This window comes from Oncorhynchus gorbuscha, linkage group LG09, assembly GCF_021184085.1.
Source record: "Oncorhynchus gorbuscha isolate QuinsamMale2020 ecotype Even-year linkage group LG09, OgorEven_v1.0, whole genome shotgun sequence".
NCBI classification, from domain to species: domain Eukaryota; kingdom Metazoa; phylum Chordata; class Actinopteri; order Salmoniformes; family Salmonidae; genus Oncorhynchus; species Oncorhynchus gorbuscha.
Genome location: NC_060181.1, coordinates 44321440 through 44393528, shown reverse-complemented (window position 1 = coordinate 44393528; position 72089 = coordinate 44321440). Strand labels below are relative to the sequence as shown.

At 43.6% G+C, this 72089-nt stretch overlaps 2 protein-coding genes and 1 long non-coding RNA gene across 5 annotated transcripts; all 3 read right to left on the bottom strand.

Annotated features, from left to right (window-relative positions):
* Nucleotides 1-17949: 17949 nt before the first annotated feature.
* On the bottom strand, nt 17950-45977 carry LOC124043682 (tripartite motif-containing protein 46-like). The gene is given in 14 exon segments (XM_046362521.1): nt 17950-19791; nt 20080-20147; nt 23430-23659; nt 24731-25069; nt 26687-26808; nt 35563-35816; nt 36342-36437; nt 36829-36975; nt 37066-37264; nt 38469-38622; nt 38822-39019; nt 39022-39085; nt 45523-45582; nt 45857-45977. Coding segments are annotated over 13 exon segments (2364 nt in total). The 5' UTR covers nt 45550-45582; nt 45857-45977; the 3' UTR covers nt 17950-19325.
* A 213-nt stretch (nt 45978-46190) lies between these two features.
* Nucleotides 46191-53357, bottom strand: LOC124042832. Of its 3 annotated transcripts, XR_006840211.1 has the most exons (4): nt 52606-52872; nt 52243-52362; nt 47688-47897; nt 46191-46837 (listed from the first exon to the last, which is right to left on the bottom strand). It is a non-coding gene; the product is annotated as an uncharacterized LOC124042832 (long non-coding RNA). The 3 variants fall into 3 exon arrangements; XR_006840210.1 differs by lacking the exons at nt 52243-52362; nt 52606-52872 and adding an exon at nt 52885-53357; XR_006840209.1 differs by lacking the exon at nt 52606-52872 and having other exon boundaries at nt 52243-52599.
* Nucleotides 53358-66392: 13035 nt separating this feature from the next.
* Nucleotides 66393-68489, bottom strand: LOC124042831 (protein S100-A1-like). Its single transcript, XM_046360959.1, has 3 exons — nt 68351-68489; nt 67989-68155; nt 66393-66607 (listed from the first exon to the last, which is right to left on the bottom strand). The coding sequence occupies exons 2-3, from the start codon at nt 68130-68132 to the stop codon at nt 66470-66472; spliced, it is 282 nt and encodes a 93-aa protein (XP_046216915.1). The 5' UTR covers nt 68133-68155; nt 68351-68489; the 3' UTR covers nt 66393-66469.
* Between the last annotated feature and the right edge of the window lie 3600 nt (nt 68490-72089).

Here is a 72089-nt window from a genome sequence, read left to right as displayed (position 1 = left end):
GATGACCCCACAATGGCTTCTCAAATCCTCTTACCAAACATTTAGTTGATTGACCCCGCCCCCCGCCCCCGTACTTCAATTCAGCTTATCAATTTGATGAAGGCAGCCAGACAGGAATATATTCATGCTGCTGATGGATGAAAGAAACAGTATAAATGTTTTAACCAGAGGCCTATTTTTTGTTGTGTAAAATTGTTTTATAATTAGAGTTTAAATTCCAGGATGAAAAAGTATAATTTGGGACAATGGGTAATGTGAATGATACAGCATGCCAAAGGTGAAAATGAAGATAAATATAATAGTTTTATTATGTAACTTTTGCTGAGTGGGTTGCAATTCACTCAAAGCATTTATATTGCAATCAAACCAAAGTGGGACAGTCAGTGCCATGTAGGTGGGATGTTAGGCTACTATTTATACTGGTTAATAAAAGGTATTGTCTATATGTATCACTGAGAGCATCCATTTCAGCAAAGCATGGTAATGATGACTTTAACTGTGCGGGATAGGACCAGTCATCGTCAAACCTTGAAATATAGGCCATGTACACAGACAGTAGCCTGGTCACAGATCTGTTTGTGCTCTTGTCTATTCCATTGCTGCTGACAGGGAGTTGACATGATAGCACAAACAGACTGGAACTCATGCTATATGGATATTATTTAGTACACTGGGCCGTACAAAGGATATTGGCTTAGAGTGTGTACTAACACGGATCTTGTATACAGAAGATCATTACCAGCCTCAACAACCAGAATGTGCAGCGTGGGTCTTCAAGATGGTAGACTACAGTACAGCTCTTCCAGATTTGATCTCACAGCCAGCCAGGCCTTCATCAGAAAATGTCAAATGCCTTTTCCAGTCCCCCATCCACCTCCCCCCTCTCGTTACAGTACATGTTAAATAATGATCATGGCGATGAAGTATTGGTGGTAGTTGTTCTGAGGTATTTAAAAGAAGGCCCATGCTGGGCTTAATGCTCAATGGGAGGATAACGTGGTCCCCCTGCATGTGGTGTTGTGGCAGCATACCTCCAGCCAGTCTAAACACAATCTGTTACAGATTTAGACCAAATATAATATTTTTTTTAAAGAGAGGTGCAATGCCAACGAGTGAGAGAGGGAAAGCAGGAGAGAAAGAGAGAGGAGTGGTAGAGTACAATACATTCCAATTCCAATCCCTCTTATCATGCGGCGATAGAGAGATAAAGCTATCCAGGATGGCTTTTATCTATGTCTTAGGAACCTCTGTATTGTGCTGTTGACTTTCTATAGTTTTTTGGTCGGTTTTTATTTCTCCTTGGTGGCTGAAGCTAGCAAACCCATCCACCCTTTGGTTCCCCTGAACATGGACCCAATTAAATACATATGTGGATTTTCATATCGAGGTCTCGTAAAAAAAAAAAATAATGTAGGGATTTACATCACGCTCATCTACATAGGGACCATATGCTGAACATTCTTACATGTCCTGTACAGTCTTACAGTTTTCATTATTGTGTAAATGATATTTAAGGGCACATCAGATGTTCATTTTATTCACATGATTCATAATACAACATTATTTCTCACTTCAGTCAAGTGTTATTTCATAAATACAGCATTTTACAGTCAGAATTTTGTTTTTTGTTAAACATGTGGAATTTGTTAAAAATGTACTGTATAGTCTACAATGTCATCCATCTTCAGCATTCAGACTACTGAGAAGGAAACCTACATTTTTCCTTCCATTCAACTACAATAAAGCATCATAGATGCAAACCATATTGTTTATATTATGAGGCTGGGATAGCAGCATTGCTTGTTTAAAGATCTGTATGTGTGCTTTAGCCAAGTCGTTTGACTATCATTGTCATTCTGAGGATTTGCTATAGTACATAGAGATTAGCGACCAGGCTAGTGACTCTATTGTCATTGTCTCCCAACAGGTGGCTCCATGCCTCCACAACGCTAAAGTATACCACTGTGGTATAATATAAAATATTTTTTTAAATCCCTAAGATTGTTTGTTAGGACAGGCTGAGTTTTATGTACCATGGTTTTTATGCATAGTTGATACAGTGAGCTTCATTCCCTCATCACTGCTGTCTATCCCAGTACATAGTGCATATATTACATATAATATAATATCGTACGGGGAGAATCTCAATTGCATTTCCTTGATTCCTCGCATCCTCTCTCCTTACCTTCTTCTTAAAACCCCCTTCGATGAGAAGGTCAGTGGTCCCTCCCTTTTCACTTTCTCATCCAATGGGTTTTGAGGAGGCAAGGAGGGAGGACATGAGGTATCACAGCAAAACAATTTAGATTCTCTCAAGGTATGAATTAGGCTTACTGTTAGAATAGTTAATGTTCTACTGCCTCCCAGTGGTCAAGGTGAAACACTGCTCAGATATTGGTCAGAAGGGGTTTGAATTCTTTCCGAATGACCTGTATACACTAGAAATAGAAATGCAACATGTGTTGGTCCTGTGTTTCATGAGCTGAAATAAAAGATCCCAGAAATTGTCTATGGACAATGTTTCTCTCAAATTTTACATCCCTGTTAGTGAGCATTTCTCCTTTGCCAAGATAATCCATTCACCTGACTGGTGTGGCATATCATGAAGTGGACTAAACAACATGGTCATTACTAGGCTTGAACAATTTGGGGAATATTCAGAGGTGGGAACTGTCTGTGGGAATTAACAGGAATATATGGGAATTAATGGAAATATATGTAAATTAATATTAATACCATTTAAATGTAGATGTTTTTTGCATTGGATATATTTACCATATCATATCATATAGAGACAGAAACATAAACATTTTACCTTATCATCAGTAGACATAATTGCAAATGATTAAATTCTTCCAGTAGAAATTTTTTTTTAGTTACGAATTGAACTTTAAATAAATGAGTTGACTCTTCACATGGGATGATTTCACTGAACAAATAAATAAAGGGAATATTGAATGATCCCAATGATCCATCGCATCTCCCAAAAACGTTTTCAACATACATCTGTAAAACGATAGTCTAGAAACGAAAGCTTTGTTTCTCTTCCTCTCAGGCTTCCATGTCTTCTCCATGGACCTCCTCAATGTCCACCTCTTGAACATCATTCTCAACAGGGTCTTCTTTCCCCACCGATTCCGCCAAACCCTTGGCTATGGTTTCGCTAGATAGTAGGTAGGAACAGTGGGAATCTCGTTCATCCATTCATGCGTGTCACTAATTAGATGACGAGGCATTTGGCTACCTTAACAGAGTCACAATCACTCCCGCCCTTTACCCGGAATTCATTGAATTTCTTCACTTTGACAGCTCAAAGTGGGGCTCATCTCTTTTGAACGTCAGCCATTTGACCCTCGGTTGATCCGCATGGCTGGGTGGACTCTTTGCCGGTTTACCGACTGGCCGTCAGTCGCCTACGAGCCATCTTGTGGTGCGTACTACTTACCTGGAAACGAGGTCACCAAGGACTAGCGCTACTGTATCTGGCATCCTCCAGCTGGAGAGGGCATCCGATTCGTATTGCTTGACTCTGTGCGTCACCATAAGAGACTTGGGGGTGACAAAAGAGTGGGATTATTCGACCGTGCGTCGGATGGTAGCGGCTTCTGCATTGTATGGAACTGTAAAACTATGTGTGGGTTTTGCCGGTGTGAGTGATACATGTTACCGTACCGCCCCTGCGCACCTTACCATGTGCACGTATGCATGTAGTGTACCTCCCTTTCGGCCAGCATTTTTATCCTCTCTATTCACCATGGGGGCAGTTATTACCCCTGGGTCCTCGGAACCTAAGACCCATCTGTAGACGGTATGTTTTTGCTAAGGGTTAGTCACATGCCATCCCACTTCATGCTCTGAGAAGCGTGAAAGGGAGCTCCCACTTTAATGTGTAGAGTCCCTTACTCAGGCAAACCTGAGACCTGGTAGTACCTAACCGCTAAGCACCGACCGTCGCACCGACGTCTCCCTTTAATGCTCATTCTTTGGCGTTCGATTCAAACCTTCGCGGTTTAGCGTTACCTAAAAATAGGGATGCGCGTTTAAACGTTTCACCACAGAGGCTCTGTGATCAGACTGATGGTGCCGAAGTTCCATCAGCCGTCTCCCAGAACATAGTTCCCCCTACTAGTCGAGCCACCACTAGTTGGCTACTCTTGTTTGCATCGTTATCGACAACTGAGAACAGGTGACCTACAAGGAAGGGTTGAAAGAGCCCTACTGGAAGGCTGCCTCCCTTACCTCCCTGCACTAACACGCCAGAGACAGTTCGGCCTGCCCCTACCAGGTGTCATACAAGAAGGGACCAGAGGGGTCCTACTAGAGGGCCCCCTCCCTACCTCCTCACACTACCCTGTCAGAGATAGATCTACTCAACCCCACCAGGTGTCATACAAGAAGGGATTAGAGTGGCCCTACTAGAGGGCACCTTCCTTACCTCCTCATACTATCCTGCTAGAAGTGATTTTTCCCAGTCGTTGGAGTGACTCCCCTAAATAGGTGACACAGAGTAGGGGTTGAAAGAGCAATGTCTGTCTTACGGCCCTGCCTTGCCAAAAGGTGATGCCAGTTTTGATAACCTGGGTTGGTTGATAATTCTGTCAGTAGACATAATTTTGTTTCGCAGAGGTTGGTGGCTAGGTGGGGTTGGGGAGGTTGCCCTTCTTTTCCCCGCCCGACTTTTGCCAGAGCAAGATGACATATTTCACAAAAAGGGTGTCATTCTTAGCCAGTGAGTTATTGTCATTATGTTGTTCAAGTCTTGTAGTGGTCGGTTCAGTATGAGCAAGACTGGGCTAGGTGTCCGCAGAGTGTCCGAAGCTGGTTTTCATATCTGATGGATCCTCTTCCCCGTCAAACTGTACCTGGTCCCCCTTCCAGGTTCCAAGGCCCCAAACAGGTTCCAGCGTGCCAAGTGATCCCAAGCCCATTTCACCAACACTCCATTGGAGAAATCGATGGCCACCAGCCGGTCAGAGGCTGAACTTCCCGACTCATTCTGTCAAGGTACTGAATCAGCAGGCCAGTGACTTACAGGGTAGCTCTGCCGGGAGCGAAGGCATGTCGTTGGCCGCTAGTCAAGCCCCGCATACTCTTCGGTGAGAGTGTCTGACATTTTTTTTTAAAGAGATATGGAACGGATGTGCGTAAGGCAGCATTGCTTTGTTAGAGCGTCTTATGCCGGGCATGAATCCAAGGTGCACTCCATCTCTAAGCCCCTCGGAGCAGTGGGGTTCGAAGGTCACGTGAAGGTCTTAAATATGTGGTTGAAGGGTAGATTTGGAGGGGGAAGACCCTCCATCTAGTCCCACAGGCGTATTTAGATGGTTAACTTTTTACCATACTTTTCACCCTTTGGTGTTAGGATTTGGACGGGCCTGATTTGCAAGGGAGGATCAGCGCACAGACGGCCCATTGGGGGAGCCAAGGGACTGAAGGTTGGAGTGTTTAGGTCCTCTCTGTCATAGGGTTTGTTGGTGGGTTGTAGTGGGTTGATTGTAGTTGAGGTTGATGAGAGGCTTGATTGGAGAGTGGATGTGTTGAAACACCAGAAGGCTGTTGCCTCCGTGTGTTTTTGTTGGTTCCTTGATGGCTAGTGCCTTGGGGGCCCGTTGCTGAGTCCACACTTGGCTTTGTATCTTGTTGAGTAGAGTGTTGATTGGAGTCTGTTGTGTCATTTTTTATGATGGGATGTGGTAGGTGTAGGTGTTGGGTTGGTCCGCAATGGCAGAGGTTTTGGGTGGTGATGGGAGCACATCGAGGATGAGAAGGTGGAGGAGGAGAGGGATGATGATGATGAGGATTCGGCGCGGCGGTGGAGGAGGTGGTGGTGGTGATGTTTCTAGACGAGTGTGTGGAGGAGTCATTGCTGGTGGAGGGTTGAGGTGTGGAGGAGCTGCTCTTGGTCTGTGCTGGTGTGATGGTCTTGCTGTTGGGCGGTGGTTGGTTGATCCTGGGGGTGTTGTGTCCATTTCGATGTTGTCTGGTGTTCGTCATTGTGGTGGAGGATCGTGGAGAAGGTAGAAGAAGAGGTGCCAAGGTAGTGTTGTAGTGGTGGTCTTCTTCCTTGTGGAGGGTAGTGGTGCCTCTTGTGTCTGGGTTGAGTGGCGTCTGGTGGCTGTTGTGTTCTCTCTTCTAGCCTTCTGGGAGAGTTCTGCCACAGCATGCATGAGGAGGGCATCGTCTAGGATATCTTGATCCTCTGGGGCCAGTGCAGATGGTAGTCCGGTGGAGTGAAGAGGTGATAGTGGGGGTCCGGAGAGGACTGGAGGTCTGGTGGAGAGGTCCAGAAAGTTGGGGAGCCCCTCTTCTAGTGCGGTGAGTTGGTTGATGGTCTCTGCAATGCCGGGTGGATAGGTTGGAGGGTGGAGGGGGCTTGGTCTTTTGGAGAAGTACCATGGGTATCTTGGAGTAATGGTTGAGTTGTATCTTGGTCTTTCTGTAGTTAGTTGGTGCTGGCGGGTCTGTAGGTTCTGGTAGGTGGTGGTCTCTGTCCAGGGTGGAGTGGAGTGTTGTGGGCTCAGAGGTAATAGGTTGAGCCTTGGTTTCCTCAGGTGCGGTCTCCCTGGTCTGGGTGGGGTCCGTGCTGGGGTTGGGTTGGGCCGTACTAGTGGTCGGGCGGTGGGTTGGGGGAAGTCTTGATCTGTAGGTGGCTGGTTCTGTCAGGATCTGGAGAGGGTGTAGAGGCTCTGTAGGTCTCAAAGGTTCTTTTGTGTCCTCTAGTAGCGGTCTGTGGGTATCTTGTCTTGTAGGTTTCTTCCGTGGTGTGGGAGGTAGTGGCTTTGTCCGGAGGGTCGAAGTTCGGTCCTGCCGGTTCTTCTTCTGTTGAGAGGGGCCGTTTCAGGTCTTGGCGTGGCGAAGGAGGTCTCTCCTCAGTTGGGGTGATGTGTAGAGAGGTCTGGAGAGGTGAGTCTGCTTTACTGCCTGGGTGGGTGTGGGTGAGTGGGGGACGAATTGGCCATTGTCTCTGGTTGGCCAGTCTCCTTGAAGGTGAGGGAGGGAGTTCCGCAGGCTCTCCAGAAGAGGTAGTAGTGGGGGTCTTTGAAGGAGTTCTTCTGCCCATCTGCTGCCGAGGTACCCGACCTCTGCAGTTGGTGTAATCGGAGAGGATGTGGTGGGTGTATTCTGTCTCGTTCTTGTAGTGTCTCTCCAGGATCTCGTGGTTCCTTCTGAGCCATTGCGTGGTGGCGATGGTTAGTTCATTGAGGGTGTTGTTTGATGCTCTAGATGGGGTGAAAAGGGCTATTAGTTCCTTTGTCTTTGTCTTGGTCTGGTAGCCAGGTGGTAGAGGGCCTCCGGAGAAGTGCTCACTGGTTGCTTCCAGGTGGTGTATCACTCTGAGGAGTCTGGAGATCAGCTTAGCTGATTTCTTGACCCTAGGGTGGAACAGGGCGAAGATCTCTCTTGGTTGCTGTTCTGTAGTTCTACGGGTGTGGAGAGGGGAGATGGGCCGCTGGAATGATGGTAGGGAAAAGGAGGAGGAGATGTCCTCTAGTGTCATGAGAGGGGTCTCGGTGCTGCTGGTGTGGAGTCCTCTGTGTAGGTGCTCCTGCTGTCTTGTCTTAGGGGAGGAGAAGGGCTGGGGACTGGTGAGTAGTCCATGGTACCCATAGTAGTAGTGGTGGCCTCTGTGGCTTGGCTGAAGCTGCTGCCAGTGTGGGACGTAGTCTCTGTTCCAGAGGTGTCGCTGTGGTGGTTTTGAGTCAGAGGTGGATCAGTTCACCGCTGGGGATGTGTTTCTATGGAGGTAGTTCGGTTTCTTGATTCCCTGGAGTGTCTGGAAGCTGTTGTGTAGTGTGGAGGAGTTCCCAGGGCGTGGCGGTGTTCAATCTTCTCTGTGTGGTAGTGGTCCTCTGGGTTGGAGGTGCTACGTAGGGGTGCAGGAGCTGTTCGGTCCTGTTCTGTTGGTCTGCTCTGCCTCCCTGTATAGTGGGAGTGTCTGCTGTAGGATGCCTTGTGGCGGTATCTTCCTGTACCAAGGGGGGACCGATGACTACTACGGCCCGTGTAGTTGTTGTGGTGTCTCCGACGGGAGGTGTCTGGGCTTGGTCGGTCTCGTGGAGAGCGGTGGTGTTCTGCTGGACGGGTGTGTGTCCTCTGCTGGGTGGTGTGTTGAACGGAGGGGGAGATTGGTGTAGGCCTGGTCCCTCTGTGGGTGCTGGGTCTGGTAGAGTTGGTCTCAGAGTGTCGACAGTGGGTCTCCTGCTCTTTGCTGGTATCTGGATGAAGTTGTCTCCTTGAAGAACTTCAACCAAATGGTACTGGTGCTGAGATGATGCCCTTCTTTTATAGAGAAAGAGTTGTGGTCCACCAGGTGTCAAGGATGCTCATTGGAGCATGATGAGAGCATGCATTGTGCATGTGAGGGGTATGGCTGTTTCATCCAATCAGATCGCAGTACCTGTCGTGGCCTGCATGGGATGTCCATGTCATCTAGAGGTCAAGTGGTCTGGGGTAGAGAGTTAGCTCCAAAAAGCCTTTTTGAAATCTGACATGTTGGCTGGATTCACAACAAGTGTAGCTTTAATTTGCTATCTTGCATGTGTGATTTAATGTAAGTTTGATTTTTATAGTAATTTATTTGAATTTAGCGCTCTGCATTTTCCCTGGCTATATCCCAGAGAGGTTAATCAAGGGTCGGTTACAGACCGGGGAACCGTGGCTGGCCATATGTGTGATTCTCTGGAAACGCAGGCACGGTACTACCGGTACCATAATTGGCCTCGTAATGCCAGCCAGGCCCGTTCATTAACCTCTCTTGGATATGTGGGACGCTAACATCCTGATTTCTGAGAAGTTTGGACAGTGATTTTTGAACATTTTCTCAAAACCTCATAAATAGACCAATGGCGCCCTCCAGGGACTTGGCCAGGTAGTGGGGTGCTCCCTAGCCGGGCATGGAACCCTGGATCCCCCTAAATGGATACAAAAGCATTTTGAAAATATACACCTGGTAACCCATTTAATCACCAGGCGCACAGCTGGACATAGTCTCTGGAGCGAAAGGAAGAAGTGGGCACTGTCACTTTTTCGATAAATTTCTGACTTTTTCAAGAAATTATTAAAAAATACGTCCCGAGGGGCTAGAGGTCCCACATTTTGGCCCTCTCTGGTAATGGGCAACAATTACCCTCGGTTAAAAAATGTAGAACCTATAGGAAGCTATAGGCCCCGCCCACCTATTCATTTCTTCACCAACTTAAAACATGATTTTCTATTATAAAATGTTATTGAAAAACGGTTATGATTAGTCGAGATGTTCATCTATGTGTGCAATTTTGTGCAAAGAAAACCCCATCCCCAGATTGGAGTTGTACTTTTTGAGTTTATTAAAGGCTACATTTTCTTTCGGGGGCAGCGGGATTTGACCCCTGACGGCGGAGCAACACAATATCTCCGTGAGTGTCAGGGCTTATGTCAACAATGCGGCCTGTCAGGTAGTGTACACACTCAGGTCTGGGTTGACTAGACATTTCCCGGTGCAATTTCAGAAACCTAGTTGTCGACAACAAGAGATCCATGTCCTAGAGAGATGGGGGTGGAGGAAAACTTCTCGGCTCGTGCGGATAAATGATAAACTGACACTTTTGAGGGTTGTGCACCCCTCAGAACCATGGTTCTTTGGTGACTATCCCTTCGGCGACCGATTTGGTGGTGTGCAGCCCTGGGAGGTCCTGACTTTTGATCCCAGTTTCCCAGCTTGAGAGTTGAGGCCTGTCCTGGGCAGGTGCTCTATCCCAGCTTTCACCTTGCGGGTTCTGGGTCCTTCATGACCATGGTTCTAGTCCTATGAATGTGCCCGTCCCTTCAGAGAACCAATTGGTGGTTGTTTAGGCCAGGGGGGGGGGGGCTGGCTCTCCAGTCCAGTCCCCAGCTCTGTTCACCTTGGTACCCCTCTGTTGTCCAGCCAGTTTATTTTCTTCTGACCGATTTGCATTCGTTATCCACCTGGGAGGGCCCCTGTCGGCCGGTGTTCAGACGGACAGTTCCTCCTGCCCTATGTGGATTTTCCTCTATCAGGGGAGCCCCTTTCGGAGACGGTTAACCCCGTTTCTTCGATACGCTCCGGCCGAGCCTCAACCGAGCGAGACCCAGCTGACCCGTCTGACCCAGTGGCCCTATATTGGTGTTCCAGTGCGGGGAGTGGCACACCCAGACAGCGATGCCTGTGGTGGGGGCCACACCACTACACACCGGCTCCAGAGACGTGTGTTTCTCAAACCCTGTTGTTGGCTCAGCTGTGCGGTTCCTACAAAACCCTCCAGCTAGACAAGAGACCTCTCGAGCGGCGCCCCGGCACCCGTGGCTTCGGCCATGGGCAGTTCAGGACCTCCCGCTGGGCGATTGGTGGATTGCACCAGGGCCTCCTCCCCTCATGGGGTAGGACCGTGCCCTGGCCGTTCTCTGCTTAGTGAGAACGGCCAGTAGCATGCCAGTAGCATATGCTTGTCTCAAAGATTAAGCCATGCAAGTCTAAGTACATACGGCCGGTACAGTGAAACTCCGAATGGCTCATTAAATCAGTTATGGTTCCTTTGATCGCTCCAACGTTACTTGGATAACTTTGGCAATGCTGGAGCTAATACATGCCAACGAGAGCTGATCTTCGGGGATGCATGCATTTATCAGACCCAAAACCCATGCGGGCCGCTCTCGGGTGCCCTGGCCGCTTTGGTGACTCTACATAACCTTGAGCCAATCACACGTCCTTTGTGGCAATGAAGTATCCTTCAAATGGGCCTCCCGGGTGGCGCAGTGGTTAAGGGCGCTGTACTGCAGCTCCAGCTGTGCCATCAGAGGCCCTGGGTTCGCGCCCAGGCTCTGTCGTAACCGGCCGCGACCGAGAGGTCCGTGGGGCGACGCACAATTGGCCTAGCGTCGTCCGGGTTAGGGAGGGCTTGGTCGGTAGGGATGTCCTTGTCTCATCGCGCACCAGCGACTCCTGTGGCGGGCCGGGCGCAGTGCCGCTAGCCAAGGTTGCCAGGTGCACGGTGTACCCTCCGACACATTGGTCCGGCTGGCTTCCGGGTTGGATTTGTGCTGTGTTAAGAAGCACCTTCATCTCTCCCGAGCCCGTACGGGAGTTGTAGCGATGAGACAAACTCCAACAATTGGATACCACGAAATTGGGGAGAAAAAAGGGGGTAAAATTCAAAAAATAAAAAAAAAACATATTTAAAAATATTTTTAAAATTAAATTAAAATAAGTTTCATTCGAAAGTCTGCCCTATCAACTTTCAATTGTACTTTCTGGTGCTGAATATCCACTTTTTCCGGGCTTTGCTAAGGGGTCTCTATGGGCCGAGGCGGTTTCAATAACCCTAGTCTTGTGACTTTGGGACTTTTCTAAATGTTGTCATTTTCGCGATGAATAAATTGAAGTCATTGCAAATGTACGAGGCTGTTTCTCGGTCTGAGAGCCTTCTAGAGCCTCATAGATCACCGTGCACTATCAATTTGAGCTCTAGAACATGTTTCTCAAGTTTCAGAGCTCTAGGTCTGACGGTTCCTTGATAGTTTGAACAATCGTAACTATTGCAGGCTTTGTGTGTCTGTAAGCCACACTCTGTCACTCCATCATTGCTGTGTGTGAGAGTTTTTCTTGGAAATCTGATGGGAGAAATGACTGATTTACAGTTCATTAACATCTTGGAACTAGAGGGCGCTTTTTTTATTTTTGGAAAAATAACATTCCCAAAGTAAACGGCCTATTTTTCAGGACCAGAAAATAGAATATGCATATAATTGACATCTTAGGATAGAAAACACTCTAACGTTTCCAAAACTGTAAAAATATTATCTGTGAGTATAACAGAACTGATATTGCAGGCAAAAGCCTGAGAAAAATCCAATCAGGAACGCAGCAGTTTCAAAATAAGTAACTTCCTATGCATCCCTATTGAGCAGTGATAGGGATATAAACGAGATTCATTTTTCTATGGCTTCCTTAAACAGAAGGCCCTGTGAATTTTGGGCCTACTCTGAAATATGTGATAGATGGCTTCTAAACGTGTTGGACAAAGTGAGTTTGGTGTCAGTATGTATCAGTTTGGGGTCAGAATGATATCTTATTGACTGATGGACGCTGACTTGATGGCTGACTTTTGGCCTTTTGCAATAAGTTTAAACATTGATGAATCATCACCAAATTGACATGCTGAAATCAACACTAACGAGCGATGGAGAGGAACCACTATCACTACCCGGCCATCCCGAGTTCAACAGGCCAGTCAATTGGGCATTTCTGCAGTATATTAGAGAGACCGTACACGGCTGCCCATTTGCAATGTCTTACAATTTACCATCATGAATGTCAACCTGGTTTAACATCAGCATATCAATCTAGTAACCTGAACGGATTAACAGTAGCACATTTTTTAAATGTTTTTAATGCCTTAAGGGGGGTGCAAGGGGTCCATGGCCAGGTAGGGAGCACCCCCCACCCATTCCCAACCAATAGAGGGTGCCCCTGGTCATTTTGGACATTTTTCAAAAAATATTCAGAAAAATGTCCAGCTTCTCTCTCATTGCTGCAAATTCTTACTTCCTATGACTTCCTATGATCAAATATGAAAAATAGACCTTCTAGTTTGATTCAGGCCTTAACATAGCGATATATATATATATATATATATATATATATATATATATATATATATATATATATATATAGTTTGGTCAGTTTAAATTCCATTTGGACATTTCTTATGCATTTGGACATAGTTTACTGACTTTTGGGTTCGGAAGCCGACTTCCTATGATCATATATGGCAAATGGACATAACATCCTGATTTGGGATGTTCAATACTTATCTATGGCATTTGGATATTTCTTATGCCATTTGGCCATGGTTCACTGATATTTGACCCCCTATGATCATATATTGCAAATGGACAAAACATAGGCCTTATGGACAAACTCAATAAAATAAGACAAATGTATGTTCATACGGCTATTATGTACGTATAATTGACAAAAAAAGGTCCAGAAAGCACTTTTTTAGAGGTGATGAAATGTATTTTTTTGGGGGGGGGGGGGGGATCTTCAACATTTGACCCTTGTGTCTTGACTTTGTGACCATTTGCCATATGACAATCAATGGTGGCGCGTGCTCATCATCTTTGGGATTTTTGGGGTATGACACTCACTTGGCATTTGCCATGTTCCACTTGCCATAAGGTTTGAAAGAACTGCCATCCATTTGAGTGGTATTTGTGATTGTGTACATGGTTCGCCCAATGGCAATAAGTGTCATGTATTGTCATATATTGTCATGTCTTGTCCCTGTGCTTTCTCTTCTATTCGTTTCCCCCTGCTGGTCTTATTAGGTTTCTTTCCCTCTCTCTATCCCTCTCTCTCTCTATCGTTCCGTTCCTGCTCCCAGCTGTTCCTCATTCTCCTAAACGACCTCGTTTACGCTTTCACACCTGTCCCCTATTTTGCCCTCTGATTAAGTCTCTATTTCTCTCTCTGTTTCTGCTACTGTCCTTGTCGGATCCTTGTTTGCTGTGCTGTGTTCTTGTTCCGTCCTGTCGTGTTTTTGCCTTCATCAGATGCTGCGTGTGAGCAGGTGTCTCTGTCAGCTACGGCCTGCGCCTACCCGAAGGGACCTGCAGTCTGTGGCCGCTTATCCTGTTATTCCCCTCTACAAACTAGAGGATTTCTGTTATCCCCGTTTGGACATTTCCTGTTAAGGATTCAGGATTTATTATTTTCTGTTTGGACTTGAATAAACTCTGTTTCTGTTAAGTCGCTTTTGGGTCCTCACTCACCGGCATAACAATAAGTCGCCATTCATTTTTGTCAATTTTATGGCGGTCTTCCTTTACCCAGGTTGTGCAATGACAGAGACTAGACTTAGTCATTTTTTTGTAGATAGATTCTTTTGAAAATGAATTAAATAACAATGCAGCGGTACATGAAAGGATAAGATATAACAAAATGTTATCTTCAAATGTTGAAAAAGTTGTGTTAAATAGACATCCTATCATTTGAAAATAGTTGAAACGCTGAGTGAATCATCTCCGGAGATGAGGTTACCAGCATATCAACATTCAGTTTTCATAGAGGGGGGTCGCCCCCTGTTGGCAGAACCCGGGTGGGGGGGACTCCTTGCCAAGCCATTAAAAACCACAATGAAAAATGCACCTGGTAACCCGTTCATTCCCCAGGTGCACAGCTCAATATAGTGCAATGACAGAGACTCTGGACTTAGTAATTGTTTTGTAGAAAAACAATATATGTGAAAATGAATCAAATAAAGTTGCAGCAGTACATGAGATGATCAAACCAAACAAACTGCTATCTTGAAATGTTGATTTTTTAAAAATAGTTCAGGCTGATCCGTCATCTTGTAAGAAAAATTGCATGTTCCTCGAGGCCTTATTTAGTAAAAAAAATTGTTAAATGAAAAAAATAATGACTCATAAGTGCATTAAAAGATTAAAGTCAAACAACTGCTATCTTCAAATGTCAAAAGATGGGCATTAAACGGACCCCCCGGCGTTTCACCTGCTAAGCCTCTCACCTAACCAAACCGCCATAAAAAAAAGCCAGACTACGGTTTGCAACTGCACATGGGGAAAAGGTTTGTACATTCTGGAGAAATATCCTCTTGTCTGATTAAACAAAAATAGAACTGTTTGGCCATAATGACCATCATTATGTTTGGAGGAAAAAGGGGGAGGCTTGCAAGCCGAAGAACACCATACAACCGTGAAGCACGAGGGTGGCAGCATCATGTTGTGGGGGTGGAAGCATCATGTTGTGGGGGTGCTTTGCTGCAGGAGGGACTGGTGCACTTCACGAAATAGATGGCATCATGAGGCAGGAAAATTATGTGGATATATTGAAGCAACATCTCAAGACATCAGTCAGGAAGTTAAAGCTTGGTCGCAAATGGGTCTTCCAAATGGACATTGACCCCAAGCATACTTTCAAAGTTGTGGCAAAATGGCTTAAGGACAACAAAGTCAAGGTATTGGAGTGGCCATCACAAAGCCCTGAACTCAATCCTATAGAAAATGTGTGGACAGAACTGAATAAGCATGTGCAAGCAAGGAAGCCTAGAAACCTGACTCAGTTACACCAGCTCTGTCAGGAACTGTGAAAAACTGAGTTTAAATCTTTTTGGCTAAGGTGTATGTAAACTTCCTACTTCAACGTACATAACTATTTCCTTGGCTCTCTTGTAGAGTGTATACATTGTTTTCAGTGCTATGATGTCCTTGAGGAGCAGATTCAATGCATGAGCAGCACAGTCCATGGGTGTGATACGAGGGATGGTCTCCACTTTAGACCAAGCAGCCTTCATGTTCGCAGCATTGTCTGTCACCAGTGCAAATACCTTCTGTGGTCCAAGGTCAATGATGACTGCCTTCAGCTCATCTGCAATGTAGAGACCGAGACTTGTGTCTGTGCTCTTGTAGAGTACTGGTTGAGGGGTGGAGATTATGCAGTTAATTATTCCTTGCCCACGAACATTCGACCACCCATCAGAGATGATTTCACCTTGAATATAAGTAGAGGGACTTTTGTCAGAGGTTGCTTGTTGTGAGCACTGAGGGAACTTTATGCACTTGATCTTGTTGCATTCTTCACATATGATTTGGCACAGTATTTGCAAATGTACAAGCTAAAACCCACATGGTAGTAAAAACTAACTAGCAGAAATTGTTAACAAGTTAGAAATGTTTTAAACACACTTTTGCTGTAGGCTACTATTTATTTGTTAACAAAAAATCATGTATGTTACATAAAATATATTCACTCACCCAGTAATATAATCAAAACTTACCAGAAAGCATGTAGTCCTTGGCTCAGACAGTGTAGTAGTGTGGACTCAATAGCATCCCATTAGTGCGCAAGATCTTGAGAATCAACTGTACATGTGATGGAAGAGTACACTGCACATGGGATGGAAGAATGCACTGTGCATGCAGAGGGTTGCAATCCCATTGAATTGGGGATAGTTTAACCAAAATATACCAGAAGACGTAGAATTGCCTTAAGTGTATCCCAAAAAAGGTTTACTGTTATAAGATAACTTTTTTGATGATTTTAAGCAAAATTCCCCAAATTCCCAGGCTTATCCTCCCATGGAAAATTTAACAGAACATTTCAGACCTTTTGTAACCCTTATCATTACACAGGTGCACCTGGTACACAAATGACTGATGGTTGGCTGAGAGAAATTGCTGATAAAAAATATTGTGGGAGCTGTTTTGTTAGACTTCAGTGAGGCCTTTGACATTATCAATCATAGTCTGCTGCTGGAAAAACATACAATATGTGTTCTGGCTTTACACCTCCTGCTATTTTGTGGAAAAATAGTTACCTGTCTAACAGATCACAGAGAGTGTTCTTTAATAGAAACCTCTCCAACATAATCCTGGTAGAATCAGGAATTCCCCAGGGTAGTTGTTTAGGCCCCTTACTTTTCAATCTTTACTAATGACATGCCACTGCTTTGAGTAAAGCCAGTGTGTCTATGTATGTGGATGACTCAACACTATACACGACAGCTACTACAGCGACTGAAATGACTGCAACACTTACAAAAACAGCTGCAGTTAGTTTTGGAATGGGTGGCAAGGAATAAGTTAGTCCTAAATATTTCAAAAACTTAAAGCATCGTGATTGGGACAAATCATTCACTAAACCCTAAACCTCAACTAAAATTTGTAATAAATAATGTGGAAATTGAGCAAGTAGAGGTGATTAAACTGCTTGGAGTAACCCTGGAGTTGACCATGAAACTGTCATGGTCAAAACATATTGATACAACAGTAGCTAAAATGTGAAGAGGTCTGTCCATAATAAAGTACTGCTGTGCCTTCTTAAGAAGACTATCAACAAGGCAGGTCTTACAGGCCCTATTTTTGTCACACCTGGACTACTGTTCAGTATTGGGGTCAGGTGCCACAAATAAGGACTTAGGAAAATTATTATTGGCTCAGAAGAGGGCAGCACAGCTGGCCCTTAAAAGTACACAGGGAGCTAACATTAATGATATGCATGTCAATCTCTCATGGCTCAAAGTGGAATAGAGATCGACTTCATTACTACTTGTTTTTGTAAGAAGTGTTGACAAGCTGAATGTACCGAGCTGTTTTTAACGCTTTTTTGGATAGTAGATTTCCCACCGTACAACATGGAAGAGGAGGTGTTATGGTGTGGGGGGCCTATGCTGGTGACACTGTCTGTGATTTATTTAGAATTCAAGGCACACTTAACCAGAATGTTTACCACAGCATTTTGCAGCGATACGCCATCCCATCTTGTTTGGGCTTAGTGGGACTATCTTTGTTTTTCAACAGGACACTGACCCAACACACCTCCAGGCTCTACAATCCCCTGACCTAAACCAAATTGAGATGGTTTGGGATGAGTTGGACCGCAGAGTGAAGGAAAAGCAGCCAACAAGTGCTCAGCATATGTGGGAAATCCTTCAAGACTGTTGGAAGGGCATTCCAGGTGAAGCTGGTTGAGAGAATGCCAAGAGTGTGCAAATCTTTCATAAAGGCAAAGTGTGGCTACTTTGAAGAATATAAAATATAAAATCTGTTTTTATTTGTTTAACACTTTGGTTACTACATGATTCCATGTGTTATTTCATAGTTTGATGTCTTCACTCTTATTCTACAGTCTATAAAATATTACAAATAAAGAAAAACCATGGAATGAGTAGGTGTTTCCAAACTTTTGACTGGTACTGTACATCATTGGTCAAAACACTTGCAGTTGTCACCCCTATGCAGTTTTTACGTTCCCCCTCACAAAATAGGTTAAATTAACTGTTAAATAAAAAGTGAATGGCAAGAGTCTATTTTGACATGAAAGTACTCAGTAAATGTGACACATTTTGCAAAGGACAATGCAAAGGACAATGAACTGAAGCTGGTTTGACTACTACTACTACTACCCATAACAATAAGGAGGACAGATTTTTCTTATTTTCAGAATTTGTATTTATTTAGAGTTAATTGTTGGTGTATGTTTTTTATTTTTACAAACATTCTCCCAGCAGGAGAAGTCTACATTTTGTCTGCGTCCCACTTTTGACCAAGAATCGAGTTGGTCGAAAGTAGTGCACGATATAGTGAATAGGGTGCCATTTCAGAGACAACCTACATTTCTAGAAAGCTTATCATTCATAAGAAGCACTGCTCAATATTTACAATCAAGCCCACTTTGAAATAATCCAAAATATTCCCTAAAAGTCAAAATGATCATTAGCCAATGGTGATCAATATGATTATCAGACAAGTGAATTACTGCATTCTCGCTCCTTCTCGTACACACACACATTCACGCACACACTGCAGAAGTTAAACATTGGAAAAAACAATCAATGCACAAACATATTAATCAAGAAGCAAGTGATAAAGGTGGCTGAAGCCGAAGCAGTATCATTCAGTTCCTAATTACAGTATTGCCTCATGTTCATGTTATCCACCTAACTAAATCTACTGTCTACTCAATTACAACAGTATTTAGTCCAGAGAAATCACTTTGGTTGGGGTTGTGATGGAGTGAGTGGTGAAGATTTCACTAACAGTCAGGACTTTTTACCATTGGAGATACACAGACGTAGACGTGTAAAAAGTGTTAGTACACAGTGAAGGGGAACCTGTTACATGAAGTATCAAAAAACATAGATCCGTCAAATTCAAATCTGGACCTCAAAGCCAGTTCCACCAGGGACACCGGGTAGGTGCAATTAATTATCAGGTAGAACAGAAACCAGCAGTAGCCCGGACCTTGTAGGGTAAGATTTGAATACCCCTGACCGAGATGAACACCCAGACATAACATGACTGAGAAAGAGAGTTTCTAAACTATATCTGTTCTTGCATATATATAAACATATATACTGTAAATATATACAGTATAGTGTGGTTAATAGTGCAAGTGTCAGAGATATAATGAGACATTACATAATTGCTGTGTGTGTAATTTGACAGCTCCTACTTAAGCAATTTAGTATTTCTGACAAAATAAAATATGCAAACCCCAAAAATAATGCAGTAAAGTTAGACATTTGCATATTGGTTGCAATAAAAACGATTTTTCTCATACAAATGAAATACAAAACAACACAATCTCTGAGGTTACTAACTTTTTGCTCCGGCCAAGTAAATAGCTTACAATTAACTTTACATTCTATGTCCAATCAATCACCTCAGATGATTGATGCGCGTTTTAAAGGCAATGTTACCGCATTTGCAGAGATCACATTCAAGGTAAACGCTGCAGATGTTGTCACAATTGGAAAATACCTTTAAATGTCAAGCGCGCTACACCGTGGTTTCGGATTGAATCTGGCCTAGTTATTCACATTAGTGACACGTGGTTGGATGGTGACCCTCCTGACTGGAGTCTGGTCTGCCATCCGATTGGCCACAAGCTCCTGTAACTGCAGCGCCCCTCCGCCAATAAAACAGAAAGCCGGGCAAACGGGGCCGGAGCAATCGACAGGCCCTTCCCACAGTGGACGGAGCGAGTGGGCATCGTAGAAAGTGACGCGACCCTTCTCGAAGTCAAGGCACACCCCGAGCCTGGGAGGCAGGGGGTAGGTGAGGCCCGTAGGCGAGGAGGCGGTGATGTTCCCGTTGGAGATGGTGGGGCTGCGGCGAGGGCTGGTGCCATTGGCAGGGCAACCATGGTTGTTATGATGGTTGGGACCGTGGGGCAGGAAGATCTTGCCCATCCCCATGGTGAGGAAGGAGAAGGGGGGAGGGGAGTCCAGGGAATCCTCCGCCCCACTGTCATGACCACTGTCTGGGTCATAGCTAGAGAGAGAGAGAGAGAGAGATGAGTCATACATACACACACATACAACTAGGGCCTGTATTCATAAAGCATCTCAGAGTAGGAAGGCTGATCTTCATGTCCCCCTGTCCATGTAATTCTATTCATTATGCTGTAAAAGGCTAAACTGATCCTAGACCAGCACTCCTACTTTGAGACGTTTTTTGAATACAAGCCCTGATGTAGGTCAGTCTCTCCTCAACGTATTTTCCATTGACTACTTCCTGTATTCCATGCACTTTACAGCCTTAACCTCCAGCACCACTCACCGGGGACTGGCCATGTCTTGGGGAAGATGAAACCACTCCTGTAGTTTGGCCTCTAGGCCCACCCCCACCTGCGTAACAGATAGAGGCACTGAAAAGGCGCAGTGGCATACAACGGGGTCTAAAATGATTGGCACCCTTGATAAAGATTTGCAAAAAAGACAGTATAAAATAATAAAACAAATACTGAGCTATATTGTATGCTCCAGAATATTTTTAAATTACATTATTTTATACTAATACAATTGCTCAGAGAGATAGATTTTGTTTAACTTCTTGGATATAGGGGGCGCTCTTTTAATTTATGGATAAAAAAAACGTTCCCATTTTAAACAAGATATTTTGTCACGAAAAGATGCTCGACTCTGCATATAATTGACAGATTTGGAAAGAAAACACTCTGACATTTCCAAAACTGCAAAGATATTGTCTGTGAGTGCCACAGAACTAATGCTACAGGCGAAACCAAGATGAAACTTCAAACAGGAAGTGAGGCAGATTTTTGAGGCGCTGTGTTCCAATGTCTCCTTATATGGCTGTGAATGCGCCAGGAACGAGCCTACACTTTCTGTCGTTTCCCCAAGGTGTCTGCAGAATTGTGATGTATTTGTAGGCATATCATTGGAAGATTGACCATAAGAGACCATTTACCAGGTGTCCGCCTGGTGTCCTCCGTCAAAATTGGTGCGTAATCTCCAGCTGCATGTATTTTCCCATGTGATTCAGAGGAGAAACAAAACTGCCACGAATGACATATCATCGAATAGATATGTGAAAAACACCTTGAGGATTGATTCTAAACAACGTGTGCCATGTTTCTGTCGATATTATGGAGTTAATTTGGAAAAAAGTTTGGCGTTTTGATGACTGAATTTTCGGGGGTTTTTCTCAGCCAAACGCGATGAAAAAAAACGGACCGATTTCTCCTACACAAATAATATTTTTGGAAAAACTGAACATTTGCTATCTAACTGAGAGTCTCCTCATTGAAAACATCCGAAGTTCTTCAAAGGTAAATGATTTTATTTGAATGATTTTCTTATTTTTGTGAAAATGTTGCCTGCTGAATGCTAGACTTAATGCTATGCTAGCTATGAATACTCTTACACAAATGCTTGTTTTGCTATGGTTGAAAAGCATATTTTGAAAATCTGAGATGACAGTGTTGTTAACAAAAGGCTAAGCTTGAGAGCCAATATATTTATTTCATTTCATTTGCGATTTTCATGAATAGTTAACGTTGCGTTATGGTAATGAGCTTGAGTCTATAATTACGATCCCGAATACGGGATTGCTCGTCGCAACAGGTTAACAAGAAATATTTTTTTTCTCAGTTTAAATTGTTGTTTTGTCATCATTATTTTGACGGCAAACCCACCACTTGTGTGTGTGATAAAACAGCTCTATTTTCATTTAATCTGACCATAGCACCGGTTCCAATCGAAGTGCCAATGCCATTTAGCAAACTCCAGGCATTTACATTTGTTGGATGACGTGAAAATAGAGATCTTTGGCTATGCATTCCAGTGGTGGGTTTGTCGTTGAAAAATAAGTAACGCATAATCAGAAAAGAACCCCATATCTACTGTAAAATTTGGTGGAGGATCTTTGATGTTTATGGGTTATTTGGCTTCCACTGGTCCTGGGGCCCTTGTTAAGATCAACGGCATCATGAACTTTACCCAGTACCAGGACATTTTAGGGAAAAAAAACTGGTTGCTTCTGCCATGAGGCTGAAACTTGGCTGCAAGTAGATCTTCCAGAAAGACAATAACCCCAAGCACACATCGATATCCACAACTGGTACATTTCCACAAACTCAACATTTTTCAATGGCCATATCTTCGGACTTGAACCCCATTGAAAACCTGTGGTTTGAATTAAATAGGGCAGTCCATAAGTACAGACGAAGGATATCAAGAATCCTGTACGGAGGTATGGTTTAGAATCCCTCCCAGTGTGTTCTCCAATCTCATAAAAAAACATTTTTTTAATAACTTGCAAGGTGAGTTATTGAAAGGTATTGAAAATGAGGTGCCAATAATTTTGTCCCCTGTCCTTTTGAGAAAAATATGAGTTGTTAACTATAACTCTTTCTCTGAGCAATAATATTATCATACAATATGATTATTTTCACATTTGTTTTGCGTACAATATAGCCCAGTATTTTGTATTATTCATTTTTTACTCATCTTTATCAAGGGTACATTATTACCCAAGAGGTCAACATGCAAAACCACATATGATCACACATTCATTTTCATACACATTTTTGTATATAGCCTACAAAACCATACAAAATACACCACACCATCTACAGTACCGTAAGGGCCAATCCCAAATTGCTCTTTATCTTCACTAGGGTAGGGGCACTATTTTCACCTCTGGATGAAAAGTGTGCCCAAAGTAAACCGCTTGCTACTCAGGCCCAGCAGCTAGGATAGAAAACACTCAAAAGTTTCCAAAACTGTTCAGATAATGTCTGTAAGTATAACAGAACTGATTTGGCAGGCAAAAACCTGAGAAAAATATTATCCGTGAAGTGGGACTTTTTAATGTTTGCAGTTTTCTATTGAATGCCATTACAGTATCCATTGACTTAGGACTCAAATTGCACTTCCTATGGCTTCCACTAGATGTCAACACTATTTGGATACTATTTGGATTTTTCATCTGCCTGTTGTGACTGCATTTGAGCCTGTTGATTACTGAACAAAACGCATAAACAAAACTGAGGTTTTGGGATATAAAAGAGGGACTTTATCGAACAAAACAAACATTTATTGAGTAAATGGGAGTCTTGTTAGTGCAAACATATGAAGATCATCAAAGGTAAGTTATTAATTTTATTGCTCTTCCTGACTTGTGTAACTCCTCTACTTGGCTGGTAACTGTTTGTAATGATTTGTCTGCTGGGCGCTGTTCTCAGATAATCGCATGGTATGCTTTCGCCGTAAAGCCTTTTTGTAATCTGACACCGTGGTTGGATTAACAAGAAGTTAATCTTTAAACCAATGTATGACACTTGTATGTTTTATGAATTTTTATAATATGTATTTCTGTTTTTGAATTTGGTGCTCTGCAATTTCACTGGATGTTGGCCAGGTGGGATGCTACCATCCCACGTTCCCTAGTGAGGTTAAGTCCTATGCAGTAGCGGAGATCTGAGAGGATTTGATTGGTATAAGAAATATGAGTAAACGTCCACCTAGCTTATCAGAGGGCAAGGTGGAGTTATTACCAAATGGATTTCACCTGTCAAATCCTCTCAGATCTCCACAGGTGAATAGGGCACGGGGCTGTGGGGACGATATGGGATTGGGCAAAACTCTCTTCCCAGCCATTCCACTTGCCTTGACCAGATAGGAGCCGGGCTCCACTGAGCATGCCCAGTAGTGCCTGCCCTGGGTGATGGCCACATCGCCCACCAGCAGGTCTGCAGTCAGGTGACAGGAAGTGAGCGCTAGATCGGCGGCCTGCAGCAGGGACAGACCGGGGACGCTCCGGGCGCAGCGCTGCTCCTTACTCACCACCAGCCGGTCGGCATGGAGACCCCAGCGAGAGTCCAGGTAAAAATTTAACACTGAGAGAGGAAGGCAGGGGAGGAGAGTGAGATGGAGGGAGGCAGGAGGAGAGGGAGATGGAGGGAGAGAGGGAGGGAGGGTGGAAGGAGGAGTGCATTTTTAGGAAAGAGAGAAGCGGGAAGGGGAGGGTTTTGATGGGATGGAGTAAAGAAGTGAAATAGGAGAGAGGTAGAAGATAAGGGTACAGAGGTGGTAAATACAGGGATAGACTTAGACTTAGAATCAGGGCAAGGAAAGAACTGAGAGCGTTAAGAGAGGAGGAGAGGTATGGACAACATGCAAGTCCTCTGGAATGAGGAGAGGAGACAAGGACTAATAGAAAGGGAGTCAAACTGTCCATCAACAAACTGGAAACGGATAGAAAACATTCAAAGCCAAAGGTCAATCAAAAGAGGGGATGCATCTTTCCTAAACTGGGATAATTTTGGGGATTACTATTCCTGAGGGAAATATCACAGGATAGAATACTTTACCAGGGGAGACAAGGGATACATTGACCACTTCTCAAACCCATAAGCATGGATCTCAACCAACCAAATTGCTTTGTCAAGCCTCAGGTCTTAACAAACATCAAACCTCATCAACACACTCTGAGATTTCATTATGGGAGAGAGGGAGAAAGAGGGTGGCTGGGAGAACAAGAGATGCATGGTATACATGTAAAAGAGGTAGAGATATATGCAAAGCAACAAGAGGAAAAAGGAGAAAGGGTGTAGATGCTCACACTAACAGGCAGAGGTAGAAATGTGGATTGGGAGATTGGATCTAGGAGCGGGATGAGTGAGATGAGGAGAGATATGTGAAGACAAAGTGTAAAGAGGAAAGAAGCTGGGTTGGATAGAGAGATGGGATGGGTAAAGACAGGGATGGGAGGAGAGATGGATGGTATGGGCAGAAAGAAGTATGGGAATGGGAAGAAAAAGAGAGACATTTGTCATTAAGATGATCTCCATGGATACTGTTCTGATGCATACCAACTATACCAAGACTTATAATGAGGCCAAGTGTGTGTGTTCGTGTGTGTGCGTGTATAGTGTGTGTGCGCCTTTAGAACAGTGTATAGACCTCACCTGGTGCTGGCGGGGTGTGTAGGTACACCTCCTCACTGTACTCCCCGAAGCCGGCCTTGTTGCAGCCTCTCACCCTCAACACATACACACTGTCCATCTCCAACCTGTCAATCACAGCACTGGTCCCGCCTACTTCCTCCAGCCGCTGCCAGCCCCAGCGGGCCGCAGCCAATCGTCCTTGGATACCACCTCTGGCCCCGCCTCCTGGCACCACCCCACGGCGACGGAACTCCACAGAGAAGTGCCAGGCGGGAGCGGATTCCTGAGGCAGCCGCCAACACAGAAAAAGCTGGTCATAGGCCAGGGTCTTTTGGGTGTCAATGACAGGGGCCAGAGGGGCTGATGGGAGAAAACATTACAGCTGTCAGTCAGATGTTAGATTCACAAACATACAATTCTCTCTGGTTTGATTATACTGTATATGCAATACTACCAGATGTTCATTACAGTTTGTAGGGAAGCCTAGTGGTTAGAGCGTTGGACTAGTAACAGGAAGGTTGCAAGTTCAAACCCCCGAGCTGACAAGGTACAAATCTGTCGTCCTGCCCCTGAACAGGCAGTTAACCCACTGTTCCTAGGCCGTCATTGAAAAAAATGATTTGTTCTTAACCGACTTGCCTAGCTAAATAAAGGTAAAATAAATAAATAAACAGTTTGTAAACAAATCAAATCAAACTTTATTTGTCACATGCACCCGAATGCGTAGACCTTACCGTGAAATACATAGTTGAAGACGCAGTAATATGACATAAATAAAGGTAGACTCAGTGAGATGATGTTACCTTAACCCTCTCTGGCTGACTCTATCCTCCTTCACCTTCATATCCCCCTCCGTTATCCTCCTCTCTCTCTGGCTGACACTATCCTCCTTCACCTTCATATCCCCCTCCGTTATCCTCCTCTCTCTCTGGCTGACTCTATCCTTCTTCACCTTCATATCCCCCTCCGTTATCCTCCTCTATCACTGGCAGACACTATCCTCCTTCACCTTCATATCCCTCTCCGTTATCCTCCTCTCGCTCTGGCTGACTATCCTCCTTCACCTTCATATCCCCCTCCGTTATCCTCCTCTCTCTCTGGCTGACTATATCCTCCTTCACCTTCATATCCCCCTCCGTTATCCTCCTCTCTCTCTGGCTGACTATCCTCCTGCACCTTCATATCCCCCTCCGTTATCCTCCTCTCTCTCTGGCTGACTCTATCCTCCTTCACCTTCATATCCCCCTCCGTTATATCATCCTCGCTCTCTCTGGCTCTCTATCCCTCCATGCCCCCCTAGACCCCACCTTCATCTTCCTCTCCTCTCTCTCTGGCTGACTCTATCCTCCTTCACCTTCTTATCCCCCTCCATTTATCCTCCTCTCTCTCTGGCTGACTCTATCCTCCTTCACCTTCATATCCCCCTCCATTATCCTCCTCTCTCTCTGGCTGACTCTATCCTCCTTCACCTTCATATCCCCCTCTGTTATCCTCCTCTCTCTCTCTGGCTGACTCTATCCCTCCATGCCCCCCTAGACCCCACCTTCATCTTCCTCTCCTCTCTCTCTAGCTGACTCTATCCTCCTTCACCTTCATATCCCCCTCCATTTATCCTCCTCTCTCTCTGGCTGACTCTATCCTCCTTCACCTTCATATCCCCCTCCATTATCCTCCTCTCTCTCTGGCTGACTCTATCCTCCTTCACCTTCATATCCCCTTCCATTATCCTCCTCTCTCTCTGGCTGACTATCCTCCTTCACCTTCATATCCCCCTCCGTTATCCTCCTCTCTCTCTCTGGCTGACTCTATCCCTCCACGCCCCCCTAGACCCCACCTTCATCTTCCTCTCCTCTCTCTCTGGCTGACTATCCCTCCCCAGCCACCTCCTCTTATCCTCTCTCTCTGATGGACTCTATCCCGCTACCCCTCCCTAGCCCCCGGTCCCCTCCTTTATCTTTTTCTCCTCCTCTGTCTCACCCTGGATGAACTGCAGGTCTGTGAGGAGTTTGAGCTCTTTGGAGACGTCCAGCTGGAAGTGTCTGAAGGAGGGATCAGCGGCCAGAGAGAAACACTGCAGCCCCTCGATGGATGTGGATAACCTTGGAGAGAGCGTCGAGGGGGGGGGGGTTGAGATGGAGAGAGGGGAGGGAGAGAGAAAGGGAGATATATTTAGATTAATTGTTTGGGAGTAGACGAGACATACAACAAGTCAGGGGAGGGGGACAATTTTATCATAAGGGTAATACAAACAGAGATAGGCAGTATTTCTGTAACATGTACACTACCAGTCAAAAGTTTTAGAACACCTACTCATTCAAGGTTTTTTTTAAATTTCTACTATTTTCTACATTGTAGAAGAGTTTGCAAAGCTGTCATCAAGGCAAAGGGTGGCTATTGGAAGAATGTCAAATATGAAATATATTTTGACTTGTTTAATACTCAGAACACCAACCAAAAACAACAAACAGCATAACGACCGTCACGTTCTGCCGGCTTCACAGAGCTAACAAAAAACAAGATCCCACAACATAGGTGGGAAAACAGGCTATCTAAGTTTGATTCCCAATCAGAGACAATGATAGACAGCTGCCTCTGATTGGGAACCACACTCGGCCAAAACCAAAGAAATACAAAACATAGAATGCCCACCCCACATCACACCCTGACCTCACCAAATAGAGAAATAAAACGTCTCTCTAAAAAAAAAAACAAGTACATATGCAGAGGGTTAGGCAAATTCACGTAGCAGGTTAGCAGAATTAGGCTAAGCTGTATCCCATCAAGACATGATCCCAAAAAAAGGCCAATAATAATACACAGTGTGCTTTGCAGTTCATTTTGGAATGTTCATTTTCACATAGAGTGACTTATTTCACATTCTGTTGTGTTACAGTCTGAATTCAAAATAGATTAAATAAAACATTTTCTCACCCAGCTACACACAATACCCCATAACGACAAAATGAAAATATGTTCACATTTTTGGGGGCAAATTTATTGAAAATTAAATACAGAAATATTAAATGTACATAAGTATTCACACCCCTGAATCAATACATGTTACAATCACTTTTGGCAGTGATTACAGCAGTGAATCTTTATGGGTAAGTCTCTAAGAGCTTTGCACACCTGGATTGTACAATATTTGACCATTATTCTTTTTTACATTCTTCAAACTCTGTCAAGTTGATGGTTGACCATTGTTAGACAGCCATTTCCAAGTCTTGCGATAGATTCTCAAACCGATTTTAGTCAAAACTGTAACTCGGCCACTCAGAAACATTCAGTGTCATCTTGGTAAGCAACTCAGTGTAGATTTTGCCTTGTGTTTCAGGTTATTATCCTGAATAAAGGTGAATTTGTCTTCCAGTGCCTGTAGGAAAGCAGACTGAACCAGGTTTTCTTCTAGGATTTTGCCTGTGTGTACCTATATTCTATTTATTTTCTATCCTAAAAACCTCCCTAGTCCTTGCAGATTACAAGCATACCATAACATGATGCAGTCACCACCATTCTTCAAAAAATATGAAGAGTGATACTCAGTTATGTGTTGTTGGATTTGCCCCAACACTTTGTATTCAGGACAAAAAGTTCATTTCTTTGACACATTTTTTGCAGTATTATTTAAGTGCCTTGTTGCAAACAGGATGCATGCTTTTGTATTTTTATTCTGTACAGGCTTCCTTCTTTTCAGTATGGAGTAAATACAATGTTGTTGATCCATCCTAAGTTCTCATATCACAACCATTAAACTCTGTAACTCTTTTAATATCACCTTTGGCCTCATGGTAAAATTCCTGAGCAGTTTCCTTCCTCTTTGGCAACTGAGATAGGAAGGATGCCTCTATCTTTGTAGTGACTGGGTTTATTGATACACCATCCAAAGTCTAATTAACAACTTCATCATGCTAAAAGGGATATATTTTTTTTTACACATCGAGCAATCAGTCTCCTTCTTTGCGAAGCTTTGAAAAACCTCCCTGGTCTTTGTGGTTGAATCAGTGTTTAAAATTCACTACTCGATTGAGGGTCCTTACAGGTTTGAAACTAACTGTATGTTTGGGGTACAGAGATGGGGGTAGTTATTTAAAAAACAGGTTAACCACTATTATTGAACATGGAATGAGTCCATGCAACTTATTATGCAAATTGTTAAGCACATTTTTACTTCTGAACTTATTTAGGCTTTCCAAAACTTAGCGGTTGAATACTTATTGACTGAAGACATTTCAGCTTTTCATTTTTTATGAATTTCTAAAAACATAATTCCACTGTGAAATCATGGGGTATTTGTGTGTAGATTGGAAGGGACTGTACATGTTTCATGCCACGGATCCAGTGTCAGTCAGACAAACTATCATTGGAAACAGTGAACACCGGTTGGAGCACAACTAAACTCAGCAAAAAAAGAAACATTGCTTTTTCAGGAGCCTGTCTTTCAAAGATAATTCATAAAAATCCAAATAACTTCACAGATCTTCATTGTAAAGGGTTTCAACACTGTTTCCCATGCCTGTTCAATGAACCATAAACAATTCATGAACATGCACCTGTGGAACGGTTGTTAAGACACTAACAGCTTTTCAATTAAGGGCACAGTTATGAAAAGTTAGGACACTAAAGAGGTCTTTCTACTAACTCTGAAAAACACCAAAAGAAAGATGCCCAGGGTCCCTGCTCATCTGCGTGTGTCACGCCGGGACCTGAGTATTCTTTGTTTTCTTTATATATTTTGGTTAGGTCAGGGTGTGACATGGGTGATGTATGTGTTTTTGTACTGTCTAGGGGTTTTGTAGGTTTATGGGGTTGTTTATCATCTAAGTGTTTATGTGTGTCTATGGTTGCCTAGATTGGTTCTCAATTAGAGGCAGCTGTTTATCGTTGTTTCTGATTGGGAACCATATTTAGGCAGCCATCTTCTTTGGGTATTTCGTGGTTATTGTCGATGTCTAGATGCCTGTGTCTGAACGTTTGTATTATAGCGTCATGTTTGTTTGTTTGTTTGTTTGTTTGTTTGTTTGTTTGTTTGTTTGTTTGTTTGTTTGTTTGTTTGTTTGTTTGTTTGTTTGTTTGTTTGTTTGTTTGTTTGTTTGTTTGTTTGTTTGTTTTGTTATACTTCGTGTTTGTTTTCATCTAGCATTAAAAGGGTGTATTCACATCACGCTGCTCTTTGGTCTCCTCACTACGACGTTTGTGACAGCGTGAACGTGCCTTAGGCATGCTGCAAGGGGGCATGAGGACTGCAGATGTGGCCAAGGCAATGAATTGCAATGTCTGTACTGTGAGAAGCCTAAGACAGCGCTACAGGGAGACAAGACGGACAGCTGACCTCCCTTGCAGTGGCAGACAGGATGGCAACAACAACTGCACGAGTTACACCAGGAACACACAATCCCTCCATCAGTGCTCAGACTGTCCGCAATAGGCTGAGAGAGGCTGGACTGAGGGCTTGTAGGCCTGTTATAAGGCAGGTCTTCACCAGACATCACCGGCAACAACGTCGCTGGGCCAGACAGGATTGGCAAAAAGTGCTCTTCACTGATGAGTCGCGGTTTTGTTTCACCAGCGGTGATGATCGGATTCGCGTTTATCGTCGAAGGAATGAGTGTTACACTGAGGCCTGTACTGTACAACAATTTATTTATTTTTATTATTATTATTATTATTATTATTATTATTATGTTTATTCTTGGGCCTCTATAATCTATATCTATTGTTTTTATTTTATTTTTGTTGTTGTGTGATTTGGACTAATTCCCTCTACCACACGGAACCCCACTAATCTACTGACGGAACGCAAGAGGTGGCTAACAACAGACCCCCTTCCTATGCTAGCTTGTTACCGATGTCCTGGCTAGCTGTCTAAATCGCCTTGACCCCGAAACCAACCACTCCACTCTCTGGACTCTTTTGATCACTCGACTAAGGATGCCTCTCCTTAATGTCAATATGTCTTGTCCATTGCTGTTCTGGTTAGTGTTTATTGGCTTATTTCACTGTAGAGCCTCTAGTCCTGCTCACTATACATTATCCAATTTATTAGTTCCACCACCCACACATGCAATGACATCTCCTGGTTTCAATGATGTTTCTAGAGACAATATCTCTCTCTTCATCACTCAATACCTAGGTTTACCTCTACTGTATTCACATCCTACCATACCTTTGCCTTGATGGTATTTTATCGCCCCCAGAAACCTCCTTTTACTCTCTGTTCCAGACGTTATAGACGACCAATTCTTATTGCTTTTAGCCGTACCCTTATTCTTCTCCTCCTATGTTCCTCTGGCGATGTAGAGGTGAATCCAGGCCCTGCAATGCCTAGCTCCACTCCTATTCCCCAGGCGCTCTCTTTTGATGATTTCTGTAACCGTAATAGCCTTGGTTTCATGCATGTTAACATTAGAAGCCTCCTCCCTAAGTTTGTTCTATTCACTGCTTTAGCACACTCTGCCAACCCGGATGTTCTAGCTGTGTCTATAAATCCTGGCTTAGGAAGACCACCAAAAATTCTGAAATTTTAATTCCAAATTACAACATTTTCAGACAAGATAGAACTGCCAAAGGGGGCGGTGTTGCAATCTACTGCAAAGATAGCCTGCAGAGTTCTGTCCTACTATCCAGGTCTGTACCCAAACAATTTGAACTTCTACTTCTAAAAATCCACCTCTCTAAAAACAAGTCTCTCACCGTTGCCGCCTGCTATAGACCACCCTCTGCCCCCAGCTGTGCTCTGGACACCATATGTGAACTGATTGCCCCCATCTATCTTCAGAGCTCGTGCTGCTAGGCGACCTAAACTGGAACATGCTTAACACCCCAGCCATCCTACAATCTAAACTTGATGCCCTCAATCTCACTCAAATTATCAATGAACCTACCAGGTACCCCTCCAAAGCCTTAAACACGGGCACCCTCATAGATATCATCCTAACCAACTTCCCCTCTAAATACACCTCTGCTGTCTTCAACCAAGATCTCAGCGATCACTGCCTCATTGCCTGCATCCGTAATGGGTCAGCGGTCAAACGACCTCCACTCATCACTGTAAAACGCTCCCTGAAACACTTCAGCGAGCAGGCCTTTCTAATCGACCTGGCCGGGGTATCCTGGAAGGATATTGATCTCATCCCGTCAGTAGAGGATGCCTGGATATTTTTTTAAATGCCTTCCTAACCATCTTAAATAAACATGCCCCATTCAAGAAATTTAGAACCAGGAACAGATATAGCCCTTGGTTCTCCCAGACCTGACTGCCCTTAACCAACACAAAAACATCCTATGGCGTTCTGCATTAGCATCGAACAGCCCCGTGATATGCAGCTATTCAGGGAAGCTAGAAACCGTTATACACAGGCAGTTAGAAAAGCCAAGGCTAGCTTTTCCAAACAGAAATTTGCTTCCTGCAACACTAACTCAAAAAAGTTCTGGGACACTGTAAAGTCCATGGAGAATAAGAACACCTCCTCCCAGCTGCCCACTGCACTGAAGATAGGAAACACTGTCACCACTGATAAATCCACCATAATTGAGAATTTCAATAAGCATTTTTCTACGGCTGGCCATGCTTTCCACCTGGCTACTCCTACCCCGGTCAACAGCACTGCACCCCCAACAGCAACTCGCCCAAGCCTTCCCCATTTCTCCTTCTCCCAAATCCATTCTGCTGATGTTCTGAAAGAGCTGAAAAATCTGGACCCCTACAAATCAGCCGGGCTAGACAATCTGGACCCTTTCTTTCTAAAATTATCTGCCGAAATTGTTGCCACCCCTATTACTAGCCTGTTCAACCTCTCTTTCGTGTCATCTGAGATTCCCAAAGATTGGAAAGCAGCTGCGGTCATCCCCCTCTTCAAAGGGGGGGACACTCTTGACCCAAACTGCTACAGACCTATATCTATCCTACCATGCCTTTCTAAGGTCTTCGAAAGCCAAGTCAACAAACAGATTACCGACCATTTTGAATCTAACCATACCTTCTCTGCTGTGCAATCTGGTTTCAGAGCTGGTCATGGGTGCACCTCAGCCACGCTCAAGGTCCTAAACGATATCTTAACCGCCATCGATAAGAAACATTACTGTGCAGCCGTATTCATTGATCTGGCCAAGGCTTTCGATTCTGTCAACCACCACATCCTCATCGGCAGACTCGACAGCCTTGGTTTCTCAAATGATTGCCTCGCCTGGTTCACCAACTACTTCTCTGATAGAGTTCAGTGTGTCAAATCGGAGGGTCTGCTGTCTGAACCTCTGGCAGTCTCTATGGGGGTGCCACAGGGTTCAATTCTTGGACCGACTCTCTTCTCTGTATACATCAATGAGGTCGCTCTTGCTGCTGGTGAGTCCCTGATCCACCTCTACGCAGACGACACCATTCTGTATACTTCCGGCCCTTCTTTGGACACTGTGTTAACAACCCTCCAGGCAAGCTTCAATGCCATACAACTCTCCTCCCGTGGCCTCCAATTGCTCTTAAATACAAGTAAAACTAAATCCATGCTCTTCAACCGATCGCTACCTGCACCTACCCGCCTGTCCAACATCACTACTCTGGACGGCTCTGACTTAGAATACGTGGACAACTACAAATACTTAGGTGTCTGGTTAGACTGTAAACTCTCCTTCCAGACCCATATCAAACATCTCCAATCCAAAGTTAAATCTAGAATTGGCTTCCTATTTCGCAACAAAGCATCCTTCACTCATGCTGCCAAACATACCCTTGTAAAACTGACCATCCTACCAATCCTCGACTTTGGCGATGTCATTTACAAAATAGCCTCCAATACCCTACTCAACAAATTGGATGCAGTCTATCACAGTGCAATCCGTTTTGTCACCAAAGCCCCATATACTACCCACCATTGCGACCTGTACGCTCTCGTTGGCTGGCCCTCGCTTCATACTCGTCGCCAAACCCACTGGCTCCATGTCATCTACAAGACCCTGCTAGGTAAAGTCCCCCCTTATCTCAGCTCGCTGGTCACCATAGCATCTCCCACCTGTAGCACAGGCTCCAGCAGGTATATGTCTCTGGTCACCCCCAAAACCAATTCTTTCTTTGGCCGCCTCTCCTTCCAGTTCTCTGCTGCCAGTGACTGGAACGAACTGCAAAAATCTCTGAAACTGGAAACACTTATCTCCCTCACTAGCTTTTAGCACCAACTGTCAGAGCATCTTACAGATTACTGCACCTGTACATAGCCCACCTATAATTTAGCCCAAACAACTACCTCTTTCCCAACTGTATTTAATTTATTTATTTATTTTGCTCCTTTGCACCCCATTATTTTTATGTCTACTTTGCACATTCTTCCATTGCAAAACTACCATTCCAGTGTTTTACTTGCTATATTGTATTTACTCTGCCACCATGGCCTTTTTTGCCTTTACCTCCCTTCTCACCTCATTTGCTCACATTGTATATAGACTTGTTTATACTGTATTATTGACTGTATGTTTGTTTTACTCCATGTGTAACTCTGTGTCGTTGTATCTGTCGAACTGCTTTGCTTTATCTTGGCCAGGTCACAATTGTAAATGAGAACTTGTTCTCAACTTGCCTACCTGGTTAAATAAAGGTGAAATAAAAAAATAAAAATAAAAACAACAACATCCCCTATGGGCAACTCACCGTTGCTGGACCAGACAGGACTGGCAAAGAGTGCTCTTCACTGACGAGTAGCGGTTTTGTCTCACCAGGGGTGATGGTCGGATTCACGTTTATCATCAAAGGAATGAGTGTTACACCGAGGCCTGTACTCTGGAGCGGAATCGATTTGGAGGTGGAGGGACCATTATGGTCTGGGGCGGTGTGTCACAGCATCATCGGACTGAGCTTGTTGTCATTGCAGGCAATCTCAACGCTGTGCGTTACAGGGAAGACATCCTCCTCCCTCATGTGGTACCCTTCTTGCAGGCTCATTCTGACATGACCCTCCAGCATGACAATGCCACCAGCCGTACTGCCTGTTCTATGCGTGATTTCCTGCAAGACAGGAATGTCAGTGTTCTGCCATGGCCAGCGAAGAGCCCAGATCTCAATCCCATTGAGCACGTCTCGGACCTGTTGGATTGGAGGGTGAGGACTAGGGCCATTCCCACCAGAAATGTCTGTGAACTTGCAGGTGCCTTGGTGGAAGAGTGGGGTAACACCTCACAGCAAGAACTGGAAAATCTGGTGCAGTCCATGAGGAGGAGATGCAATGCAGTACTTAATGCAGCTGGTGGCCACACCAGATACTGACTGTTACTTTTGATATTGACCCCCCTTTTGTTCAGGTACACATTATTCCATTTCTGTTTGTCACATGTCTGTGGAACTTGTTAAGTGTATGTCTCAGGTGTTGAACCTTGTTATGTTCATACAAATATTTACACATGTTAAGTTTGCTGAAAATATATATGCAGTTGACAGTGAGAGGACGTTTCTATTTTTTGCTGAGTTTAACAAAGAACAACATCACCAAAACAATGCCATGTTATTTTGATCTAACAGGTATAATGGTCCCCTCTTGTGTCCATTTGTTATTTTGCTGGTGATGTGGAATGAGCAACGAAAACACACAGAAAAAGGAAAGAAGCATAGACAATAGACATTGATAGATGGAGTGGGAGTAGAAACGGAACAATAACAGAGAAACAAACAAACAAAGGAACAGAAAAATGAACAAACAACAAAACTAGGGAGTTAAAGAGTCCTGGGTATGCATCCCTAATAGCACACTATTCCCTACAGTGCTTTTGACCAGAACCCTATGTGGAATAGGGTGTTATTTGTATAACAATAGGGTGCTATTTGTTTAAGTTGCCACGCTGTCTGCTGTCCAGCTAGTCAGACCTATTGTGTGTACCTGCTGTGTGTCTGGCGTGCTGCCTGGACGAAGCAGGGCGGGTCCGTCTCCTTCAGCAGCTCCTGGGACAACACCATGAGGCCTGCATGCTCCAGCAGGCTCCGCCTCTCCGCCACCTGGCCCGCCAATGCCTCGCCCCGCTTCTGCCTCGCCCTCTCCAGGGCCTCGGTCAATGAGGCGTGGCGCTCGGCGAGGAGGGCAGTCAGGTCCCTCACGCTCTGAGACAGCTGCTCCCGTGCCGCTATGCTGTTGGCCTGGGGACAGACAGCAACGCACAGGGAGGATAGTACCATAGATATATACTGTATATTAATCTATATTATTCTAGAGTTGTGTTCTATTTCATTCTGTGATTAACACTGACTACGCAGTTCAACAGTCAGACAGCAACACACAGAGAGGTTAGGTGGACCACAGAGATTATGTATTACACAGCAACACACAGGTTAGGACCATAGAGCAATATATTGTATATACAGTATACAGTAGCATATGATGTTTACTGTGGTAAACAATGTTGTCCATCGTGGTGTGGTCAGTAGGATCAATGATCCTAATTTGCCTCAATGTTTTGAAATAACTTGAAATGGCCATGGTCTAATTGACTGAACAACCAAAAACACATGTCTAAGTTGAACTTTCTTCACAAACCAGAAAATCTATAGTTATTGCTGGTTCTTTATCAAAGTTAGCTGGCTAACTCATTGATCCTGCTTTGTAGTATACTCCTCTGGTGGGGTATTTCTGGAGCTTTGCAGACTGCAGTATTATTTAGTCACCTCTGTCTGAGTGATGGCACTCTCCAGCTGTGTGATCTGGCCCGTCACCGTCTCTTGGTTGGCCAGAACGTAGTTCATCTCCTTGGTAATCTTGTCCTGACAAATAAACAGTGACAACAAACAAAGAGTTTAACACCGAGACCAGACTTAAATCCTAATGCACAACAGTAGCTCTGTATTACACTACATTTTAACTGTACTCATCTCTTACACACTGGACGATCTAAACCCACAGTTCAATGGCTACTCTTACCCCTTTCCTGTCATGCACTGTACTACTAGACTAACCACCAACCGTTGAGGGCCAATCTCCATTGCATGTGATATCCACTAATGCCACTGAGTATAACAACAATTGCCATTTAGCAGATACTTTTATGCAAAGCAGCTAAAAGGTATTACATACATTATTCAGTATATTGTACAGTATAAGGCCAATGCAGGAACCATGCTATAACCAATTAAGCTATTGCACCCAGATGCCCACCTTGAGAGTCTGGTAGGCCTGGGTGACTGGCGCCACTTTGTGCCCGGCGTGTACGCGGCGCAGCTTGCAGAGCGGGCACAGCAACCGCTGGCACGTCCTACAGTAGAAGTGCAGACGCTCCTGGTCATGCTCAGGACACGACAGAACCTGGAGGAGTAGAGGCAAGAGGGATGAGAGAGAGGAGAGAAGAGAGGGATGAGAGAGGACAGAGAGGGATCAGAGAAAGGCAGGCCTCACCTTGGGCCTGAAGTTGAGGGTGGGCTGGACGTGTTCGTGCTGGGCGCGCGGTGTCCCCCAGGGGTGGTAGAGCTTGAAACACTCGTTACAGAAGCTGGCTCGGCAGTCGGCGCAGCCCTTAGTGGCCTCCAGGGACTGGGGAGGCTTGCAGAACTGACACATCACAGCCACACTGCCTAGGCTCACTGTGTGTCTGTACCTGAGAGGAGGAGGGGAGAGAGGGAGTGGGGGGGGAGAGGGGAACGATTAAAGGGAGGAGGATAGGGGAGAGAAAGAGCAAGCATTGGGCGAATTAGGGCTGGATCGTAGTGGAAAGGGGGTGAGTGAGGGCGAAAAGAAGTGGAAAAAAAGAGAGACAAAAAAAGAATACGGTGGAAGGAGAAAATGGTGCCAAGACAGAGAGAGAGTGGATGGGTAAGACATGGTGATACATATCATAAAGAGATTCCTGTACAGGGGGGAAATAAGTTGCTTGCAGCTACACTGCAGTAGTCCAGGGGAAGTGCAGTGTATGTCCTGCTGCAGTAGGTTGCAGGAGCTCTGCTAGCTTCCTCTCTAGCGCAGCTTCACGCTGATTAACAAGAGTCAGCACTTGGCACCCTATTCCCACTATGTAGTGCACTACTTTTGACCAGGGTCCGCGCTACTTTTTTAGCAGGGTGCCATTTGGGACGCAGAACTTGGACCCGCTCTCTCACTCACTATTTAAGGGGCTAAAGCTGCTACTAATTGAAATGTTACACTATAGCCTACCCTGCAGCATAGAGGCATGTATAAACAACCGACCACCACGCAGTGTGAATGCTGTTTTTATATGTATCTTTGTCTGAGTGTGTTTGTGCACGTGCATGTGTGTGTGTGCGTGTGTGTGTGTGTCAGGGGCAGCAGGTAGCCTAGCGGTTAAGAGGTTAGGCCAATAACCGAAAGGTCGCTGGTTCAAATCCCCGACGAGGTGAAAAAACTGTCAAGGTGCCCTTGAGCAAGGCACGTAACCCTAACTGCTCCTGTAAGTCGCTCTGAATAAGAGTGTCTGCTAAATGACTCAAATGTGAGATCTGAACCTCTTGGGAAACAAAAATCTTAAACAGAAATTCCTTCCTGATGGTGACACCGATTTTTGCAGGCAGGGAGGGCTACATCCTCCCTTACAGAAGAACCACGATTTCACGGAAAATTTAGAAAATCATGTGAAAACGTCATTTCGGGAACACCAAATGTGATCATGTGTTTTGCATGTTATCACATTAACTTCACATAAGATCACGTGAAATTCTCAATTTTTCACATAAGGGCTCACAAGACCATGAACCGACACCTCCACTCCATATGATTGTGCATACGCGCATGTGTGCGTGCGTGCGTGCATGTACAAGTGTAAGTGTGTATAAGTGTGTGTGTGTTACCTCTCTACAATGCGCTCCAAGGTGAGGTTACGCAGGCAGTCAGTCAGACCCTTCTCTCCCAGCTCTACCTCCCTCCCACAGGGCGGGCATGGAAATAACATTGCATGGGGTGGTTCCTTACGCCGTCGCCCCGGCGACAGATATGTCCCAAATCCTGGATACAGGGTGGGAGACGGGATGGGTAAAGGGTGGAGGAGAATAGAGTAAAAACAAGAATCAGAGGAGGATGTGTGTATTCCCATCGCATCCCCAGACTTGTCCTATTGATCGTCACATTCGACATTGAATCTAAAGACACACACACTCTCTCTCATGTGCACACACTCACACACGCATACACACACAAACATTACCTGAACGTAGCACGCGGTCAATGGGTCGATGGTCGGCCTTGCTGGGCATGGGCCTGCGTCCCTGGTGGGGAGAGCGGGTGTTGGGGGTGGAGGCAGGAGAGTTGGGCTCGGGCGGCAACTCCGGAGGAGGGTAGCCATTTTGAACCAGGACCTCGGAGGCACACATCAGACAGACGCTGTGCTGACACGGCAGGACCACGGCTGCTTGACGATCTCCTTACACACCGGGCAATGCAGCTCGCGCTCCATGCTCTTCATGTTAGACTGGGGAGGAGGGAGATGGAGAGAGTCAATGAATCACACAGGTACAGCAGATAGACAGAGCTAAGGCTGTCCCATGTCGCTCAGTTGGTAGAGCATGGCGCTTGCAAGGTCAGGGTTGTGGGCCACTACTGTACGTCGCTCTGGTTAGAGTGTTTGCTAAATGACCTAAATGTAATGTAAATGGGGAGTCTCTACTACATTGATATTCAAGGGAATTACTGTAATTAATTGAACTAAAATGAACCCACCAAGACAACAACAAAAAAGGAAAACATTTTTTGAAAAGAGTACGGGACAGAAACAGAGGAATGACATGAAGAAAATTTAAGAGAGTTATAGAAATAAAACAAATAGCTGCACCACCAACTACAATTAACCGCAGCACTCAAGATCCATAAACATGCAAGTCACGAGAACACAGAGCACAGGAGATGAGCGGTCTTGGTAACTGAGTGAGATACAGAGAGGCTGAGAGGTTGAAGGAGGAGAGATAGGCTGGCATCCCAAATTACACCCTAGTCCTTATATAGTGCACTAATTTTGACCAGAGCCTTATGGCCTTGGTAAAAAAGAATGCACTATATAGGGCCATCGAACTGAACAATGGGCCTCGAAGCCAATTCCACTGCATTTTTTCATTGTTCCCCTATAATCAGGGACTGATTTAGACCGGGACACCAGGTGAGTGTAATTAATTATCAGGTAGAACAGAAAACCAGGAGGTTCCGGACTTCGTAGGGTAAGAGTTGAACACCCCTGATATAGATAATAGAGTGCCATTTGGGATGCAGCCGTAGCGTGAGAGAGGGCAGAGATTTCTCTAGCTAAGTGTTAACATGTGACATTATGACGGTGGGCTTTATAAATAGCTGTCCTCAATGGGCTGTCAAAACAGTGTGAGACGCGTTAAATATCTATAAGGAAGGAGGACCAGACGTTTTGTCATTCCTGCACACGCCTAATCCGGAGTGTGTGAATGTGAGTTTTTGTGTGTGTGTGTGTGTGTGTGTGTGTGTGTGTGTGTGTGTGTGTGTGTGTGTGTGTGTGTGTGTGTGTGTGTGTGTGTGTGTGTGTGTGTGTGTGTGTGTGTGTGTGTGTGTGTGTGTGTGTGTGTGTGTGTGTGTGTGTGTGTGTGTGTGTGTGTGACCCCTGGTCCCGATGAGTTCATTCCACACACCTCTGCTTTATAGACGGGTGCTCCCTGCTGTCACACGCACCATACCTGAGTGTATTCATAAAGTTTCCTGCAGAAGTGCTGATCTAGAATCAGTTGAGCCTTTTCGAGCATAATGAATAAGATCTATATAGACAGTGGGATCTGATCCAAGACCAGCACTCTTACTCTGAGACGTTTTATGAATACAGACCTAGATCGGAAGGATGAATGGAGGAAATGCATTTGTAATGCTGAAGATAGCGTGTCCCTTAGAGCTAGACAGTGGGCACTGATAGGTCCAAGACTAGGTGTGTTGCTTCTGTGGTTGCCCTTGACAAAGGTCTGGGACATAAAGCTTTGGCTAAAACAGCTAGTGGCTAGATTCTGTTAGCTGTTTAACTTTTTAGATCATAATGAGTAAGATTACATGGACAGGGAGGACCTGATCCTAGATCAGCATTCCTACTCTGAGTGAGTGAATTAATTAATGAGTGAGTGAATGAATGAATGAATGAATGAATGAATGAATGAATGAATGAAGGAAATCCCCCTGTAAACTGCGAAGGTGCTATCCAGAACCTAAAAGGGTTCTTCGGCTGTCCCCATAGGAGAACCCTTTGAAGAACCATTTTTGGTTGCAGGTAGAACCCTTTTCCACAGAGGGGTTCAACATGAAACTTAAAAGGGTTCTCCTATGGGGACAGCCAAAGAACCCTTTTGGAACCCTTTTTTTATGAGAGTGTAACTGCTGCAGGAATGCATTAACACTGATAGCGCACACACACACACACACACACACACACACATTGACACTCACACTCACTCTCACACTGACACTCACTCCTTCACACACACACACACACACACACACACACACACACACACACACACACACACACACACACACACACACACACACACACACACACACACACACACACACACACACACACACACACACACTGCCACAATTTAATCAGACAGATTACATTGAAACCCACTTAACCTAACATATCCATTATATTGATTGCAGAGGGGAGAGGGGAGAGGAAGAGGATAACAACCTCCCTTTGAATTTTCTAAACTAATCACATCCACTTGAATTACATTATTTGCATTTGATTATATGATTTAAGCAACCATATAAACTGGGTGGTTCAAGCCCTGAATGCTGATTGGCTGACAGCTGTGGTATATCAACCATATACCACTGGTATGACAAAACATGTATTTTTACTTCTCTAATTACATTGATAACCAGTTTATAATAGTAATAAGGCACCTCAGGGTTTTGTGGTATATATCACAGCTAAGGGCTGTATCCAGGCACTCTGCGTTGTGTCGTGCTTAAGAACAGCACTTACAGTGAGGGAAAAAAGTATTTGATCTCCTGCTGATTTTGTACGTTTGCCCACTGACAAAGAAATGATCCATCTATAATTTTAATGGTAGGTTTATTTGAACAGTGAGAGACAGAATAAAAAAAAAGTTAAAAAACCGCATGTTAAAAATGTTAAATTGATTTGCATTTTAATGAGGGAAATAACTATTTGAGACCCTCTCAATCAGAAAGATTTCTGGCTCCCAGGTCTCTTTCATACAGGTAACGAGCTGAGATTAGGAGAACACTCTTAAAGGGAGTGCTCCTAATCTCAGTTTGTTACCTGTATAAAAGACACCTGTCCACAGAAGCAATCAATCAATCAGATTCCAAACTCTCCACCATGGCCAAGACCAAAGAGCTCTCCAAGGATGTCAGGGACAAGATTGTAGACCTACACAAGGCTGGAATGGGCTTCAAGAAAATTTGCCAAGCAGCTTGGTGAGAAGGTGACAACAGTTGGTGCGATTATTCGCAAATGGAAGAAACACAAAAAGAACCGTCAATCTCCCTCAGCCTGGGGCTTCATGCAAGATCTCACCTCGTGGAGTTGCAATGATCATGAGAACGGTGAGGAATCAGCCCAGAACTACACGGGAGGATCTTGTCAATGATCTCAAAGCAGCTGGAAGTTTTCCGTGAAATACCATGTGCACATTTGGTTCAGTCACCAATACATCAGATAATGATAGGCTCACCATTTAGTCATTTTAACTACCATTTAATCCAATCGCATTTTCCATACAGTACTTGACTATAAATTGACATGCACCATTTCGTTTTTTTGTATCCAATGGCAGGTTGTGAGGATGTTGAGAAATATGTCAGTGTTACCGTTTTATTATCCCTATACAGTACATACGTAGGACAAATCATCAGAAATAGGGGTATTGTGAAGCAGTTTGCTAAAAACGTAGCATAGTGTTTTCTGCCCCATGCAATATTGTACAAGATCACGTTTTCTACGACTTGTCAACTGACGCAGTACCACCTATCTGCTTGACAAAATGGATTCGCTTACAGTGCATCAATGAAATTCAGATAGCGAGTGGAATATATTGCTATATACAACCCAGATCTTTCAGCAGTGCATTGTACACTACACTCTTAGAAAAAAAAGGTGCTATCCAGAACCTTAAAGGGTTCTTCGGCTGTCCCCATAGGAGAACCCTTTGAAGAACCCTTTTTTGGTTCTTCGGTTTGCACGACCGAAGAATTTCTGCAGAAACCGTTCCAGGGAAGCTCATTTGCGTGCTCATCGTCCTCACAAGGGTCTTGACCTGACTGCAGTTCGGTGTCATAACCGACTTGTGGGCAGATGCTTGCCTTCGATGACCACTGGCAAGCTGGAGAAGTGTGCACTTCACAGATGAATCCCGGTTTAAACTATGCCGGGCAGATTGCCGGGCAGTATGGCGCAGTGTGGGCGAGTGGCTTCAACGTTGTGAACAGAGTGCCCCATGGTGGTAGTGGGGTTATGGTATGGGCAGGCATAAGCTACGGACAACGAACACAATTGCATTTAATCGATTGCCAATTTTTATGCACAGAGATACCTTGAAGAAATCCTGAGGCCCATTGTCTTGTCATTCATCACCTCATGTTTCAGCATGATAATGCACGGCTCAGTCAGTGTCTCAACGATCTGTACACAATTCCTGGAAGCTGAAAATGTTCCAGTTCTTCCATGGCCTGCATATTCACCAGACATGTCACCCATTGAGAATGTTTGGGATGCTCTGGATCGATGAGTATGACAGCGTGTTCCAGCTCCTGCCAATACCCAGCAACTTCACACAGCCATTGAAGAGTAGTGGGACAATATACCACAGCTCACAATCAACAGCCTGACCAACTCTATGCGAAGGAGATGTGTCGCGCTGCATGAGGCAAATGGTGGTCACACCAGATACTGTCTGGTTTTCTGATCCACACCCTTACTTTAAAAAAAAAGGTATCCATGACAACATATGCATATCTGTATTCTCAGTCATGTGAAATCCATAGATTAGCGCCTAATGAATGTATTTCAATTGACTGATTTCCTTGTATGTAAGTTAAATATTTTTAATTGTTGCATGTTGTTTATTTTTTTGTTCAGTGTACAGTATACACGTTAACTAATACACTACTTTTGGTCCAGCAGTTAACAGTTTTAAGCAGTTTGATTAAATGATAGTTAATTGTATTGTTAACAAATGACAAGAACATCATATCAAAAGTAGGCTTATTGCATTTTGAAAAGCAGATACATCGATTGAATATGTATCCAACTTGAAAGAGTGATTTGATGCAATTAGCAAGTGACTGTGAATTAATTTGTTGTACTCAGTCAATTTAAAATGTGCTTAGAGTTTTGAAACATGAGCCATTTTCGTTTGGATTTTTGTGCTTACAGTTGTGAAAATGTACCACATAGCCAGCCTACTTGTTGAAATTGCACCAAAGCGATTTTTTTTTTGTATTATATGAAGCAATACCAAACAATCCACACACACATCACATCATAAAAAAAACATGCAGACCTGGAGGTTAAAGAAAGATCATTTATAATTTACCAGCAGGACATGGTTAGAGATCCTGTCTCACTGTCATTCACCAATGTCAAATCCGTCCTGTCCTTTCTTGTTCCTTTCAAAACAGCCGGCGACTAAATTAGCAATAGGCTAGACAGGCTATGCTACACTGGCTACAATCTATTGACGCCCACAAATTAGTTTTCCAAATAGGACCTATATTCCATATTACAGCGAAAATTGATTTGCAATGCGATGTCTGTCTGTCACCGGTTTGATTTCCAGAACACGCGTTGTGCTACAGTGTATTTCTTACCTTCAACTGGAATCGAGGCGCCATGATATGAAGGTTTCTTCCATAGTAATCTGAGCGACGCACCCAGAGGGGATAGTAGAAACTGAAAGCCGGGGGTATTTCTGCCCCGCCACAAGGTGTGGCATGGGAGAGTTGTAAAATGCAAATATTTAAGGACTCCCTTTTCATTCCTGTTAATATAGTGCGTAAAAAAATAGTTATTTTCAGTCTCTCATTGTTCTTGTTTTTCAAAACTAGGCTAGTTTTTTTTATTTATCTCCCCCTCTGCTGCGCAACACGGCGCCGCTTTCCTGCATCCCGTCTCCATGGTAACGAGCATCCGTGGTCCATGCGCATCCCCGGAGCATGCACAAAACGCCTAGCATTTTAGTTGCACGGCTTCTTTATTTGTTTCCAGTGTGTCTAATGTTGCATTTGAGTAGGCATATGGTCTACATTTCTTTAGCACTTTGTTGTCCACTCAAAAAATATATATACATGATAGAGCACCTTATAGCCTAGTTCTCAAAAATGTTGCCCAAGAAGTGGAACGCCTATAAAAGGCCTATAAGTGGTTCAATACATTTGGTAGGTATCCACATATTTGCAGGTGAATTCAATGGAAATTGGAATATTGCCTAATGGGAATAGTATGGTAAATGATAGTGTTATTTAAAACATAAATATATGTTTCCTTTTGGTCTAGGTTGAAGAATATTTAGGCCATCATAACGAATTCATGACCACATTCAAGGTAGAGGAATGGGGTGGAAGGGGAATAGATTTTCTAGAAAACAGTGTATAGACAGGCCTATATCACAATTTTTTTAAAGATACCAATGTGTTGAGCCGTGTTAAATGTTGGAAATTATGTCGTAGACTAATAAGAGGGGTCCGACAGATGCATATGGGGGAGAATCATACACCTGAAAATAAATGGTGATCTGTTTCTGGTAGCCAAGGCTTTAGGCTATTGCCTGCATCATTAGCCTATCAAATGTAATAGGCTATTAGTAGACTACAACGGGGAAACAACAAACCATGTAAACATATACAAAACACTGACATGACCAGATACATGTTACTCACACTAATACGAACCAGAGCGTCCATCATTGAAGAAGTGAGCGTTCAATCCGATTGTGCCTCCTTCGATGAATTAGACATGATAGGCCTACCGTTATCATAACAATAACAACAGGTGCCATGAAGGCAATAACGGCAAAATAGATATTCATAACTCCTGGATCAATATAGCGTATTTAGCCATAATAGACATTTGCGCATTATTAGAAATGGACGCATGCGCATGAGCCTACAACCTCCAAAAAAAACTTAACAAAATAAAAAATGAAGCCAAATGGAAGAGAGAAATGGAATTTGTAACCAAATGAAATGAAAGCGAACATGAAAATACACACACCATTCCAAATCCTGCCAGGTTATGCGTTTGGTAGGCTACTCCACACCTAGTCGTCTCTCAATCTTCATTTACCGAATCACATCAGCCTCGGAAATTCTGCCACGATTCAGTTTTTCTGTCTCTGTCGGGGTGAGGACTACAGTAGTCGGAGCATGCGTACTAAACCCGGCCTGTTACTAAAAAGAGTGACCTCAATTTATTTATTTGTTTTACTTAAAAAATTGCTACAGCTTTATAAACATAATTTTTAAAAGTACATTAGAGTCTATAGCACAGGCGGGATTGCAAATGTTCATAAACGTGTGCAAAACAAACCACTTTCCAAACGTGGATCTTTGGTTGGGGATTTTGCCCATTTATTAGCAGCAAAAATAAAACATATCACGGTAAATACTTAGGCCTACACATACTTTACTATCTCACATGCTATGCTCTGTTTAGCAGCATTCTTGAGATCTTAATATAATCTAACAATATACGCCATTTATAGCAGAGGCTTTTATCCAAAGCGCTTTAGTCATGCGCGCCTACATTTTACAACGGGTGTGCCCAGGAATCAAACCCACTATCCTGTTATCGAAAGCGCCATGCACTACCAACTGAGCTACTTTCTGACAACTAATCCATGTGGGTAAATGTATTTGAGGATCAGTCTCATATTTATTGCCGAGTTATGCAAGCTTTTGTGTCTGTGCGGGCGTGCGTGCATGCGTGTGGACACAGGGAGGATGGCATTTACCCAATGTACTCAATGAGATATGAGACATTAGTGTGACATGTAGGCCTAATGCAATACACTGTAGAAAGCAGATGGAAGCAGGCAGGTTTTTTCATGAAATGCAAACACGTTTTCTCTTCCAGGACGCAGTTGCACATGCAGGCAAGGGATACAATCAGGGTAAGGTACTCCATGAAGTTCAGGGCGCCGTCGCGGTCCTGGTCCAGCATCGTCTTCAGGTCATCCCCTTCAGGACCACCCTTCTGCTCATGACAACGTAAAACAGGATCACAAGGAAGACACAATACATTAGGATTTCAGTATTTTGTTGTCAATCGCACTGAATGGCTGACACTTCGCACATGTCAAGAAAACGTGGGGGGGGGGATTGGATCACAAGGAAGAAAATACAATACATTAGGATATCTATACTTTGCTGTCATTAGTAGGCTACTAAATGAATGAGACTCCATGCATTATAATCAGTCAATCTCAATTCAACTTTATTTCATGTAAATGTTTTATTAAAATCACAACACATAACAATGAAAAATAGCATTTGCTAGTTTGTGAAGGACTAGTTTCCCAGACACAGATTAAGCCTAGTACTGGACTTTAAAACTGGCACGACCGTTTGCGATATTACAACAAAAAACGTTACGGCAAACAATTGATACTTTTCACTCGGATATCCTTGCACGCACTATAGAACAGCACAATACGTACTGCATTTCCTTTTTATCACATTGCACGACGCTCCACACCAATGCATTGTCAACAAAGCAAAAACAATAACAACAGCGGTTGGTCCGGCCGTGTCCTCACTGCGGATCCCATCTTCACAAAAAAATGCATGCTCAACTGATAATCTTAATTGAAAGGTGCTTTTTAGTTCAGGGCTTTAGGCTTAATCTAATATATAATAATATATAATAATATAATAATAATAATATATGCCATTTAGCAGACGCTTTTATCCAAAGCGACTTACAGTCATGTGTGCATACATTCTACGTATGGGTGGTCCCGGGGATCGAACCCACTACCCTGGCGTTACAAGCGCCATGCTCTACCAACTGAGCTACACAGGACCACGGTCTTGCAATGACTCACCACAGCGATGATGGACAGCTCTGCCTTGATGAGGTTGGTTAGCTTTCTTGCTGAGGGTCTTGGCATCTCCACTGCCAGCATGCTTGTGGAATGTCATGATGATGGCTCCCAGGGAGGCTTCCAGGAGTGTGGGCTGTGCCATGGTGTCTGGGTATAATGGTGATCCTGGGGGTGTGGGCTGTGCCATGGTGTCTGAGGGTCATGGAGATCCTGGGGGTGGAAACTATTATAAGTAGGCTACTAGGCAAGCAGCTTACTTGTGGAATGCCTTATGTTTTGCATCGGAATACAGAGGACTAAGTCAGTAAGTAAGTGAAACTACATACAGTAATGTAAGTAGGAGTTTACCACATGCAGAATATACATGTTAAATTGATACATTTACTCAGACCATAATATCACACAAGTAACTGACATTTGAACTCTTGTGAATGCATGAACAGTAAATTAATGTTCATGTTTGAGACATTCTAAGTATTTTTATGACAAAGTAGCGTGTGTAGGTAAAGAACTAAACAGATATGAATAGTACACTTTTGTTCTTCAGTCTAATCAGCCGATTAAAAAAAATCCCCCCCAAAAAATGGTATGTAGGGAAGACCAGGGATGGCTGTAACACTTTTTGCATTTTTGTCAATTTCTCAGAGATTGTTTGAGATACTAAATTCAAAATTTGATACGAACAACTTACATCTGCTACAAATTGGTATAGGTGTTATTTATCTAAATCAAACTGACGAGGTGTGACTTTTTCCTCAAATACAAGGAGTGAAATTACAATTTTACACCACCTCCCGGGTCAGATGTAACAGGGCTTGGGGTAAAACGTAACATTTTGCAAAATTGCATAGATCATGATAAGCAACAAAATATTGAAATCCTTTATTCAGACCATGAGAACAACATTGCCATGTTTAACATATATTTTTGTGTGGCAGAAATAATAAAATAATACAAATCATAAAATGTTTATTCTTTTTACGCTCCATTAACTGTCCCTTCTCAACTAAACAAAAACATCTGACAACTAAACAACAACTGAACAAAACAGCTGAATGTTTGTGGTGTGTGTGCACATGTGTGTTTGCGTGTGTGTGTGTGTGTGTGTGTGTGTGTGTGTGTGTGTGTGTGTGTGTGTGTGTGTGTGTGTGTGTGTGTGTGTGTGTGTGTGTGTGTGTGTGTGTGTGTGTGTGTGTGTGTGTGTGTGTGTGTGTGTGTGTGTGTGTGTGTGTGTGTGTGTGTGTGTGACTGAATCTTGGACATGCTCACTGAATAAGAGTCACAGTTGTGACAGTGGTAGGGTATTCCTGGGGTACAGGCTTGGTGGGACCTGTCATGCCAAAAAGTGTCCCTTCTGCCTGCATCACAATGGGATTCAATGACCTCTAGGTTCCATTGATAGGGCTGTTGCTTGAACTTCAAAATTCTGACTGGCCTACGTAATGAAACAAAGAGTCCTTTGCTATGTAAGTCGCTCTGGATAAGAGCGTCTGCTAAATGACTTAAATGTAAATGTAAATGCTATGCTGGCTGCTTGGCTCTATTTTACCTTGTAGCGTCGCGGAAGAGGGACGACGTTCTAGATCTATTTCACCTCATAAGTACTCACTCGGTATATTACCTCAGAATCGCTCTACAAGGACATTGTTTTTACGGTGAATACCTGGGGACGACCTACTGCTTCAGAAGACCGAAAATACTGAAAAGGAAAAAAACTATTTCTTTGATATTTGTCTTTATATACGAAAATATTGTCAAATAGGAAGAAATCATTGAAGCTGTTTTTAGATTGATTTTAGATGGACATCGCTAGCTATGTATTTACAGTACATTCGGAAAGTATTCAGACCTCTTGACTTTTTCCACATTTTGTTACGTTACAGCCTTATTCTAAAATGGATTAAAAAAAAATTTAATCATCAATCTACACACAATACCCCATAATGACAAATCCAAAGTGTTTTTAGAATTTTTGCAAAAAGAAATAAAATAAAAATAAATATTACATTTAAGTATTCAGACCCTTTACTGAGTACTTGGGTATCATGATGCTACATGCTTGGCACACCTATATTTTGGGAGTTTCCCCCATTCTTCTCTTCAGATCCTCTCAAACTCTGTCAAGTTGGATGGGGAGCGTTACTGCACAGCGATTTTCAGGACTCTCCAGAGATGTTTGATCGGGTTCAAGTCCGAGCTCTGGCTGGGCCACTCAAAGACATTCAGAGACTTGTCCCGAAACCACTCCTGCATTGTCCAGTTGGAAGATGAACCTTCGCCCCAGTCTTAGGTCGGGTGCACTCTGGAGCAGGTATTCATCTAGGATTTCTCTGTACTTTGCTCTGTTAATCTTTCCCCCAATCCTGACTAGTCTCCCAGTCCCTGCTGCTGAAAAACATCCCCACAACATTATGCTGCCACCACCATGCTTCACCATAGGGATGGTGCAAGGATTCCTCCAGAAGTGTCTCTTGGAATTCATGCCAAAAAGTTCAATGTTGGCTTTATCAGACCAGAGAATATTCTTTCTCATGGTCTAAGAGTCCATTAGGTGCCTTTTGGCAAACACCAAGCAGGCTGCCATGTGCCTTTTACTGAAAAGTGGCTTCCGTCTGGCCACTCTACCATAAAGGCCTGGTTGGTGGAGTACCGCAGAGATGGTTGTCCTTCTAGAAGGTTCTCTCATCACCACATAGGAACTTTGGAGCTCTGCCAGAGTGACCTTCAGGTTTTTGGTCACCTCCCTGACCAAGGCCCTTCTCACCCAATTACCCTGATTGGCCGGGCACCCAGCTCTAGGAAAAATCTTGATGGTTCCAAACTTTTTCCATTTAAGAATGATGGAGGCCACTGTGTTCTTGGGGACCTTCAATGATGCAGAAATGACCCTTTCCTAGATCTGTGCCTTCGACACAATCCTGTCTCTGAGCTCTACGGACAATTCCTTCGACCTCATGGCTTGGTTTTTGCTCTGACATGCACTTTCAACTGTGGGACCTTATACATGTGTGAATTTCCAAATCATGTCCAATCAACTTAATTTACCACAGGTGGACTCCAATCAAGGTGTAGAAACATCTCAAGGATGGTCAATGGAAACAGGATGCACTGAGCTCAATTAGAGTCTCATAGAAAAGAACACTTATGAACACTTATGTAAATAAGGTATTTCTGTTTTTTATTTGCAATAAATTAGCAAAAAATGCCTAAAAACCTGTTTCCACTTTGTCATCATGGGGTATTGTGTGTAGAGTGATGTGGAACATTTTTTATTTACTCCATTTTAAAATAAGGCTGTAACATAACAAAACATAACAGTGCATACTTTACGAATGCACTGTACTTCAGCCTGATTTGTTAGCTAGCTAGCCAGCCAGTTTTATTTAGCGAACGATAGCTAGCTAACTGTTTTTGTAGCTTTCTGAATGTATGTAGCTTGCACTTTAATGGCATCCCTCGAGGAGATTTTGTTTTATCTTTCCAATCAGGTGCAATACTATGAAGGCATCGCTGATCTCGAACAAGAGTCGCAACATTCGTAGGGCAGAGAAATTCACAGGCTAAAGTTTAATAATGAACTTCAATTAGATCACTGGAAGGATTTATTGAACAACTGTTTTTCAACACTTAGCCATCTGGTTGGTCATCTACGTGTTGCTAGCTATACATTTAGTTATCTGTCTGTCATATTGAGGTATCTAGCTACAAATTAACCTTGATCAATCAAATGGATAGGTGTGAGCAATTATGGTAGCTCCAACTGCCCTTAGCTAGGTTTCTTCGCTAGACAGAGAGAGAGAGAGAGAGAGAGAGAGAGAGAGAGAGAGAGAGAGAGAGAGAGAGAGAGAGAGAGAGAGAGAGAGAGAGAGAGAGAGAGAGAGAGAGAGAGAGAGAGAGACAGACAGACAGACAGACAGACAGACAGACAGACAGAGACAGACAGACAGACAGACAGACAGACAGACAGACAGACAGACAGACAGACAGACAGACAGACAGACAGACAGACAGACAGACAGACAGACAGACAGACAGACAGACAGACAGACAGACAGACAGACAGACAGACAGACAGACAGACAGACAGACAGACAGACAGACAGACAGACAGACAGACAGACAGACAGACAGACAGACAGACAGACAGACAGACAGACAGACAGACAGACAGAAAGTGAGAAAGGATGAGAGAGAGACGGAGAGAGAAAGAGAGAGAGAGGGAGAGAGAGGGAGAAACAGAGAGAAAGAAAACAGAGCAAATTTACTTAGACTAGTATTTCAACAACCCTTGTCTTCCAACTTGTTAGACAATCACATCAAATCGTATTGCGATGCGGGGGCGGACACTATTTGGCATGACAGGCCCATAATTTGCATTCCTAGCACTGAACCCATACCCATGAAGGCTGGTTACAACTCACCCTGATCCTTGCATTGTTATCTTACATCAATCTACACACACTGGTTATGAACCTGATACAAGTTTGGTGAATCTAACTACAATGCAGGTAATGCCATCACAAAAACAATTTTGGTTAAAAAAAGTATTTCTTACCTCCAAATCAGATTCTTGTCAATGAAATCTGCTGTCTATCACAGGTCCGTGTTTCTTCACATGAGGGTTGAGGACTAAACTGAGCATGTGCACAGCCAGTCACATAATTCTAGCTTGTTCCTGATTGGAGATATTGAGAGTGTTACAACTATCCTATGTTACAAACAACCCTGGTCTCCCCCTAATTTACTCGCAGACAGTTAATCACCATGAAAACTTTTTTTTTAGAGTGCAGGCAGGATCCTCCACATACCACTGGTCCTCACAAGCAATTTGTCCAAATAGCCTATTACAGCGCAAATTGCTTTGCAATGCGATGTCTGTCTGTTACCGGCTTGGTTACCAGAACAGCGCATTTCTTACCTTCACCTGGAATCTAGCCGCCATGATAGGAAGGTTTCTTCCACGGTAATCGGAGCGATGCTCCCGGAGAGGATAGAAACTGAAGGGGGTTGGGGGGGTGGGGGTTGGGGGGGGTATTTCTGCCCGCCACAAGGAGGGGTGAAAGGAAGATTTGTCTGCATGCATCATCATTAGCCTATAAAATGTCATAGGCTATAACTACAACGGGAAAACAACGAAACATGTAAACACAGACAAATCACACACTGACACGATCACAGACACAGGCTACTCACGAACCAGAGCGTCCATCATTGAAGTGAGCGTTCAATCCGACTGTGCCTCCTTCGATGAATTACACATGATACCCCTACCGTTATCATAACAATAACAACAGGTGCCATGAAGGCAAATATTGCGAAATAGATATTCATAACTCCTGGATGATCACGTTATTTAGATGGAGAAGGCCTTGCTTTAATATGGCATATGTTTTGCGCAATAAAATTGGAAATGGACGCACGCGTGTAAGGCTATAGCCTACATTATTCAACGCAATAGAACAGTCAATCCAAATGGAAGAGAGAAATTCAATTTGTAACGAAATTAAATTTAGGTCTAAACGATAATCCGATCATGAAAATGCACACACCCCTTTCAGAGTGTTTGCCAGATTATGCGCTTGATAGGCTACTCCTGCCCTCTTGATAGATTTCTCCTGCCCTCCTTTACGGAATCGCATCAACCTTGGACACGGTGTCACGCTTCAGGGATTTCGGTCTCTTGCTGGTACACTGCAATATAATGGGGCGGGGGTAAGGGCTACAGTAGTCAGAGCATGTGTAGCCTAATAAACCATGTTAAAGTGGCCTCCATTAAATGTATATTTTACATAATAAATTACTGCTGTAAAAAAATGGTATTACAGGACATGCCTGTTTACCACTGTCAAGTGTGATTGCAAGTTTTCGTAAATGCTTTACAAAACGTACTTGGGTCTTTGGCCCATTTATTAACAGCAAACATAACATATTTTGTAGTGATCATCACAATATGAGTCATTTTTACAATTCCCACCGGGTGAGTTAACCCTATTAGCGTGATGGTGTTTGACTTTCAATCCAGCGACCCAGGTTCTCTTCCCTGCCCCACCGACGTGTGAAGAGGCGGAGAAGTAAAACAACTGGAAGGTGCATTCAGAGGGGGCAGTTTCGTGATTCTTGCTATATGAGCCACTTTACAATTCCCATCAAGTGGGTTAACCCATAGAGATGTATAGAGGACTTTAATACCCAAAAGTCAATTTTAGCATCAAATCAAACTTTATTTGTCACATGCGCCGAATACAACAAGTGTAGACCTTACCATGAAATGCTTACCTACAATCCCTCAACCAACAGTGCAGTTCCAGAAGAGTTAAGAAAATATTTACCAAATAAACTAAAGTAAAAAATACAAAATAATAAAAAGTAACACAATACAATAACAATAGCGAGGTAATAGGTACATGTAGGTATGGGTGAACCGATTATGCATAGATAATAAACAGTGAGTAGCAGCAGGGTACACAAATGTAATTATTTGATTAATTGCACAGCAGTCTTATGGCTTGGGGTTAGAAGCTGTTAATGAACCTTTTGGTCCTAGACTTGGCGCTCCGGTACCACTTGCCATGCGGTAGCAGAGAAAACAGTCTATGACTTGGGGGACTGGAGTCTCTGACAATTTTATGGGCTTTCCTCTGACACCACCTATTATATAGGTCCTGGATTGCAGGAAGCTTTGCCCCAGTGATGTACTGGGCCGTACGCACTACCCACTGCAGCGCCTTATGGTCAGATGCCGAGCAGTTGCCATACCAGGTGGTGATGCAACCAGTCAGGATGCTCTCAATGGTGCAGCTGTATAATTTTTTGAGGATCTGGGGACCCATGCCAAATCTATTGTCTCCTGAGGGCGAGACTGAAAAGAGGGCACAACTGTCTTGGTGTGTTTGGACCATGATAGTTCGTTGGTGATGTGGACTCCAAGGAACTTGAAACTCTCGACCCGCTCCACTATAGCCTCGTTGATGTTAATGGAGGCCTGTTCGGCCCGCCTCTTCCTGTAGTCCACGATCAGCTCCTTTGTCTTACTCACATTGAGGGAGAGGTCGTTGTCCTTGCACCACACTGCCAGTTCTCTGACCCCCTCCCTATGGGCTGTCTAATCGTTGTCGGTGATCAGGCCTACCCCTGTTGTGTTGGAGTCGTGTTTGGCCATGCAGTCGTGGGTGAACAGGGAGTACAGGATTAGCCTACTAGTTAGTTTTTATTTTATTCATAAAACCTTTCATTCCTTATAAATTCTTTAATCCACAAAACCTATTCACAAAGAAAACAAAAAAATGAAAATGAAACAGCCATTTATTAATGTAGAATCTACAGTATATTATAATACTGTAAGCCTCTCAACTGCGGTTGATTTGGTCATTGATTTTCTTCATTTTAGGCTGAAAGGAAGCCCGTCCTCTTGTGTTTTGTATTTTTAATTTATTTTCCTGGTTTTTGTGTTTTGGAATATCCGGTATCCCTGGGATATCATTCTGTCACAATATAAATTATGTAAGCACTTGTAGCCCAATTTTGATTCTGTAGAATCAATTGCACATTGACTGGACAATCCAAACTACCATGGCAATTATGCATCACATTAGAAGTATTAATATGCAACATGCAGCAATCCAAGGTATACTATCAACAGTGCTGCTGTGTTTATAGCACCCTATTCCCTGTGCATAACATTTGCAAAGGCAGATCTCATGGCTCACTGCCCTGTTTTCCCCAACTCTTAAACTAACCCTCAAAGCCTTTCAAATAACGCTGTTAAATAAAGCAAGGTACTGTACATAATGAGTCAAACAAGCTCTAGGCCTAAACATAGGCAACAAACGTGAGCTGGTAGATTAGTCAGCCCACTCTGTGAGAGGTGAAATGTACATCCCACTCCTAGTTTGGATGTGCATCCTGCGCATCAGACATGCTGGGCCAGCCCTAACCTACAGGCCTACTGTTTTTACAATAGATATAGATAACATGGGTTCATAATGGGCCTATCAAAACATTGCATTTTAAAGAGAAAGCATGCTCCATGATCCGACAGGAAATAGGCCAATGGGAGTTGAAAATACTACCAGTATATCCAGACACATTTTGAATCGCAAAATGGGGGAATTGCATTGCAATCATGCATCACAATAGTAGGCCTAACTCTATTTCTATTGTAGAATATGTTTTTGAATAGATATGGATAACATGGGTTCATGGTAGGCCTATCAAAACACACTCCACCAAGTCAGTGACACACGAGGCAGCAAGCTGCCATTTCGCACATCTTGCTTGCTGACTCATGAAAGCCAGTGCCATGATCCAAAGGGAAATATGGTTGATTTTTTTACATTCCTCCAGGGATGATAACATTGGTAGCCTATCCAGATACCAAAAATCTGAACAGATTCATATTTGATTTAAAGGAGGGGAGAATTGCATTGAATCAAATGATTAATTTCAAATTATTTACCACTCAGAAGGGCAGGGTGCACTAGTGTAATGTAATATACTGTACAAAGAATATGGAAGCAGGCATTTTCCACTATAGAACACAGTTGCACATGCAAGGGATCCAATCAGGGTGATGTACTCCTTGAAGTCCACAGAACCGTCAGTGTTCTGGTCCAGCATTGTCATCATTCTGCTTATATCAATATAATATAGGAAGACAAAACATTAGGATTTCTGTATTTTGTTGTCATTCACACTTAATTCACACTTGTTGTCATTCACACTCCACACAACATACAACCAAAACAGTCAAACACCCTTCTGCTCATGTCAATAGAATGTGGGCATTGTCACGATCGTTGTAATGAGGAGACCAAAGTGCAGCGTGATATGCATACATTCTTCTTTTAATGAAGAAAGAACACTGAACAAACTAACAACACAAACGTGCCGCTATACAAAACGAGTGCTGAAAGGCAACTACACATAGACAAGAACCCACGAAACCAAAAGGGAACATGGTAACCTAAATAGGATCCCCAATCAGAGACAACGATAAACAGCTGCCTCTGATTGGGAACCAATTCAGGCCACCATAGACATACAATTGCCTAGACCTACAAAAAAAACTAGAAATACAAAAAAAACTAGATATACAAAAACCCTAGACAAGCAAACAAGCATACCCACCCTCGTCATACCCTGACCTAATCAAAATAATAACGAAAACAGAGATAACTTAAGGTCAGGGCTTCAAAGGTGCAGTAGTATCTAACAATTCACAACAATACACAAATCTAAAAGTAAAATAATGGATTTTTAAAATTATTAAATATTAGGACGAGCAATGGCATTGACTAAAATACAAGTAGAATAGAGTATTTACATGTGAGATGAGTAAAGCAATATGTACACATTATTAAAGTGGCTAGTGTTCCATTATTAAAGTGGCCAGTGATTCCATGTCTATGTATATTAGGGCAGCAGCCGCTAAGGTGCAGGGTTGAGTAACCGGGTGGTAGCCGGCTAGTGACGGCTATTTAACAGTCTGATGGCCTTGAGATAGAAGCTGTTTTTCAGTCTCTCGGTCCCAGCTTTGATGCACCTATATTGACCTCGCCTTCTGGATGATGGTGACCATGCCGTGGTTCGGGTGGTTGATGATCTTTTTGGCTTCCCTGTGACATCAGGTGCTGTCCTGGAAGGCAGGCAGTGTCAAAAGGTCAAAAGGGGATGTGAAACGGCTAGCTTAGTTAGAGGTGGTGTGCGCTAAATAGCGTTTCAATCGGTGACATCACTTGCTCTGAGACCGTGAAGTAGTGGTTCCCCTTGCTCTGCAAGGGCCGTGGCTTTTGTGGAGCAATGGGTAACGATCCTTCATGGGTGACTGTTGTTGATGTGTGCAGAGGGTCCCTGGTTCGCGCCCGGGTATGGGCGAGGGGACGGTCTAAAGTTATACTGTTACATAAGCAACGCTTCTGTCATGTATTGTATTGTCATGTCTTGTCCCTGTGCTTTCTCTTCTCTTCGTTTCCCCCTGCTGGTCGTATTAGGTTTCTTTCTCTCTCTTTATCCCTCTCTCTCTCTATCGTTCCGTTCCTGCTTCCAGCTGTTCCTCATTCTCCTAACGACCTCGTTTACTCTCTCACACCTGTCCCCTATTTTGCCCTCTGATTAGGTCTCTATTTCTTTCTCTGTTTCTGCTTCTGTCCTTGTCGGATTCTTGTTTGCTTTGCCCTTGTTCCGTCCTGTTGTATTCTGCCTCGTCATCAGATACTGCGTGTGAGCAGGTGTCTCTATCCTCTACGGCCCGCGCCTACCCGAAGGGACCTGCAGTCTGTTGCCGCTAGCCCTGCAACTCTCCTCAACAACTAGAAGGGGGACTCTCCTGTTAAGCTAGAGGATTTGTGTTTTCCCTGTTTGGACTTCCCCTGTAAAGATTGAGGATTTATGTTTTCCCTGTTTGGACATTAAAAGACTCTGTTTCTGTTATATCGCTTTTGGGTCCTCACTCACCTGCATAACAGCTTCACCACTGCTGAAACAGGAGGTAAATACTTTCCCCAACCTGAAGGAACTCCATTGAGGGGGAGAAGACGGCCATTCCAACCCCCAGATGATCTGTCACCATACGACACATTTCCATCAAAAGCGCATTAACCACCAATGGCTCACTCTCCCCAGCGAATCCAACACAACACTGAGTAAATGCCTCCTTATTTTCAAGCATGGTGGTGGCTGCATCACGGGTATGATTGACATCGGCTAATACTGGGGAGTTTTCATGGATAAAAAGAAACAGGATGTGGCAAAGCGTAGGCAAAATCCTAGAGGAAAACCTGCTTCAGTCTGCTTCACACCAGACACTGGGAGAGAAATTCACCATTCAGCAGGACAATAACCTACTATACAAGGCCAAATCTACACTAGAGTTGCTTACCACAGTGAATGTTCCTGAGTGGCCAGGTCACAGTTTTGACTTGAAAGGATGATGAAGATAATAATGTAGATAATATTTTTCAATCCAGGTGTGTAAAGCTCTTAGAGACTTACCCAAGAAGACGCACAGGTCAGCTGTAATCGCTGCCAAAGGCTTTTATTACATGTATTGACTATATTTTAGTTATTTCATTTCTATCAATCTTTAAATAATATTTACAATGAAATTACAATTAAATCCATTTTCATCCCACTTTGTAACACAATAAAATGTGAAGAAATCCAAGGGGCATGAATACTTTTGCAAGGCACTGTAACATAACCACAACATTCAAGGAACCAAATGTGCTAGCTGGGTCGCCTCTTTGGTTCGAGACCTGGACAAAACTGATTCTTTGAATGTGTCTTTAGAACAGCATGCTCATGAATGAGAGTGCATGCAACCGCGTTCCTGTCCTAACTTCTGAATGCATCAAGAACCGAAAACCTCGCCAACAGGCAACATCTCAAGAGGAGATATTTTGTTTGTAATGCACACGTTTGTAATTTATCAGTCATATCTTGTGTTGTTTTTGTTTAGAAAAATATGTATGTAATTCTTAGACAAACTTTAAACTTTTAAAGAAGAACGGATTTTGTGAAGACTATGAAGACACGTCTAGCTTATGGAGAGAAGGCTTGAGAATGTGTGGTGCATTTGCATCAGTGGATGTCATCCAATATGACAAGACAAAAAGGCAAATATCGTTTTCCTTCTTTACTTGTTATTTTTCCCCCTTCTTTACTCCCACTGTGTAATTAGAAAAACTATTTGTCGACAAGGAGCCAAATGTCCCTAATCTCGAAGTGGCACTTAGGCCATTTAGGTGAAACATAAGTATCTAAATTGTGAAATGACATAAAAATAATAGTCAACAATAGTCGGTCTACAATGAAGTTCATAACCAATTTGTAAGTCGCTCTGGATAAGAGCGTCTGCTAAATGACTTAAATGTAAATGTAAATAACTCAATTGCTGCAATAGTACTACTACTACATCACCAACAGACCTACTCCTTAAAATCTTCCTGAATTGACTGAGCTGAAATGGATTTGACCCCAACCCTGGTATCTATCAATATGGAAATAAGATGATTATTTAAACATATTGGGAAATCTTTATTCAGAGAATGTCTATCATCCTCATCACCTGGATATAGTGCAGATGCCCATCTGTCACTTGTTTTGGGCTAGGTAGTATAGACTATAGATTACAATCTCAAAGATCTATTCCACTGCAAACTCTCTGTTACATCAAACATAAATTACCCCTTGGCTTTGAAATGTGCCTATGTCTCTATTGCTATCTGTGTCTGCACTTCAGGAGCCCTAATTCTCCTTGCATAAGCACTTCACATAGTGGTATGGTCAACAGCCAGCCTGGTTACCGTTGGAGGACGTCGGGAGTTGCCGTGGAAACCAGGCACTTACCTTCAAGTAGGTTTTGGTTTTGCTAGGGTGTTGTGGAAGGGTATTGTGGATGGGTGTAAGCCTCTGATTCCAAAGGTTGCAAGTTCAAATCCAGAGATAGAAAGTTGTTTTTTAGATTTTTGTTTTAAGCCTATGCCAAACCATTCCGAGTTAATACCTAAACTTAACCTTAAACACTTCGAAATTTGACGTTTGAGAAACATGGATGAACATCTAATTCTGATGTGAGACTGAGCGCTAGCTGCAACAGCAACATTCTTGTTATTCGTTTTCCACTCTCCTCTGTGGTGCCCAGCTGTTACTTTGATTGACAGGCCTTCGATACAGTCTTTCCAAAGAATGTCCATGTGCTTATTGCTTCCTTCAAGGCACACGCACACGCATACACTATAAATTGTACACTGACTCATTAGCTCACAGATTAGTTGAAATGACCAGGTTGTGTCAAAGCTACTGAAATTACATCACTGAAATGTCATCAACGATCAGTGGAGTAGTGAAGGGTATTTGTATTATGGATCCCCATTGGATCTGCCAAATCAGCAGCTACTCTTCCTGGGGTCCGGCCAAATTAAGGCAGTTTATAACATTTTAAAAACATTACATTCACAGATTTCACAACACACTGTGTGCCCTCAAGCCCCTACTCCACCACATATCTACAGTACTGTAACGATGTGCGCTGAGAGTCAGGAAGCAAGTTCAGGGAGTGTTTTAATAAATAAACGCAACATAATACAAAACAAAAAACACAAACAACGCACAGACATGAAACTGAAACAGAAACAATAACGCCTAGGGAAGGAACCAAAGGGAGTGACATGTATAGGGAAGGTAATCAGGGAAGTGATGGAGTCCAGGTGAGTCTGATTATGCGCAGGTGCGCGTGAAGTAGCTACCTAGTAGCTACCTAGTAGCTAATATCAGGGTGAAAGTCACGCTAAGCACACACATACAACACATACTTTTAATAAAAAATGAACAATTGTCAGTCTTATAGCTTCAAAACAGAAGTCCAAACTCTAAGTGCATGTCACGCCCTGGCCTTAGAGAGCCTTCTTATGTCTCTATTTGTTTGGTCAGGGTGTGATTTGGGAGGGAATTCTAAGTTCTTTATTTCTTTGTTTCTGGCAGAGTGTGGTTCCCAATCAAAGGCAGCTGTCTATCGTTGTCTCTGATTGGGGATCATACTTAGGCAGGCCTTTTTCCCCACCTGTGATTGTGGGTAGTTGTCTATGTGTAGTGGCCTGCGAGCACTACGTAGCTTTAGCTTGGCTACCTACCTTTTATTTAATTACATTTTTTTTTACAGTTAAGCCACGTTTTGCGAAAAATGCATTGAAAGTATAGGGTGTGTTACTTTTTTCACCTCGATCAGAGTTTACCTGTAAAGGATCCCCGTTACTGCTGCTCATTCTGTTCTCCAGTTCCAAAGGTCTACTCACCGGTTTTCTAGGCTTCACTGAACAGGTTTCATTGTCATAAACCCCGGACTGTCTTGTCTGATTAAGCACACCTGGTTCCCATTTCCCCTGATTAGTATGCTATATATGTGCCCTCTGTTCCCTCTGTCAGTTACTGTTCCCATGTCCTTTGGTTGTGTGGGTACCTACGCGGTGGTGCAGCGGTAATACTGCGTGCTTTATAAATTGTGTCTTATGCTTATCGGCCCGTGTCGTTCAACAAGGTTTACCCTCGCTATTTTGTTTGGGTACAGCCCAGTGTTTTTGTATACGTGTTTGTTTTGTGTATATTAATAAAAAACCCTATTGTGTATTCCTGTGCCTGTCTCCAAATCCTTTATACCAGCGTGACATTACCCACCTATTTTCTTACCACTACATCACAGGCTGCATCATTACATTGCCATACGGTACATAACTGTCGCAAACCATGCACCGCATCACAACAAAAATAATCATACTACACGTTAGCACCTTCTTCTGTGGTTTATCTACTTCTGTTTCTGATACAGCATGGCAAAGCAAGTTGGAAAAATTCCACGCATGCGACACTTCATACACTGCAACCTAGTCCGGCAGATGAGTCGCAGCAGTGCACATTGCCTCCCATTGTAATGAATGGATTTCCGTAACGGCAGTTGGTGTGCACTAGGCTTAAAGGAACATTCCATTTGGGGTATGATAGTAGGTGCCAGGTGCACCGGTTTCAGTGTGTCAAGAACTGCAATGCTGCTGGGTTTTTCACGCTCAACAGTTTCCCCATGTGTATCAAGAATGGTCCACCACCCAAAGGACATCCAGACAATTTGACATCTGAGGGAAGCATTGGAGTCAACATTGGGAAACATCCCTGTGGAACGCTTTCGACACCTTGTAGAGTCCATGTTGTTGTGAGGATATAAAGCATAATAAGAGTGGTCCAACAGGGCAAAAATGCGGACAAATCAGACACCTGAAAAAAAAATGGTAGCAATCTGTTTCTGGTAGCCTTGGCTTTACTGCCAGCATGCATCATCATCAGCCTGTAAAATGTCATAGGCTATAACAAAACATGTTAACACAGACAAAACACGCTGACATGACCACAGACACAGTATACTCACTAATACGAACCAGAGCATCCATCATAGAAGTGAGCGTTTTCAAATCCGACTCTTGCCTCCTTCGATGAATTATACATGGTACCCCTACCGTTACTATCACAAAAATGCAAGGTGCCATAAAGGCAAATACTGCAAAATAAAAATTCATAACTGCTATTTAGATGGAGTAGGCCTAGCCCTAATATCGCATCAGTTTTGAGTGATAAGATTACTGAAACTGGACACACGCACGTACTGTAGGGCTATAGCAGTTCACGATAGAAAAATGAATCCAAATGGAAGAGAGACATTGAATTTGTAATGAAATTAAACGGAAACGACCACAAAAATACACACACTGTTCCAAATGGTGCCAGATGATGCGTTAATGTGACTCCCCGAGCGCCCAGATGTCTCCCAACCTTCCTTTATCGAAGCGCAACTCGGAAAATCTGCCGATTCGGGGCCTCTGTCTCTGCTATACACGGTATGTAATATAATGGGGCGTTGGTGAGAAGGGCTGCAGTAGTCACACCATGCACAATAAACCCTGTTTAAAAAGAGTGGTCTCTAAAATCATTTATTGCAATTAAATTAATCAGATATTTTACATAGGAAATTGCTACTGCTTCACAAACAGAATAAAAAGAGCACTGTAGTAGGCCTAGCCAATGATCTATATAAACACTAGATTGCTGATGCTATGTTTTGTTCAATGAGAGGCCCTGAAGCCATATTGGTTCTCATTAGAATGACCTGTCCTCCATAGGAATGAATGTTATTCTTCAGTTCAAAAATTATATTATATCAGTATACATGTCATTGGTAGTAGCCAACATCCCTGTTAGCCACACAGGTGGGATTGCAATGTTCATAAACGCATGCGAAACAATCAGCTTTCCAAACATTGATCTCTGTTTGGGTCTTTTGCCTTATAAGCAGCCAGGGGCATAGGCCTGGGTGGACACAGGCTCACCCACTGGGGAGCCAGGCCCCGCCAAGCCCACCCAATCAGATTGAGCAAAAACAAAAGAAGAATACATTATTAGTTCAAAAATACTCCCCAGCATTCATTGCGTTACCGGTGAGAACTATACAATATGCTCTCCATACCTTTGCTAAGCATTAAACTATGGTGTTTAACATACTACAAAGAACTCTGATTGTAAAATGTCTACACTTTTTAGTAAATAGGCCTACTTCTTGGTCACCTACAGTGGGGCAAAAAAGTATTTAGTCAGCCACCAATTGTGCAAGTTCTCCCACTTAAAAAGATGATAGAGGCCTGTCATTTTCATCATAGGTACACTTCAACTATGACAGACAAAATAAGAAAAGAAATCCAGAAAATCACATCGTAGGATTATTAATGAATTTATTTGCAAATTATGGTGGAAAATAAGTATTTGGTCAATAACAATAGTTTATCGGCAATACTTTGTTATATACCCTTTGTTGGCAATGACAGAGGTCAAACGTTTTCAGTAAGTCTTCACAAGGTTTTCACACATTGTTGCTGGTATTTTGGCCCATTCCTCCATGCAGATCTCCTCTATAGCAGTGATGTTTTGGGGCTGTTGCTGGGCCACACAGACTTTCAACTCCCTCCAAAGATTTTCTATGGGGTTGAGATCTGGAGACTGGCTAGGCCACTCCAGGACCTTGAAATGCTTCTTACGAAGCCACTCCTTCATTGCCAGGGTGGTGTGTTTGGGATCATTGTCATGCTGAAAGACCCAGCCACGTTTCATCTTCAATGCCCTTGCTGATGGAAGGAGGTTTTCACTCAAAATCTCACGATACATGGCCCCATTCATTCTTTCCTTTACACGGATCAGTCGTCCTGGTCCCTTTGCAGAAACACAGCCCCAAATCATGTTTCCACACCCATGCTTCATAGTAGGTATGATGTTCTTTGAATGCAAATCACCAAAAAAATAGAATATTATCTGCTATGACTACAAGGTCCGATTGGAATTCAGGGAACTCAATGAGGAACGCTGTATATGGCCCAGGAGGCCTGTAAACAGTAGATATAAAAAGTGATTGAGTAGGCTGCATAGATTTCATGACTAGAAGCTCAAAAGACGAAAACGTCTTTTTTTTGTAAATTAAAATTTGCTATCGTAAATGTTCGCAACACCTCCGCCTTTGTGGGATGCACGGGGGATATGGTCACTAGTGTTACCAGGAGGTGAGGCCTCATTTAACAGTAAATTCTTCAGGCTTAAGCCATGTTTCAGTCAGGCCAATCACATCAAGATTATTATCAGTGATTAGTTCATTGACTATAATTGCATTTGAGGTAAGGGATCTAACATTAAGTAGCCCTATTTTGAGAAGTGAGGTATCACGATCTCTTTCAATAATGACTGGAATGGAGGTCTTTATCCTAGTGAGATTGCTAAGGCGAACACCGCCATGTTTATTTTTGCCCAACCTAGGTTGAGGCACAGACACTCTCTCAATGGGGATAACTGAGCTGACTACACTGACTGTGCTAGTGGCAGACTCCACTAAGCTGGCAGGCTGGCTAACAGCCTGATGCCTGGCCTGCACCCTATTTCATTGTGGAGCTAGAGGAGTTAGAGCCCTGTCTATGTTGGTAGATAAGAGGAGAGCACCCCTCCAGCTAGGATGGAGTCCGTCACTCCTTGGTCCTGTTTGTGGGAGAGTCCCAGAAAGAGGGCCAATTATCTACAAACTGTTGGGAGGGGCAGAAAACTAAATTCAACCAGCGATTGAGTTGTGAGACTGCTGTAGAGCTCATCACTTCCCCTAACTGGGAGGGGGCCAGAGACAATTACTCGATGCCGACAAATCTTTCTAGCTGATTTATACTCTGAAGCTATGTTGCGCTTGGTGACCTCTGACTGTTTCTTCCTAACATCATTGGTGCCAACGTGGATAACAGTATCTCTACTCACCAGTTTTAGCTTTAGCCAGCACCATCTTCAGATTAGCCTTAACGTCGGTAGGCCTGGCCCTGGTAAACAGTGTATGATCGCTGGATGAGTCATTTTAAGTCTAATACTGCGGGTAATGGAGTCGCCAATGACTAGAGTTTTCAATTTGTCAGAGCTAATGGTGGGAAGTGTCGGCGTCTCTGACCCCGTAACGGGAGGAGTAGAGACAAGAGAAGGCTCGGCCTCAGACTGCGACTCGCTGCTTATTGGGGAAAACCAGTTGCTTATTGGGGAAAACCGGTTGAAATTTTGTCTGCTGAATGAGCGACACCGGTTGAGCATTCCTACAGCATTACCCTCCGGAAACCATGAGAAAGTTGTCCGGCTGCGGGGACCGTGCGAGGGGATTTATACTAACGTTACTATCTGTATTTACTGGTGGCACAGATGCTGTTTCATCCTTTCCTACACTGAAATTACCCTTGCCTAACGATTGCATCTGAAGCTGAGCTTGCAGCACAGCTATCCTAGCCGCAAGGCGATCGTTCTCCTGTATATTATGAGTACAGCGACTACAATTAGAAGGCATCATGTTAATGTTACTACTTAGCGTCGGCTGTTGGAGGTCCTGACAAACCACGTCCAGATAAAGCGTCCGGAGTGAAACAGTTGAATGAAAAAAATAAACGGTAATTAAAAAGTAAAAACTGTAAAGTTGTCAGGTAGCAAAGTAAGGTTGGCAACAAAACGCACAGCAACACGTAAACAAGTCTGCAAGTTGTGACCTGAAATGGCGTAAACGTTTCAGTCATCTACCAGATAACCAGTGCAACTATGGGAGAAACATTCTTCCACATACAAAACCCTTATTCACACAAAACACTCAAAGTAAACACCCGAAAAACCAAATTAAAATTAAACTGCCATTTATTAATGTAGAATGTAATGTACAAAGCAGATGGAAGCAGGCAGGTCTTAACATCCAATCACATACTCCTCAACAGGGCACAGTTGCATGTGTAGGCAAGGGATCCAATCAGGATAATGTACTCCTTGAAGTCCACGGAGCCGTCAGCATCCTGGTCCAGCATCGTCATCAGGTCATCTACTTCAGGACCACCCTTCTGCTCATGCAAATGTAATATAGGATCATTTACATTTTAGTCATTTAGCAGACACTGTTATCCAGAGCAATTTACAGGAGCAATTAGGGTTAAGTGCCTTGCTCAAGGGCACATTGACAGATTTTTCATGTAGTAGGATCACAAGTAAAGAAAGACAATACCTTAACATTTCTGTATTTAATTGTCATTCGCACTGAATGTCTGAGACCATGCAAATATGGAATCAGTCAAAGTTCAATCAAACAAAGCATTAAATTGTTTTTATTCAAATCGCAACACTTAAAGGGTTACTTCAGGATTTTGGCATTGAACACCTTTATCTAGAACCCATAGTTAGATGAACTCGTTGGCACAATTTCTATGTCTCTGCGTACAGTTTAAAGGAACTGCTAGCATGCTAGTAGATACCATAGACTTCTAATCATTGCGGTAATGCTAGTTAGAATTTGCTACCTCTAACTTCCTTCGCACTGGATGCAGAGACATAAAAATAGTATCCATGAGATAATCGGACACTGGGAAAGTAAATAAAGGGCTTAGTTGCCAAAATCCTGAAGTATCTCTAACAATAAAAGGTGGCATTAGAATAGCATTTACTATCTCAAGAGGGGCCAGTTTCCCAGATACAGATTGTTTGGCGTAGCACAGAGAATTTTCAACCAATTCCAAACTGTCAGAGTCCAATTGGTTTGTTTGAATTTATAAAATCCGGAATTATAATAATGTTTTGCTCCATGAAGTAATCTAACAATGTGTTCGTCGCCATCTTTTCTTTTTCAAATCTTTTCTCATTGATTGAGACAGGTGGGTCCACCCCAAAGTGTTACGATGACACTCATCGGTCTCGATCAATGAGAGAAGATTTGAAAAATAAAAGACGGTGGTGTACACATTGTTGGATTACTTCATGGAGCAAAACATTTTAATAATGGAGTATTTTCTAAATTGAAACAGACCGTCTGCAACTGGACACGGACATTTTTGAAGACACATGTTTGGCCTGAATCGAGAAAGATACAATTGCCTAAATTAAGGTTGGTTGAATATTCTCTGTGCTACGCCAAACAGTACCTATCCTCTCGCAGGACTGGGCACACACTTTTGCCCTAACACACCTGACTCCAATAAGCAGCTAATCATGATCTTCAGTTAAAAACATTTTTTTTTTTTAATCAGGTGTGTTTGCTAGGGATAGGGGAAAAGTGTGACACCAATCAAGCCCACAAGGACTGGAATTGCTCAGGCTTGCGAGCATCACATTAGCCCCTTACAATCTGCTAGCTACCTTAATAGATACTCTTCATTGAAAGTTATTTTTAGTCCAGGACGATAGGCTTAATCTGTGTTCGGGAAACTGGCCCGAGGTGTTGCAATGACTCACCCCAGCGATGTTGGGCAGCTCTGCCTTGATGAGGTTGGTTAGCTCTTTTTTGTTGAGGGTCTTGGCATCTCCACTACCAGCGTGCTTGTGGAATGTCATGATGATGGCTCTCAGGGAGGCTTCCAGAGATGTGGGCTGTGCCATGGTGTCTGAGGTTGATGGTGATCCTGGGGGTAGAAACTATTATAAGTACTAGGCAAGTAGCTTACATGTGGAAGGCCTTATGTTCTTTACAGGAATGAAGAGGACTATGTAAGTAAGCACTTACAAAATGAAGAATAGACATGTTAAATTGATAACAGTTACTGTATTATCTTTTAAGGTTTAGTCTAAGAATGTATTCAGTTTCCTGTCGGTCTTACCTGTGTGTAGAATAGGAGAATCTGTCAGGTGCGGAGGGGGTGGAAAGGGAAGGAGCTTATATAGAACAGCACCTGGCCTGTGACACTCCCCTTGATTCCATCCTTCTCTCTGCCCTTCCCTGTTCCCTCCTCTTTCTCCTCTCCCTCATCTCTCTCTACGCCACGCCCTTCCTGCATGTCCCTGTGTGACCTGACCTTTCATGGTAGCTGCTTTAGCAAATATAAAAATTCTCTGTAGAATATGCTGTCTAAAAAAGTATTGTCCATATTAATAGCATCATCCTTAGCCTTAATAGCGTTTGTGTGATTAATAGTAGTAGTCTATACACTAAAGTTGCATAACATGCAACTCAAATGAATACAAAACATTCCTTGTCCTCTCTTGTGTTTTTGTGAACAGTATGCCTTCATATACCATGCATGTATCAATGGTTTAAGTTATCTAAGTCCATTTTCTATTACACTGTCCGTGGCATTTCATTGAATGGCAGGGTGTGTCCATGCTCTCTTTGTCTTGCAGTAAATACTTGCATTCCAGATCAGGTTATATTTGAGTTGATCCTGTTTATGGTTTGTTATAGTGGCGTCATTAAAAGCACAGCCTCTCTAACCGTCATTTAAAACAGGCATTTTTTAAGTCAAATCAAATGTTATTTGTCACATGCTTCGTAAACAACAGGTGTAGACTAACAGTGAAATGCTAAACGTTTAGCCCAGTGACTAAGAGAGTATGTGTTTATACTGTTGTTTTGATTATACAACAGTATAAATATGACTTGGCTAAGTCATCTAAAGGACTAATGTGACTGATGATAAACCATGAGATTTAAAAACCCTCATAATTACTCACCCCTATCAAAATGAAACCTACAGTGTTATTGCTTCTAAAAAGTAGTGCGTAATCATTTTGTAACTTTGGTGATCTATCCCGTTAATATTTCAAATACATTACATTTACATTTACATTTAAGTCATTTAGCAGACGCTCTTATCCAGAGCGACTTACAAATTGGTGCATTCACCTTATGGCATCCAGTGGAACAGTCACTTTACAATAGTGCATCTAAATCTTAAAGGGGGGGGGGTGGTGAGAAGGATTACTTATCCTATCCTAGGTATTCCTTAAAGAGGTGGGGTTTCAGGTGTCTCCGGAAGGTGGTGATTGACTCCGCTGTCCTGGTGTCGTGAGGGAGTTTGTTCCACCATTGGGGGGCCAGAGCAGCGAACAGTTTTGACTGTATGTATGTAGTAACTACAGATTATCAAAAGTGTACAAGTTTGAGCATGTGTCCATTATTTTTTTATCATCAATTATTGATTATTGATTGAGCAATAAAAGCCCCACTTTTATTCCATAGGCTGGGATCTGCACTGTGCAGCTTTTGCAAGAGTGCATTTTCTCTGGCTGTCCACTGGTTTCAAAAATGATGATTGATAGGCAACTTAAACTTCTTGAATTCAATCAGTATTGGGTTCAAATACACATTTGCGTTTATGAACAGCCATCCACATCATCCACAATCCATAAGGCGCGAATAGCTAAATGAGAGAACAGCAATGTGATTCACATCAATGTGCTGCATAGATATCAATAATAAGTGATATCCGTATTGCCTTAGAATAAACAATTGCTGTCATCCTTACCTCCAAGCGTTTATTCAAGTTGGATAATCACTGCATCCCCGTCGATGAGAATGGGGGGGTGCTCGGTCCTCTTTTTCCTGTAGTCCACAATCATGTCCTTTGTCTTGATCACGTTGAGGGAGAGGTTCTTGTCCTCACACCACAAGGCCAGGTCTCTGGCCTCCTCCCTGTAGGCTGTCTTATCATTGTCGTTGATCAGGCCTACCACTGTTGTGTCATCGGCAAATTTAATGATGATGTTGGAGTCGTGCCTGGCCGTGCATGAGTGAACAGGGAGTACAGGAGGGGACTGATTACACACCCTTGAGGTGCCCCTGTGTTGAGGATCAGCGTGGCGGATGTGTTGTTACCTACCCTTACCACCTGGGGGCGGCCTATCAGGAAGTCCAGGATCCAGTTGCAGATGGAGGTGTTTAGTCCCAGGATCCTTAGCTTAGTGATGAGCTTTGAGGGCACTATGGTGTTGAACGCTGAGCTGTAGTCAATGAATAGCATTCTCACGTAGGTGTTCCTTTTGTCCAGGTGGGAAAGGGCAGTGTGGAGTGCAATAGAGATTGCATCATCTGTGGATCTGTTTGAGCGGTATCCAAATTGGAGTGGGTCTAGTTTTTCTGGGATAATGGTCTTCATTTGTGTCATGTTTTGTCATTTATTATCATGTCTTGTCCCTGTGCTTCCCATTCTATTCGTTTCCCTCTGCTGGTCTTATTAGGTTCTTTCCCTCTTTCTATCCCTCTCTCTCCCCCTCCCTCTCTCACTCTCTCGCTCTCTCTTCTCTCTATCATTCCGTTCCTGCTCCCAGCTGTTCCTATTCCCCTAATCATCATTTAGTCTTCCCACACCTGTTCCCGATCCTTTTCCCTGATTAGAGTCCCTATTTCTCTCCTTGTTTCCCGTACCTGCCCTGTCGGATCCTCATTTATAATTCACCGTGCTGTGTCTATGTTTTGCCCTGTCGTGTCGTGTTTCCCTCAGATGCTGCGTGGTGAGCAGGTGTCTGAGTCTGCTAGGTTCAAGTGCCTTCCCGAGGCAACCTGCAGTTCTCGATCAAGTCTCCAGTCTGTTCTTGTCTTTACGTGTAGTATTATGCTTTTTGTTTTGTAAAGTTTATTCTGGATTAAATACTCTGTTTTCGCCAAGTCGCTTTTGGGTCCTCATTCACCTGCATGACAGAAGGATCCGACCAAGGAATGGACCCAGCGACTACAGACGCTCGTAACACTGCCGTCGAGATCCAAGGAGCCATGCTCGGCAGACACGAGCAGGAATTGTCTGCTGCTCGCCATGCCGTGGAGAGCCTGGCCGCTCAGGTTTCCGACCTCTCTGGACAGTTCCAGAGTCTTCGTCTCGTGCCACCTGTTACTTCCTGGCCTGCCGAGCCTCCAGAACCTAGGGTTAATAACCCACCTTGCTACTCCGGGCAGCCCACTGAGTGCCGCTCCTTTCTCACCCAGTGTGAGATTGTGTTCTCTCTCCAACCCAACACATACTCTAGAGAGAGAGCTCGGGTTGCTTACGTCATTTCACTCCTTACTGGCCGGGCCCGAGAGTGGGGCACAGCTATCTGGGAGGCAAGGGCTGATTGTTCTAACAATTACCAGAACATTAAAGAGGAGATGATTCGGGTTTTTGACCGTTCAGTTTTTGGTGGGGAGGCTTCTAGGGTCCTGGCTTCCCTATGCCAAGGTGATCGATCCATAACGGATTACTCTATAGAGTTTCGTACTCTTGCTGCCTCTAGTGACTGGAACGAGCCGGCGCTGCTCGCTCGTTTTCTGGAGGGACTCCACACAGTGGTCAAAGATGAGATTCTCTCTCGGGAGGTTCCTTCCAGTGTGGACTCTTTGATTGCTCTCGCCATCCGCATAGAACGACGGGTAGATCTTCGTCACCAGGCTCGTGGAAGAGAGCTCGCATCAACGGTGTTTCCCTGCTCCGCATCGCAACCATCTCCCTCCTCTGGCTCTGAGACTGAGCCCATGCAGCTGGGAGGGATTCGCATCTCGACTAAGGAGAGGGAACGGAGGATCACCAACCGCCTGTGCCTCTATTGCGGATTTGATGGACATTTTGTTAATTCATGTCCAGTAAGAGG

Excerpts from the sequence above, each read along its gene's own strand:
- LOC124042831 (XM_046360959.1), bottom strand. The coding sequence starts at position 68,132 with ATGGCACAGCCCACATCTCTGGAAGCCTCCCTGAGAGCCATCATCATG. Across the intron at positions 66,608-67,988 it reads AGCTGCCCAACATCGCTGGG|AAGGGTGGTCCTGAAGTAGA; the intron begins GTGAGTCATTGC and ends TTGCATGAGCAG.